Below are 72,089 nucleotides of genomic sequence, written 5' to 3'. Positions count from 1 at the left end.
GTTGTAACACTTGATATCTTTGACAACGAAGTAAGAAGGATGTTGATCGATAATGGATCCTCAGTAAACATACTCTTCAAGCATACTGTGGACAGGATGAAGCTTGGGAGCGTACGCTCCAATGAATGCCAAGAGGACCCTCTGTATGAGTTCGGGAACAACTTGGTCCCGATCCAGGGAACTTTATACTTGCCAGTCGTATTCAGATCGGGCTCAAACCAAGTTACCCATGTGATAAAGTTCTACGTGATCAATACTCCTTCATCCTACAACGGCATAATCGGACGTTCGACCTTGACCAGGATCCAAGCAATCACCTCCATATCACATTTGAAAATTAAATTCCCAACTCCAACCGGGGTAGGAGAAATCAAGGGAGACTATGAGGTAGCTGAAAGATGTTATAGCCAGGCTCTGGTAATGGCTAAAACCCACCAAGACAACAAGAGAAAGGCCGTGGTACTCCGGAAACAACAAAGTATTAAGAAACATCGCCCCCACTCAAGGGACGATGTGAGGAAAGAAGTTCAGGTCATAGAGTCCCTCTCAAATCCGAAAGCAACCAAACCAAGCTCAGAAGAGCAAAAAAGCAACCAAGTCACAGAAGGGATTGAATTGAGCCTAGGCCTTGGCCAAACCAACCCTACTGTGCAAGCAACCAACCCAGAAAAAATTGGAGAAAGAAACAATAAAGAGATGACAGCCTAGGATCAGATTTATATGAAAAAGAACACAGAGGCTCGGATCTAGAAGATGGTATCAAATACAGATCAATCCAAGATAGAGGCCGCTGTTGAAACAGAAACAATTCTGATCAGTACAAGCGATCCTTCCAAAAAGATAAAGATAGGATCCGGGCTCGAGGCTAATTTTAGAAAAGACATGGTATCGCTACTCCAAGGGTACTCTGATATATTCGCTTGGACCCCGAAAGAAATGCCATGGTTGGATGAATCCATAGCGATGCATAGTTTGGACGTCAACCCAGAGAGGAAGCCAGTCAAGCAAAAGAGAAGAAATTTTGCCCCAGAAAGGGAGAAAGCAATCGATGAAGAAATTGAGAAACTACTGAAAGCTGGAATAATATGCGAAGTCAAGTACCCGGAATGGCTGGCAAATGTAGTGATGGTGAAAAAAGCAAACGGAAAATGGAGAATGTGTATCGATTACACAAACCTGAACAGCGCATGCCCCAAAGATCCCTACCCCTTGCCAAACATTGATCAATTGATCGATGCCACTTCTGGACACGTGATGCTAAGTTTCATGGACGCCTACTCAGGGTACAACTAGATCAAGATGAATCCCAGAGACATTCTAAAGACATCCTTCATCACCCACAGGACGGTCTATGCCTATGTAATGTTACCGTTCGGATTGACTAATGCGGGAACAACATATCAAAGGGCAATGAATAAAATCTTCAAGGACCAGATTGGAAGGAACCTGGAATCCTATGTGGACGATATGATCGCAAAATCCACAAGCGTCCCCGGGCACACAGGAGACCGGAGAGAATGTTTCGACAACTTGAGAAAATACTCACTCAGGCTCAATCCAGAAAAATGCACATTTGGAGTAGGGGTAGGAAAATTCCTTGGATTCATGATAAGCAACCGAGGAATTGAAGTCAACCCAGAAAAGATAAAGGCAATCCAAGAGATGAAGGCTCCCAGAACACAAAAAGATGTGCAGAAACTAGCAGGATCACTAGCAGCACTCAGAAGATTCATCTCCAAACTAGCTGAGAGATGCCTACCCTTTTTTGACCTGTTAAAAGGAGCAACCAACAAGAGAGAAGTTAATTGGAGCCCGGAATGCCAAAGCGCATTTGAAGAAATCAAAAGGTACCTTTCTTAACCCCCTGTGTTAACAAAAGCTCAACCCGGGGAACCCCTATCCCTTTACCTGTCAGCAGGGGCCCTGGCAGTTGGAGAAGCCTTGATCAGGGAAGAGAATGGCAAATAGCAACCAGTTTATTATGTGAGCCAAGTGCTAAAAGATGCAGAGACCCGGTATCCGAGGCTAGAAAAGTTTGCTTTTGCCTTAGTCACAGCATCCAGGAAGCTCACACACTACTTCCAGGGAAGGGAGATACGAGTTGTAACAAATCAACCATTAAGGAAGATAATACACAAGCCAGATGTCTGAGGGAGGTTGGTAAATTGGGCAGTTGAGCTAAGTCAGTTCAATCTAAGTTTCATTCCTAGAACCGCAATCAAAGCCCAGGCTCTAGTTGATTTCATCATAGAATGCAATTTCCTAGAAGAAGAGCCCATGCCCATGTGCATTGACCCTGAGAGAAACACAGATCAAGAAACAGAAGCCTGGGCTCTCAAAGTTGATGGTTCTTCAACCAATGAAAGATCGGGAGCCGGGCTCATCCTAAAGAGCCCAGAAGGGTTCACAATCCAAACAGCAATCTCTTTTGCATTCTCAGCAACAAACAACCAAGCAGAGTATGAGGCCTTGATTGCAGGATTGAAGCTATCAAGAACACTCAGGATCCAGAATCTCAAAATCTACAGCGACTCCCAGATTGTCGTAAAGCAAACAAATGGCGAGTACATAGCCAAAGATCCAGTTCTAGCCAAGTACCAGGCTCTGGTCCAAAGCTACCTCGCCTTGATACCAAAAATACAAGTCATCCAAATCTGCAGAGAGGAAAATTCAGAAGCTGATACACTATCTAAGCTTGTTCAAAATTCATCAGACCTGGATTGCTCCGTCTACTTCGAAGAATTGCAGAAACCAAGCACAGAGTCTGAGGAAGTTATGGAAATAGACAACAGTCCAAATTGGATGACTCTATTCATTAATTACTTGGAGAAGGGAGAGCTCCCGGAGGATAAAGGGAAAGCACAAAGGTTAAAGGCAAAAGCTTCAAAATTCTTCATTGAAGAGGGAATACTCTATCGCCGGACCTTCTCCTCCCCAATCCTCAAGTGCATAGGCCCAGGAGAGGCACAGTACTGCCTCATGGAAGTTCACGAAGGAATCTGCGGGGACTACATGTCCGCAAAAGCACTAGCTCACAAAAATATAAGGCAGGGGTACTACTGGCCTACTATCCACCAGGATTCAATAGACTTTGTGAAAAAATGCAAGGAATGCCAACTCTTCAGCAATGTGACACGGATGAGCCCAGTCCTACCTTCTTCAGTCTTGTCACCAATCCCATTCGCTGTATGGGGCATTGATATCATAGGACCCTTTTCCCAGGGCCAAAGGAGACCTCAGGTACTTACTAGTCTCAATTGATTATATGACAAAATGGGTAGAGGCAAAGGCAATGAGAACAATATACCAACAAGACTGCATTAAGTTCATGGATAACATTCTGATGAGGTTCGGGATCCCGAGAGTACTGGTCTCAGATAATGGTCCGCAATTTGTTGGTTCAGAATTCGAATCCTACCTTCAAGAATGGGGTATCCGGCACAAGAAGTCATCTGTAGCCTACCCTCAAGGGAATGGCCAAGTTGAAGTAACAAATAGAATACTTCTCAGGGGGGTAGAGAAGAGACTCAAGGAAAGCAAAACCAAATGGCCAGAAGAATTACCTAATGTACTTTGGGCATACAGAACAAGCCCCAGAACAAGACAGGAGAAACCCCCTTCAAGATGGCTTATGGAACTGAAGCCATGCTACCAATTAAAGTAGGATCCCCCTCCCATCGAGCAATCAACTTTGATGAGATAGCAAATGAGGAGGGGCTCAGAACGAATATTGAGCTAATTGATGAAGTCCGAGACCAGGCAGTGGCAAGAATGGAAAAGTATAAGCAGAAAATAAGAGAGCACTTCAGCAAGAAGTCTCGGGTCAAAAACTTTCAAGTTGGAGACCTGGTCCTTCGAGACACAGGAAGCTTCAGACCCCACCAACACTAGAAAGCTAATGCCAAAGTGGGAAGGCCCATACAAAGTCAAGGAAGTTCTAAGGTCAGGAACATACAAACTCATGAACATGGATGAGTCTGAAGTACCAAATGCATGGCATGGACTCAGGCTCAGAAAGTTTTACCAGTAGAAAAAACAACCAAAAGCAACCAAAACTTGTAGCCTATGGCAAGCAACCAATCTATGATCCTATATTTTGTATGAAAAAATTTGCAAATCAATGAAAAGAATTTTCCTTTCTTAGAAAGTTATTACTTTTAATTACCAGTTATGGACGTAAAAAACAACCCGGTACGTTCTCATACCCGGGTTAGAAGCAAAAAACAAAAGCAACCACTATTTGCTTAGAAACATTCTAAGTAAATGGAGCAATCACCAATCCGGGTTAGACATACCCGGATTGAAAGCAAATCTAAAAGCAAAAAAAACAACCCGGATTAGCATTCAAATCCAGGTTGAAAACAACCATTATGTACTTACATTTTCTAAGTACATAAAGCAAAAAAGCAAACATCAACCCGGGTGGGTTTTATACCCGGATTGAAAGCAAATTTAAAAGCAAAAAACAACCCGGATTAGCATTCAAATCCAGGTTGCAAACAACCATTATGTACTTACATTTTCTAAGTACATAAAGCAAAAAAGTAAACATCAACCCGGACACGGTTCCATACCCGGACCAACCCTGATATGAACCCAATCCGGATTAGGGGCCATAACCAGGATCCGGATTGCTAAAAAAAATAGATCGAAGAAAAGCAAATATTTTCTACAACGGAAGAAAAGTTTAAAGCACAATCCAGAACAAATCCAAATATTACATATAGTTCAAATCAAAGTACGATAATGGGAAATCCTAGAAAATGAAATTACATGGGCTGGGCCCGAGAAGCTTAGCAAAGCTGGTCCGGATCTAGAGGAAGCTGGGGCTCGGACCATCATAGGGTTCCGGTTCCCCTTGACCCTGCTCAACTGCAGCCTTTGTAGCAAGGAACTCCTGGATGAAGCTCTCCCAGGAAGCTAAGGGGTCAGTCTTGATGTGGCGCTCAGCAACGACCCAGGACCTGCATACATCGGGAACCCCGGCCTGAGCGACCTCGAAGTCATAAACATCGCTATCCTTGAACTCAGCAATGATAGCCTCCTTGTTCAGATTTTCTTTAGCAGCAAGCTCGGCCTTGAGCCTCTCCACTTCCTTGGCCAGCCTCTCAGCCCGGGTCTCGAAATCCTTCAGCTTCTCATTCAACCCGGCCTCCACCACACGGAACCCCACCCGGGCCTCCTCCAGCTCTCCCCTCAGGGAATCGGAAAGCATCTTCTCGGCTTTAGTCCGATTGTTGGCCTCCTTAAGCTCAGTGAAAGCAAATCGGAGCAAATGGATATTGCACTCCCAAGCTGAGAAATAAAAAAAACATACTTATGAGCAAAGCACAAAATGAATTAGGGGGCATAACCCGGAATTAAGAGCATAAAAATTCAAAAATCACCTGCCCCCATTGACCTGTGACCCTCTTCAAGGCAGTAGCCATGTTGTAGCCCTCAACCTCCTCCCAATCTTCTTCGGAGGGGATACTGGACATGAACCCGGCCAGGTCAATAAGGCTCTTTGTCCCTATCCGGATAGGAGCCCCATCTGGTCCCTTCCCTTCCGAATCACATATGACCCGGTCAGCAATAACAGCTTTTCCGCGGGGAGGCTTTCCCGGGGCGGACTTCCTCTTCTTCAAAGGAGTTTCCTCATCAGAGATTTCCTGGACGTCCGGGTCCTTGGCCAAGGGCGCATTGGCCGGATCAACCATATTCCGGGGGGCAGAAGATTCGGCACCGCCCTCTGCATCCGCAGATCCGGATCCGGTACCAGGGGCTCCTTTGGTTGTCTTGTATGCCAATCCCAATAAGTTGAAAGCTGCTGCATAAGCTGAAGAAGACATTATCGCTCTGAATGCAGGGTTGTAATGTGGCAAACCTGAAAAATTGGAAAAGAAAACTATAAGCGCAGGATTGATATTTAAGCAAAGACTACCAAATCCGGAAATAAAATAATGTAGTAAGCTCGGATCATGGGAAGAGGATTTATGCAAATTAGCTACAAGTAAAAAAGCAAAATATACGTTGATCCGGATCATCAGGGAAAGCAGAGAGACCCGGATCAAATACCAAACAGAGTTTCCCAACAATAAGTTAAAAGAAAGAGGAACATAATCCGGATTTCCAAGCAGGGATGGGAACCCGGATCACTAACAGAACAGGTTAAAGAAGAACTTACAGCCAAGTTGGAACAGGAGTTTATGGTTCATAAAGGTATCCCGGGTCGGCTAGAACCCGAGACTACCACAGAAATTCCTAATCTGGTCTACAGCCTCCCCCTCTAAGATCTCCGGGTTAAACTTCGTTTGAACTTCCCCAGCTGTGAAGTAAGGGAGATACTCCAAATCGTACCCCTTCAACATCAATATCTCCCCATTCCAATGTTTCAAAGAAGTCTGGAGCATAACCGGTTTGGACCTACCCGGACCAAATCCACACTCTGCTGCCCGGAACCTCAGCTCATAAAAAGGCTTCTGGCCTGACCTAGAAAGGTAAAATATCTGGTGGAACAACTTGAAGGTAGGCGTGAGCCCGGCCTTGTTACAGCAAGCTATGAACCAGGTCATAGACTTGATTCCGTTCGGGGTTATCTGCATGGGGGATATCCTGTAGACATACTTGCACAGGTGCTTAAGAAAAATATGGCAGCGGGGGTTCCACCCGGACCTAAGATGCTCCATCCAGAACGGAACAAAACCATCAGCGGGATGATGGAAAATCCTCTCATGCGGCTCGGGCCACCTCCAAGCGATGTTAGGAGTCAACTGAAAAGCAGCCCGGATTGCCTTGTCCATATCACCCGGATCAGCTTCGGCATAAAAATCCTTCAGCTGGTAATGGTCCCTACTGATCCCAAACGAAGCAAAAGCTGCCTCCAGGCCGCCTTGATCATAAACGCCCGGGTGGCCATCCTCGTGCTTCTCATATCTGACCCGGGTATAGTAAATGCTATCTTCAAACCCGGGCGGCTTCCTAACGAAGTGATATTTAATATCGGACCAACGGCCGTCCGGAGTGAAAATAACAGAGTTCTCTGGGAGCCTCTTGAACCGGAAGCTCGTAATCGTTCCCACAGACCCGGACCCCTTTCTCACCATCTCGCCCTGGATCTGTTCTCTACCAGACGAATCTGGATCACTCTCTTCGTCAGAAAAGTTGGGATAACAATTATATACTTTCCTAGCTCGCTCCTTGGTCCAGACCATATACCTATTAAAATGAAGGTCAGTTAGCCTGGGCCCTACAGATTTTATTTGTCTTACTAAGTGGTCTGGATCAGGTACGCTATGTTAATTTTATCATAACCTAATAATCCGGACCACCAATGCAAGTCCAACCCGGAAAAACATCAACGATCCAGATCATGTTAACTACAATCCACAAAAGCAAACCACCATGGACCCGGATCTTGATGGCAAATACCCAGATCCGGATCCATAGCAACAAAAAACTTAAAACAAAACCCATATACCCGGATCCCAACGGCAAACACCCATGCCCGGATCAAAAGCGACCAAAAACAGCTTAAAAAACCCAATTCATACAATTCTACCCAAAAACCTCCCCCCCCCGATCCGGATCCTATACCATCGACCCGGATCCAAACAAAAACCCTAACCCACAAACAGTTATTTTGAGAATCAAAAGGCAAAACATGCCACTTTTCATATATACATACACATATTTCCACCAAGAACACGAAGAACAGACCTAAAAACCCCAGAAAAATCAAACACACAAACCCAATTTTTCGTGCAAAAAATATAGCAAAGTGCCCAAAACCTACAGATCTAAAAATACAAAGCCACAAACAATCATATTTGCCATAAAAACAGGAACAAAAGGCACTATTTCCACCATTAATCCGCGGATAGAAAAGCGAACTCGAAGCATGCAAGAACTTAAAGGAAAAATGCAATAAATCGAAAAGAAAAACACAAGGAAGCTTACAAATTGCAGACGAACGGGGCAACAGCGGATCAGCGGTGGAAGAAAGAAGCTAACAACGCAAACCTTCGAAGAAAATTGAGAAAAGAGAAAGAAAAGACTTTTAGTTTCTTTTTGCTGTGAATAAGGAAGAAAAGAAAGGAGGCCAAGGGTTTTTATAGGGGGAGTACGGGCACAACCTCCCACGCTACGTGGCACCCTAGGATTGGGCGAAAAGGGAGTTACAGAAAGAGAAATAAAAGCAAATATATACATTTACATATATACAAATACGCATCACATTTAAAACCCATAATCATTATGGGCCGAGTTTTTAGGAAATAACTGCCTAAAAATTCAAATTTGTGGGAGGGAAAAACGGAAAGGCGTTACAAGTTAAAAACTCTTCAAATTCCACTGCCAACGATCCAGACCCAAGGCCATGATCCGGACCCTTGACAACCGGCTACAGATTCGGAGCAACTATTCTACCTTAATCCGAATTGGCATACATTACACCAGATCCGGATTGGGGGGCAACCAGGAGCAGAAATTTTTCTGAAGCAACCATTCTACCTTAATCCGGATTGGTATCCATTACACAAGATCCGGATTGGGGGGCAACCAGGAGCAGAAATTTTTCTGAAGCAACTATTTTACCTTAATCCGGTTTGGCATCTACCACAACAGATCCGGATTGGGGGGCAACCAGGAGCAGAAATTTTTATGAAGTAACTATTCTACCTTAATCCGGATTGGTATCCATTACACTACATCCGGATTAGGGGGCAACCAGGAGCAGAAATTTTTCTGAAGCAACTATTCTACCTTAATCCGGTTTGGCATCTACCACAACAGATCCGGATTGGGGGGCAACCAGGAGCAGAAATATTTCTGAAGCAACTATTCTACCTTAATCCGGATTGGTATCCATTACACCACATCCGGATTGAGGGGCAACCAGGAGCAGAAATTTTTCTGAAGCAACTATTCTACCTTAATCCGGATTGGTATCCATTACACCAGATCCGGATTGGGGGGCAACCAGGAGCAGAAATTTTTTACTAAGCCAAATATGCAACCCTACTCTACTCCCTCATCCAGAAAATCTGCATAAGGGACTGGGGGGCAAATGATAGGGTATGAGAGACCCGGGTAGGCGTCAACCTGGACTAAAGGGAGGCAGGCTCAACTGACCTGCTAAGACCCCCCTCTCCCAGGCCAATCAAGCATAAGAGCCCAGGCCCGGGTCTATCCTATTTCCCGGATCCAAATCCGCCTGCATACCCGGATCCGGATCGGGGCCAAAACCGCAGTGAGGGACGTCCAACAAACACATGCACATCCCACAACCCGCCAAGCAAAGGTACGTGGGCACGTGACTATGACAGCTATCAATAACCAGCACACCAGACAAGCACGGCGCGTGTCAGAGACCGTTAGGACACTCTGGAGGTGGTCCTCCCCTGGACACGTGTAAGCAATCCACCCAAGCCAGGCGTCCTCTGGTCCCAAGATCCAATGGCCCAGATTTAGAGGTAACTACCCCTAAACCCTACCTTGGGGCTATATATACCCCCAAGACTGAAGGGTTTAGGGGTTGGAAAATATTCACTCTTGCACACTCACACACTCTCATACACCCAAAAACACACAGCAGCCATCACATATACACATCCACATACAAACACACAGCAGCCTCTAAATTACATAAATATATACATACCTTCATCTTCTCCAAAGCCTGTTCTTATTCTCACACCGGAGGCGCCGTGGGAGCCAAACCCCCCTTCCGGTGTTGTTTTGCAGGCGCCCAACCAGCAGCTACACCTCACCCCCGCACAGAAGGTCCAGGAACGCCGTCGGACGGAGCCGCCCGCTCACCGAAGTTATCATCGTACAAGATTGATAACAATCTTAAAGCAGTTTTATTGGTGAATTTTGAGAAACTGGATACAAAGTTAATCATGTATGATTAATGCTTGTGATTCTCATATTATTTTTAGACCTGAATTATTAAGTCACGAACTAGTTTGTATAAGAGAAAAAAAACTCGCTTTTTGCCATGATATGGATCTAACGGGCTATTCTCAAGCCTTTTTGCTTTGATAGTCAGAGGAGAATTTTGTGACTAATTTATTTGAAATATGTGATCTATCCTTTTTGTATATGCTACTGAGGCACCTGTTGGTTATATGAATTTGCCACATGTTTTGACTAATATAAGTATCATGCATTTTAATTAATATAAAGGGTTTATTTTTTATGTTCATTCATGTTATAGAGTATGTAACAATGAATTTGATAATGGCACCTTAATTGTGTGGATTTTACGTTGCTGGATATCACATCGTCAATTTTATCATTAATATGTATGTTTGCGTGTTCGTAAATTAATCAATTGGATTAATTTATTTTGAGAGAGAATGAGGTACATGAAATAATGTCCATCAACGCAAGTTTTGTGATCTCTAATTATTTGATAATTTAATATCGCATGTATTTATTATAAAAAAATTGTATTATGTAGTAATATGTTGGAGTGATAAAATTTATGGTATATATGGTGATTATGGTTATTCTTGTATACATTGGGATATTATTATATCATTGTTTATCATTGTTTAATTATTTAGACTGAACATGTTGTGTTTACTCGGAATATGCTATGCAAAGTCAGTTGACATAATTGCTAATTTGCACTTGAAATAGCAACTCTTAGTAGTTGTTTGTGATTATAATTAACATATATTATCTTGTCTTTGATAATATAAATTCCTGCATTAACTGGTTTAAGTTGATTGACTAAATTTTGTAGGCTAGCAGCTTTAATTGTGAAGGTGTAATACTGTCATCTTATATAGTCTTGTAGTTAAATATGTTATTTAATTACTTATCTGCTAAAATTACAACTTACACACTCATTTAGTTTAATATGATTTAACTAAATAAAGCTTTTTAGGTATTAGTTGATTGGCTAGCTGTAAATCTTTGTAAAATCAATCCTTCGGGGATGTTCGGATGTTAAAAACCTTACGGGCCTAGTACCGAGTACAAGTTAGGGGTCGACACAGAAATTATATTTTTTGGTTGGATTTTTTCCTCCAGTTAAATTGTAATTTTACGTGTTGGTGTCGGTCTTCTGCGGCAGTGACACATAAGCCTATTATAGTGATCCATGTGATACTTAATACAATGAATATTAATATCAACTATTTATGCTGAACTTCGTAGAGAATCCGAAAAGTAGTTAACCTTAACGCATCAGTTGATCAAAGATCACTAAATGTGGGTTTATTGAAAATTTATATTTTTCCTTGGGCCTCTTCTGGTTGTACCAGTTGGTGAGCCAGAAATGTAGATTGGTGCGAACCATGTAAAACTTTTAGAGAAATTCGGTAATTGAATCTCTAATGACAAGAACTACGGAAAGTTCTTTAAATATGATATTAAATCCTTATAGGTTTTTAATGAATGACGTAAAACATTCTCAGATGAGACTTAGTGACACGATATGTGTTTACTTTCTATTTTGATAGTAAAACATTTGTCACTCATACTCGTAATCGAGTCAATATTGAAGCTAAATAAAGAGATGTGTGCTCTATAAGCTTAAGGGTAAAACCAACATTTGTCACTCATACTCGTAATTTAATGATGAATAATCACCGGGTGAATTCTGTTTGTAACGTGAATATTCATGATTTCGTTGCACCTTACTCGCATTAAATAACTGGAGTAGATGCAGGCTTGAGTTGCACTCTGAGGGAGATGCAAAACGATTGTGATCAGCTCAGACTATCACTGAATTTGAGGATATTAGTTACGAAGGGCTAATTATTCCTTAAATAAGATACCACGGAAGGAAATAATTAAATTTCTTATTATTTTTGGAATGTTTTCTGACTATCTGTGAAATATTAAAATTGTGGGGGTATCTACAATAGAAAATTATTGAATTTTCTATGAATAATGGAATGTAATGAAACATTCTAGACAATAATTGAAATGTGGGGGTATCTCGAAACTTGATACCAATACCTCTTTTGGTAGCATGAGATCCAAAATTAATTGAGATATTTTGGATGGATATATAGACAATGGTTGAGTCTAATAATATCCGATATATGAGTCTAATTTTTGAGATTCGTAAGAATACTATTACAGAGTTTAGGAATGCTTATGCGATAAGCTAGTAGTTCCTAGTAGATGTAATTAAAAGTCATCTAAATGAACTTACGAGTTATTGGATGAATGTGAGGATGAACCTATAGAGAGCAAAAGACTTGGGTAATTTCTAGTCCCGAATGTCTTGATAATTTTCTTGAAGGTAAACCTGTAAATTTAATTGAAGCAGTGCACTTCTCGTATAATTCCTTGATAAGTGCATATATCAAGAGAAAATTTGACTATTATTGAGAAGTCAATAAATCAAAATTTTCTAACACGTGTACTACAAAATGGATTGTGTATGTTCTCTCTATATCCTTTGTGGGGGAAAGGATGTTAAGAAATACAAAGAGTAGTTCTGTTTGACATAATCTTGTTTTAAAAATATATGGATCTTCTTATGAGATAGAAGCATTCGGACCCAAATGAATTTTCAAATTGGGAAAATATATGTGGGTCGAAAGGAAGTAAAAGGTCAGACTGATAAAAAAATATTACAGTCAAAAGTGATGTCCTTATATAATTTATGAAATATTCCCGAGCTTTGAGAATAAGGTTCATTAAGATGATACTAAAATTATCGTATTGTGAAATTTAAAAGTGCATCAATGAAAATTGAGACAGTTTTTCTAAATAGATATTTGGAGAAATATCTATTTACGTGAACCTGAGGGTTGCTCCAGATAAAGCAAGAGTATAAAGTCTATATTTTCGGTGATCATATTGAGTGAAACAATATAGACACGAAATAATGGCATATTAAATTTGATATTGTTATGATAAGCAATGGATTCAAAAAATGACATGGTTGCCATTTTAAGGACACTCAAAATTGGTTGTTATGTGTTTAAGGATTACCAGTTTAAGGACGCTTAAACTCAGTAATGATGCAAACTGAAATTGCTGGTTTTTGGGACGCTAAAAACTAGTAATATCAATAACAAGTGGAAGCCTTGAGTAATAACTAGTAAAGTTATTTCATAAATGTGAAATATGTCAATATGAGATGTCAAACTGATTCAAGATCAGAGAATTGACAAGTGTTCATGTGTTATTTACACATGATATGCAAATTATAATTGATTGCATGTGATTGATCTGATCATTATGAGAAGTAATGACAAGAGGATCATCTCTGAAAATCTTGATGAGATTGAAAATTTTTTATTTGAAGATTACAATCTTCGTGACTTTAAAAGTCTTAGATGATACATGTCAAATGTTGGTGTTGTGAATCTTGAAGGGATCAACTAAGCTAAAGTTTTCATAGCTAGAATGGATTTATATTAATCCAAACATAGATGAACAAGGATCTTTCAAGAAGGATTGGAAGTTTGTTGTACTTTTAAAATTGTACAAAATCATACATAGGCTACACAGTTGGTAAACTGGGTAGATGCACGAGTAAAATGAAAATTGGTCACTAGGAAGTGATTTTAATGAGATTTAAGGTGTATGATATGTGCTCGTGAGCTTGGACTGTAATACGAAAGATATCTAATTGTACTATGTGAATATAGTATGTAAATTAGAATTTGACTTTAAGAACTTAAAAGTCATTCGAAAATACATTTCACACTTAGCAGTCGTGTCATGGAAATCCAAAACTTAGCTCGATTCATGATGGAATACGAGTATAGTGCATAAAATAAATGCAACTAAAAGGATGAATAGCCACTTTGGAAGGATATTCCTAAATGACAAGGAAAACGTGTCTTCAATACGCATATATTGTGTAATTAATCTGCAAATTGGGGGATCACATTGTTGTGTATGCAATGGTATGTCTCGCATCTATGATGAGGACATAATACCATTAAACAACTATTCTCAACGAGAATTATCAGAATTGACTATGTAAAGTCAAATGATAATGTTTGGATCCACTAACCAAATGGTTAAACTGAGCGAATCTGTTTAAGCCAAGGGAATCTAGTTAGACCGAGAGATAGTTATTAAATCATCGAGAGGAATGGGCATTGCCTATTGCTTAACGGTGTCATGGTGGACACCCAACCTTGCTGACTAGAGATCCCAAGAACTTGGTTCAATGGGACAACTAAATCATGATGACCAAATCACTGTGGGGGTAACCCCTGACCTATTTCTATGATGATGAAACTGTGAGACCCGTAAGGTACGAGGTTATGCTTTATGATTTTAATGATCTTTGACGAATGCATGGATTTCAAGTTTGAATATATAGAATTCGGTTGAGTGTTGAGTCGCATTTATGACATTTTATTACGCGCTGTAAAGCTTTGGATTGATGTTTTGCACTCAAGTTGTTAGTGTTTTTAACGTGTTTTTGTAGTGTTTTTGCATTTCAGGCATTTACCAGGTAACCAGGTGAATTAGCATGGTTTTAGTGCTAATTTGGTGTTAGGATGGTTTCTAAAATAAAAGCTCATGAAAAATTCAACTCAAATCAGCAAGAAAAGAAAAATTCAGCATTTTATCCAAAGAGTCAGCGCGCCCGCTCCAGGAGTCCAGAGATGCAGCACGCCCGCGCTGGTCAAGCGCGCAGCCGCGCCAGGTCGAATTCAGAAAATCCTGTTTCTCATCGAATTTTGATCCAGAAGACTTCTACTTTGCGTGGGCTGCTATATAAACATAACTTATGCTCGTTTTTCATAAGGAAACTTACCAGAGCTAAGGAGAAGGCATAAAAAGACCGTAGAGAATAAAATCATCCAAGGTGAAGAAGATCTAGTTTATTCTTGTGAATCTTTATTTTAAGTTGTAACTTGCATGCTAGTTTTCTTATTCATGAACCTTTACTCTTGTTTCGTACTTGGTTTTATTAAGTATAAAGACTATGTTTATTATACCATGCTTTCATTGGAACCCACGTTGATGATGAGTCTAATCATGGGCTAATCGCTATCGTGGGGTTCTACGGATTTATTTATGGATTTCTTTAGTTAATTTGTTTTGATGCCTTAGTGTGTGGTGATTGTATGATAACCTAGTTTTGGTTGCGCTTATTCGTCTTATGAGCGTCGTGAACTTATAAGATAGTGTGTTAATCTTTAATGAATCGAAAGTGCATTCAAGGGTTTAGAACTTGCCATGCTAGCATAGGTTCATGTATTCATTATGCATGATTCATAGGTAATTTTAACCATTTTACTTGCCCTATGTAATCACGAGGGATAACTTGTGCATTAAACCGTTATGTTGTCAAATTCTATAGACATATAGGGTCTCAATATAAATGGTGTCTATTCAGCTTCTATCTCTTTTGTTGATGTCTGGTAGTATGGTATTCGCACAACAAAAGTTAGCGTTTATCAGTTTCATGTTATATGATTAGTGTCATCACCATTACATGTTAAGGTTAAGAATGAAAAGGCTATTGAATGAAGTATTTAATGAAGTTAGAATTCCATGTTTGTGTCATATTAATCAAATCTCTTTAATCTCTTAGTTTATGTTCTTTAGTATAATCTCTTAGTTTTTTTAGTAAAAACAACCACAAATTGTTACTCGTCTTACCATTGGATAATATCCATACTAGTGTTGCATAAATACATTGATTGAAATTAACTTAAACCTATCCCCGTGGGAATGAACTAGAATTTATTCTATATTACTTACGACCGCGAATACTTGCGCAAATTTTAGCGCATATTTTAGCCCTAACAAGTTTTTGGCGCTGCTGCCGGGGATATCGGTGTTAATTTTTAGTTTATGTGTTTGTCATCATTGGTCGTTAAAGTTCAGTGACTCGGACATTGTTACTTACTTAATTTATTGTCGTGTTTCATGTACTCTAGCGAGCGTGTATGCATATGCGTTCTCGGTCTCGTAAGAGGACACTGGATCAAGCTGATGAAGAAGTTATAGTCGAGGAGAAAGTTTAAGAAGAAATCTTAGTTGAGAAGGAAGAAGAAGCTCTTGTTGCAATGGGAGAACCAGAAGCAAATACAAAGGCTTTGATGGACTACTCTCAACTGTAGATCGATGATATTCAGTCTAGCATTGTTCTACCAGCCATCTCGGCTAATACCTTTGAGATCAAGTCGAGCACGATTCAGATGATACAGTACTCAGTTCAGTTTGGGGGTTCTCTGACAGAAGACCCCAACATGCACATCAGAGATTTCATCGAGATCTGTGACACTTTCAAGTTCAATGGAGTTTCGAAAGATGCTATTAAGTTTAGGCTTTTCCCATTCTCTCTGCGGGATAAAGCTAAGTGTTGGTTACATTCTTTACCACCAAGGTCTATCATCAAATGGAAGGATCTTGCTCAGAAGTTCTTAACCAAATTCTTTCCTATGGTGAAGACTGCTGCAATCAGAAATGCACTTACTCAATTTGTTCAGCAATCTGGAGAACCTTTATGCGAGGCTTGGGATCGATATAAGGAGATGCTTAGGAAGTTTCCTCATCATAGGATGCCTGACTGGATGATCATTAACTGTTTCTATAATGGTTTGGGTGCTACTTCTAGACCCATGCTTGATGCAGCGTCAGGAGGAGCCTTGTTGGCTAAAAGCTACGATGAAGCTTATTAATTAATTGAACTGATGAATACCAGAATTCTACTCAGCGACTATCTCAGGGTAAGTTAGCAGGAATTTTGGAGATGGATGTAACTACTATTATAGCTGCTCAACTTAAGGCTTTAACGATGAAGGTGGATTCTCTATCTAATTATGGAGTTAATCAGATCACTAGTGTCTGTGAGCTTTATGATGGTGCCCATGAGACTGATCGGTGTGCCATTTCTAGTGAATCAACTCAGTTCGTGAGCAACTTTCAGAGGTCGCAACAACCGTACCAGCCACCTATCATCCTAACAACTGCAATCATCCTAACTTTAGCTGGAGTAACACTCATAATGCGGTTCAGCAGCCTTACCAGCAGTATCCAGCAAAGCAGTACGACCCCCTGGTTTTCAGCAACCGCAATATGCACCAAGGCAACAACTCCAGTTGCAACAGTCGAATGAAAAATCTGAATTGGAGGAGTTGAGGCTCATGTACAAGAGTAAAGCGATTTCTTTCAAGATCTTGGAAAATAAAATTGAGCAAATTGCCAATGCCTTGCTGAATCGTCAACCTGGTACACTTTCTAGTGACACTGAAGTACCAGGAAAGAGGGTAGCAAAGGAGCAGGTAAAGACAATTACATTGAGGTCTGGGAAGGTTGCAAATCCCGAACACTCTCAAGCTTCGGATGGGGAAGTTGTGGCTGAGGAAGAAGAGCAGAAAGAAGTTGAAGTGGAACCAAGGAAGACTACTGTTAAACACACTCCTCCTGAGGGTAATACAGGGGAGAAATAGATCTATCCTCCAGCTCCCTTCCCTAAGAGGCTGTAGAAGAAAAAGATGGATATGCAGTTTGAAAAGTTTCTGGAGGTGTTCAAGAAATTTCACATCAACATACTTTTGCTGAAGCTCTTCAACAGATGCCTAGTTATGCGAAGTTTATGAAATTATTCTCTCTCGGAAGGTGAAGCTCGATCATTTAGAGACAGTCGCTCTCACGGAGGAATGTAGTGTTGTGCCGCAACAGAAGTTGCCTCCGAAGCTTAAAGATCCTGGAAGCTTCACTATTCCTTGCACCATTGGAAAAGTGTCATTTTACAAATGCTTATGTGACTTGAGAGCTAGCATCAATCTGATGCCTTTGTCAATCTTCAAGAAGTTGGACTTACCAGATCCAAAGCCTACTTATATGACTTTGCAGTTGGCCGATCGTTCTATTACTTATCCATGAGGCATCTGTTAAGGATATTTTGATCAAGGTGGATAAACTCATCTTACTTGCTGATTTTGTAATTCTTGATTTCGAGGAGGATAAGAAGATTCCCATAATCTTGGGAAGATCTTTCTTGGCGACTGGATGTACCTTGATTGATGTACAGAAGGGTGAGCTTACCATGAGAGTGCTGGATTATGATGTAACTTTTAATGTGTTCAATGCTATGAAGTTCCCTACAGAAAATGAGGAGTGCTTAAAGGTGGAGTTGGTCGATTCTGTGGTTACTTCAGAACTTGATCAATTGCTAAGGTCGGATGCCTTAGAAAAGGCCTTGTTGGGGAATTCTGATTGCGAAGATGATGAAGGTGATGAGCAGTTATAATATCTGAATGCTTCTCCCTGGAAGAGGAAGATAGACATGCCTTTTGAATTTCTTCGAATGGAGGAACTAAACAAATCTCCTAAGCGCCTCAAGCCATCTATTGAGGAAGCTCCTACACTTGAGCTTAAACCATTACCTGAACACTTAAGGTATATTTTTTTAGGTGATACATCTACTTTTCCTGTTATTATTGCATCTGACCTTTCAGGTAGTGATGAGGAAAAACTCTTGAGAATTCTGAGAGAGTTCAAATCGGCAATTCGATGGACGATAACAGATTTTAAAGGAATCAACCCTTCTTATTATATGTATAAAATTCTGCTAGAGGAAGGTAGCAAGCCCATTATTGAACAACAAAGAAGGCTCAATCCCATCGTGAAGGAAGTTGTGAAGAAGGAAATTCATAAGTGGCTGGATGCAGGGATCATCTATCCCATTTTTGATAGTTCTTGAGTGAGTCAAGTTCAGTGTGTACCAAAGAAAGGCGGTATCACAGGTTTTGCTAATGCGAAGAATGAGCTCATTCCTACTCGAACAGTCACGTGGTAGAGAGTTTGCATGGATTACAGGAAGCTGATTAAGGCCACGAGAAAAGATCACTTCCCTCTGCCGTTTATTGATCAGATGCTTGAAAAATTGGATGGGCATGAGTACTATTGTCTTCTGGATGGCTATTCGGGCTATAATCAAATTTGCATTGCTGCGAAAGATCAAGAGAAGACTACTTTCACTAGTCCATTTGGTACTTTCGCCTTTAGAAGGGTTTCTTTTGGTTTATGTGGGGCACCTGCCATATTTCAGAGATGTATGATGGTTATCTTCTCTAACATGATTGGTCAGAATGTGGAGGTGTTCATTAATGATTTCTCTGTGTTTGGCAATTCCTTTGATGAGTGCTTGCAGAATCTTGGTGACATTCTTAAAAGGTGCGTTGAGACCAACTTGGTTCTCAACTGGGAGAAATGTCACTTTATGGTGCGACAGGACATTATTCTTGGGCACAAGGTCTCTAGTAAGGGTCTTGAGGTGGACAAAGCCAAAGTGGGGGTCATTGAAAATCTTCCTCCATCAATTTCTGTTAAGGGAGTTCGCAGTTTTCTTGGTCATGCGGGCTTCTATAGGCGGTTCATCAAGGACTTCTCAAAAATTTCTAAACCTTTGTGCAATATTCTTGAGAAGGATGTCCCGTTCAATTTTGATGATGAGTGCCTAGCTGCTTTTGAGATCTTAAAGAAGAGTTTAATCATGGCACCCGTTATAACTGCACCTGATTGGAATGAACCTTTTGAGATGATGTGCGATGTAAGTGACTATGCAATTGGAGCAGTTTTTGGGCAGAGAAAGAACAACATATTCATATGGTCTACTATGATAGTAAGACCCTCAATGATGCTCAACTGAATTATACTACTACTGAAAAAGAACTCTTAGCATTGTCTACGGTTTTGAGAAGTTTCGATCTTATCTGCTTGGGATGAAGGTGACAGTTTTCATTGATCACGCTGCAATTTGATATCTCATCTCGAAGAAAGACTCAAATCCTAGAATAATCATATGGGTTCGTTTGCTTCAAGAATTTGATTTGGAGATCAAGGACTGAAAAGGTACTGAGAATCAAGTCGTTGATCATCTCTCTCGTTTGGAAGATCCAAGTACAACTTCACTGGATAAAAATATTGATAAATGAGTCTTTTCCCGATGAGCAGCTGTTTGGAGTGTAAGAAGAAGAATCGTGGTTTGCAGATATTATGAACTACCTTGTGAGTAATGTTATGCCTCCAGACTTGTCGTACGCTCAAAGGAAGAAGTTTCTTCATGAGGTAAAGTGGTACATGTGGGATGAGCCATATTTGTTTAGGCAAGGAGTTGACCAAATCATCACGATGTATTCCATACAGCGAAACGGGGGGGATCTTGCAAGACTGTCATTCAACTGTTTATGAAGGCCACTACGGTGGAGAGAAGACAGCAGCTCGTGTCCTTCAAGCGGGATTTTTCTGGCCTACATTGTTTAAGGATGCGCATCACTTTGTTTTGAAGTGTGATCAATGTCAGCATGTGGGTAATATGTCTAAGAGGGATGAGATGCCTCTTAATGTGCTTCTTGAGGTTGAAGTCTTCGATGTTTGGGAATCGACTTCATGGGGCCATTTGTCTCATCTTGCAATAATCAGTATATCTTGTTGGCGGTCGATTATGTGTCGAAATGGGTGGAAGTCAAGGCTTTTCCGATAAATGATGCGAAGGTGGTGCTTAATTTTCTTCATAAGTAGATATTAACAAGATTTGGGACTCCAAGAGTCATAATCAGTGATGAAGGGTAGCATTTTTGCAATCGCAAGGTCATTGCCATGATGCAAAGATATAATATGAATCATCGCATTGCTACAGCCTACCATCCTCAGACTAATGGTCAAGCAGAGGTGTCTATCAGAGAGATCAAGCATATTCTATAGAAAATTGTGTGTCCATCAAGGAAGGATTGGTCTTGGAAGCTGGATGAAGCTTTTTGGGCGTATAGAACAGCATACAAGACTCCATTGGGAATGTCGCCATTTCAGTTGGTTTATGGTAAGGGGTGCCATTTTCCTGTATAGCTTGAGCATAAAGCGTATTGGGCTTTGAAAAAGTTAAACATTGATTGGGATGCAGCTGGTAAGAAGAGAATGCTTCAATTGAATGAACTCGATGAATCTCGGCTTCAAGCGTATGAAAACAACAAAATATACAAAAAGAAAGTCAAGGGGTGGCACGATGGAGGTTTAGTGCTCAAGTCATTTGTGCCTGGACAACAATTTCTATTGTTTAACTTTCGTCTCCATCTTTTTCCTGGAAAATTGAAGTCGAGATGGTCAGGGCCCTTCATAATCAAAACTGTGTTTCCTCATGGAGCTGTGGAGATTTTTGAGAATGATCAAGGCCAAAAATTTAAGGTAAATGGTCAAAGGTTGAAGCACTACTATGGGGATACGGCAAACTGTGAGGTGGTTAGTGCCGTTTTATTGACTACTTGATCTCGAGATTCTACACCGAGCTAACGACGTAAAACAAGCGCTTCTTGGGAGGCAACCCAAGTTTGTTATACATTAGTAGGTAGAGGTAGCAAAAAGCAAAGAGAAATATACAAAAAAACAAAAAATTCAGGGTCAACTTCAGTAGCTCGGCGCGGGCGGCCGTGCTGTTTTTCCAGTAATTGGGCGCGCCCATGCTGACCTAGCGCGCGGCCACGTTGAAACTCCAGAAACTGGGCGCGCCAAGACAGCGCGCGGCCGCGCCGGGTCCCTGATTCAGAAAAAAATTAAGTCGGTTTTTGAAGAGAAAATCAGGGTTTTTAATAGAAAATCAATTCCCACCTGATTTTTACTCTTCCACGTCCCAAATTTCCCTCTCCAAATCAAACCCATTATTCCCATATTCAATTCCCACTCATTTTCCATAACTAATTCTCTCTCACTCCCCTATATATATATATAAACTTATACACAAACTTCTCCATCACTTCTCAAAACTCTCAAACACACAATCTCTCTTTCAAACTTCTATTCTCTCAAACTCTCTCAATCTCAATGGCACCAAAAAGACAGCGAACACAAGTAAGCAGCAACACCACCGATTCTTCGAGTACGGGTGGTTTGACGCCAAGGTTTTCAACTCCCGAGGCTGAGGCGGAGTATGTGAGGCTGCTTTCGAAGCCTATAGCCAAGGAGCGTGATTTTCTTCCATCGGGGAAAGATGGTAAGTTATTGGAGATGATCATGGAGATGGGCTTGGTGGCTTTCTGCGAGACACCTGCTGCTGTGCCCATGAGTGTGGTGCGTGAGTTTTATGCTAATGCTAAGGCGGATAATAACGGGTTCACTTTGGTGAGGGGGATGACGGTGGATTACAGTGTTGAGGTGATTCGTAGGGTGATTGAGTTGCCCGAGAGGAGGGCGGATCAGGAGAAATGGAACGAGAAGACTCCACAGGAGTTTAAATTAGATTTGATTGTTGCTTCCCTGTATGTGCCTGAGACACATTGGAAGTTCAAGAAGGGCACGAACGAGTATACCAATTTCCTTGCTTCGTGCATGAACAGGTTTGCACGTGCATGGAATTCTTTTATTTGTGCTAATATCATGCCATCTTCCCACGTGCATGAGATTACAGTGGAGCGTGCGCATTTTTTGTGTGATATTCTACAGGGAGACTATGTGGATCTGGGGATGGTGATCCATCAGGGTATTTTGAGGTTTTTACGAGGGAGTACTACGGGTTTGATTCCCTATGCATCCATTTTGACAAAGTTGTCAGACTTATGGTAGTTGGACTTTGCAGGCGTGTTGAGCAGCATGGAGAGCTCAGTTGGGAGAGGAGGCTGGTCCTTCAGGATCGCAGCAGCAGTCGGAGGAGGAAACACATGGCAGTGCTAGTTTGAGTTCGATACAGTATAGGCGTCTAGCTAGGAGGATGGATGCGATGCATGATATCCATAGCAGGTTTGCACATGACCTCACCCAGGTGTTGGGGACTGCTTTTAGAGCCACAGGAGTTGACATCCAGTGGTCATTATTCGGTGAGGACTCGGTGTATCCGGCTCCAGACACTCCTGAAACTCCACCCCTTGAGGGTGATGATCCTGGTTCAAATTAGGTATGCCTGATTCCTTACTATTACCTTGACTGGGGACAGTGAATATTTTAAGTTTAGGGTAGTAGTTAAGGAGTATGTGTTTTGTGTGAGTCACATGTAGTTTGCATATTCATGATAGTTTAGTTCATATAGTTACATATTATCCATGTAGTAGTTTTTTTTGTTTTTTTTTTGTAATTTTTATGATAGTTTATCCATATAGTTTCATGTATTTACTTAATAACATGATCCCTTAGATAATCTTGCCGATTGATTGGTGATATTGATGCTAGTGTAGTGATGTCGTATTTAGTGATGTTAAGTCTTATCAAGTTGATTTGCATGCTAGAGACAATTGTATTTCACTAAGTCTTATAGGTTGCTTAAGAGCTAGATCATGGTCATGGGTTATTTGTTTGTCGAGATCTAATCACTTGTTTATATTTAGAATTTAGGATATTCTCTTAATAATAAAAAAATATGGATATTTGAAAATTGGAGAAAATTGGATTTCATTGCTAGTTATGGTGGCTAGGTGTCAAATGGCTAGTAGCCAGCTCATTTTATATGAGTATTCTAGGGTTGAACGAGATGGAGCGAAACGCACTCGTTCAGAAATTAAGGAAAAAAAGGAAAAAAAAGAAAAAAATATGAATTTATGCATAATTGATTACGAGTGGGCTCTTTGATACTCAGGTTATTAAGTTCTTAGGGGACTTTGTACCTAGTGACCTAAGGCTTTTTATAGTCTGGGATCCACTAACCTAACGCTCGCTATATGGTTATTATTGTAGAAGTCTTTCGTGGAACTCACTCATTACACGATCAAATAAGCATATTTGTGTTGTTTTGTGTTGTGAATAAAAGCGTGAATCCATGTAAACCTCATATATAAGAATTGAAGTGTTATAAGTTATTTTAAGTTTAGCTTTTATTCTATTTATAACCTTGCAATTGCTTTGATGAGTAGTGAGTCATGATTATTGATCTAGTTGCGATAGTGTATCTGTAAGCATTTGCACACATGCACGTTTCTAGCTTGTAAGTTGGTTTGTGGGGTTTGATTGATCTTTGTCCGAATAACTGCATTTGTTGAGATGTTGCTTGTTGATTGGCATAGTTATTCTATGAGGATCGTTGCATTCATATAATTTGCATTCATGCATTTTTATTTCTTGTTCTTTGAGTCTGTTTATGCTTGAGGACAAGCATTGATTCAAGTTTGGGGGTATGTTGAGTGCCATTTATGATACTTTATTACGCTCCGTAAAGTTTTGGATTGATGTTTTGCACTCAAGTTGTTAGTGTTTTTAACGTGTTTTTATAGTATTTTTGCATTTCAGGAATTTACTAGGTAACCAGGTTAATTAGCATGGTTTTAGTGTTAACTTGGTGTTAGGATGGTGTCTAGAATAAAAGCTCGTGAAAAGACCAGCTCAAATCAGCAAGAAAAGAAGAATTCGGCATTTTTTTCCAGGGAGTCGGCGCGCCCGCGCTGTGATGGCGCGCCCGCGCTGCGATAGCGCGTGGCCGCGCCAGGAGTCCAGAGATGCAGCGCGCCCGCGCTGGTCAAGTGCGCGGCCCCGCCAGGTTGAATTCAGAAAATCATGTTTCTCATGGAATTTTGATCCAGAAGACTTCTACTTTACGGGGGCTGCTATATAAACATAACTTATGCTCGTTTTTCATAAGGAGACATACCAGAGCTAATGAGAAGGCGTAAGAAGAACGTAGAGCACAAAATCAACCAAGGAGAAAAAGATCTATTTTATTCTTGTGAATCTTTGTTTTAAGTTGTAACTTGGATGCTAGTTTTCTTATTCGTGAACCTTTACTCTTGTTTCGTACTTGGTTTTATTAAGTATAAAGACTACATTTATTATACCATGCTTTCATTGGAACCCACGTTGATGATGAGTCCGATCATGGGCTAATTGTTATCGTGGAGTTCTAACGGATTTATTTATGGATTTCTTTAGTTAATTTATTTCGATGCCTTAGTGTGTGGTTATTGTATGATAACCTAGTTTTGGTTGCGCTTATTTGTCTTATTAGCGTCGCGAACTTATAAGATAGTGTGTTAATCTTTAATGAAGCGAAAGTGAATTTAAGGGTTTAGAACTTTTCATGCTAGCATAGGTTCATGTATTCATTATGCATGATTCGTAGGTCATTTTAACCATCTTACTTGCCCTATGTAATCACGAGGGATAACTTGTGCATTAAACCGTTATGTTGTCAAACTCTATAGATATATAGGTTCTTAATATAATTGGTGTCTATTCAATTTCTATCTCTTTTGTGGATGTCTACTAGTATTGTATTTACACAACGAAAGTTGGCGTTTATCAGTTTCGTTTATATGATTAGTGTCATCACCATTACATGCAAAGGTTAAGAGCGAAAAGGCTATTGAATGAAGTATTTAATGAAGTTAGAATCTCATGTTTTTGTTGTGTCATATATTAATCAAATATCTTTAATCTTTTAGTTTATGTTCTTTAGTATAATCTCTTAGTTAATTTTAGTATAAACAACCACAAATTGTTACTCGTCTTAGTATTGGATAATATCAATATTAGTGTTGCATAAATACATTGATTGAAATTAACCTAAACCTATCCTTGTGGGAACGAACTAGAATTTATTCTATATTACTTGCGAACGCGTATACTTGCGTGAATTTTAGCGCGTGTTTTAGCCCTAACATTGAGTAAACACGGGTTACTCTATAAGATATAGATCACCTATGTAAGAAAGCAGTGGGGCCGCTTCAAAGGAAAATTGCTAGGCACAATTCTTTAAAAACTCTTGCAGAACCAAGACGATGTTCCAGGGCCAAAATGGACATAATCATGAGAACTGAATGAGTTAGGAAAGATATAGTGATTGTAAGTCATATGTCATAGACCTATTTGTATATTCGAGGATTCAACTCAACTCAAATAAGAATGTAATAAGTAAATAGTGGATCGACCGTCAGAGAGATCTCGCAAAGTAATATCTGTCAAAGGATTCAGAAACAAGGTTCATCTACAGACTTGAGGAGTTAATTCACTGGAAGAAGTTCAAGAAGTTGATCATGCCTCAGTGATATAAATCAAGATCGTGGATTTAATCAAGTGACAGAGATCTCGTCAGAGTATCATTAATTACAAGGATTTAATCTGAAGAAAATCAAAGTGTCAAAGTCAAGACATGAAGAAACGTCACGGAAGTTAGTCACTCATGAACCAGACAGTACATCGAGTGTCAACATTGAAGTGGTGGAATTGATTCATAATTCTCAGTGATTTTCAGAAGATTGTGAGAAGAATGGATGTTGCTCAGGGTTAGTATTAATTTTCTATTAATTAATTAAGTCATATAATTTAATTAAGAAAATAAATTATATCTACAAAGATTAATTTATTGATTAATTGAATTAATTGATTAATTAATTCAGAATTAATATTAAGGTTTTCAGAATTTTTATTTGGTTAAAATCTGTTTTAATTCTAAAAAGACAACTGATTGTACTAGTATGACAATCGGTATGACAATTGATAGTCATACCGAAAGTCATGCTAATTCAGTTGAGTGTCTTGATAGAATTATTATTTAGATTAAAATCACTTATTAATTCAGCAAGACAATTCATTTGAATTAATATGACAATCGGTATGACAATCAATAGTCATACCGAAAGTCTTGCTAGTTCATTTTGATTGTCTTGCTAGCTCTAAAGATTGTCACACCGAAAGTCTTACTGAGCAAAGGATTGTCAAACCAGATCAATTTTCCATTCGGCTGTTTGATAAAAGAAGCAGAAGACCAAGTCATTCAAATACACATAGAAAACATCCAAGAACAAAAAGAAAGCAGCCGCCTTGAAACATTTTATTCTTCATCTGCAAATCATCAAGATTAAATTCTAGTTTGTTAATGTTAAATTCAACCACTAGAATTATTTATCTTGTTCTTGTGTAACGATCTAGCGGATCAAAATCCCTAGAACTTAATCTCAAATCGCGTTTAGCATTTGATTCTAATTATTGCAAAAATAGAAAAAGTTCATGTCAAATTTATTCTAGATTTGTGATAATTGATTTAAGATTAATACCTTGTAATCGATACAGTTGTTGTAACACCTTTCAAGTTTAATAATATTTTTATTTAACTTGAATTTTGTTTCACATTTTTTATTCCGCATTTATTCGATTATTTGGTACTGTTTGTATTCAACCCCCCCCCCCCCTTCTACAAACACATTGGGACCTAACAATTGGTATCAGAGCCTTCTGATTAACGAACAAATCAAGATCCTAGACTTTTGTGATTTTTCAACTCCTTGAATTTTTATTTATTCAAAAATTCATAATGACTTCACATAAAGTTGGAACCGTTAAAATTCCACAATTTGATAAAGAGAATTATATCATGTGGAAGAAGAAGATGCTATTATTTTTACAAGTTGCAAATCCCAAATATTCAAACTTGTTAAAGAAGGGTATAAAAACTCCGATGGTTATTGAACCGGAGGTAATAATAGATGGTGTGGTGACTACTGAAGCTAGAACCTACCCAAAAGAGCCTGAAGATTTTTCTCCTGCTGAGAAGGAAGAAGCCTCCTTGGATGCCAGCCTTCAATTAATATTAATTGATTCCCTTGATCCCTTGATGAACAGACATGTGATGAACTGTAAAAATTCCAATCACATGTGGGAAACTATTGAGGTGATTAATGAAGGCACAGAGGAAGTTAGGGAGAACAAGTTGGAAATCCTAACCTCTGAATATGAACATTTCAAATCAAATCCAGGAGAAGGAATTACTGAAGTGTTTGAGAGGTACAATGCGTTGATCAACAACCTGAACATCAATGGAAAGTATTATTCAATCAGGGAGGTCAACAAAAAGTTTCTTTTAACACTGCCAGCTCATCTTGAACATAGAATCACTGCCATTAGAGAAGCTAGAGATCTGAGTGAGATTTCTTTGGACAGGCTCTATGGAGTGTTAAAAACCTATGAGTTGGAGCAGATTCAACAGAAGGAAGTCTACGGGAAGGATAGAATGGTCAGCACATCTACTGCACTTGTAGCTGAAGGTCAACAACAACAACAATCTCAACAGTTAGAAAGAATGGTACAGTTTTCCAAGGGTGAGGAAAATGAGTTAGTAGCAGAATATGATCCTCCTACTACAAATCAATCAAGTGATGATTTTTATTCCTTGGAAGAGCTGGAGCAATTGGAAGATGAATCAATGGCCCAAATTGTCAAGAGATTCTCCCATGTCAGATTCAGGAAGAATCCCAAGCTTAAGTACAAGTCCAACTACAACAAATTCCAGAAAGGTGGATCTTTATCCTCTAACACCAGCAGTGGTGGGTACAAAACATGGATGGTTGATCGAAGCACCATTAGATGCTATAACTGCAATGAGTTGGGACACTTTGCCACAGAATGTAGGAAGCCAAAGCAAGTAAGAAAGAACTCTGAAAGGGCTTATCTGGCAAAGGGAAGAAGCTGGGATGATACTGACAGTGAAGATGAAGATGAAGGAAATCTTGCTCTTATGGCTATTGATGGAAAAGCTTCATCGTCAAGAATAGAGGTAAAACTTTCTGATGCTGAAATGGTTTATCATCTAAGAGGTAACTTAGATTGTGCACGTCGTGATAATGAACTGTTAAGTTTAAAGATCACAGACCTTGAGAAAGAGGTCAATGAATTAAGACTTGTGCATATTAATCAAGACAAATTAAAAGAACAGGTATCTTTTCTAGAGAATAGAGTTGACTGTTATAGAAAACTCGAAACTATTCTCAAAGACAAGATCACCGGTCTTGAGACTAAGGTTAGAGCCTACTTCAATTCTTATTCGAAGGCTAAAGAGTTCTACAGTAAGCAAGCTGTTAATCAAATATCTGGAATAGGATATGATTACAATGCTACTATTGGAGAATTAGGCATAAACTCCCCTCCTCATGTCTGTGCTAAAGGGAGGGAAGTACCACATGTGCTTAAGGGTGTTGATGAACCCCTCTATAAAGCATCAATTGCTGAACCATTTGATGCGACCTCTTCTGTTATTCATGAAGAAATACGTGCTGAAGATCATGCTAATGAGAAGATTGTTTCCAAGTCAAGTGAGTCGAAAGTTCCAGTCAAAGTTGTGAAAGCAACTGAGACTAACTCAGACACACATGAGTTGGATAACAATAATTCCATGTCTACCATGAATAAATTACCTGCTGTTAATCACTCTCATAAAGCATGTGGTGTTGCTAATTGTATGTCTTGTGCTTTTAATATGATGTATGCTTATTTTAATGGTAAGCATGTGTCTAATGATAAGACTACTCCTCGTCAGCATGTGAATAACAAGAAGCATGATAGGTCTAAGACTGCTAGTCCTTCTAAGGCTAGAAAGGAGACATTTGTGCCTAAGCTTAAACAGAAATTTGTTAAGGCTATTTACAAGGTCAAATGTTCAGTCATTGAGGATGTTGAGATCGTTAAAATTAAAAATGTTGTTTTGCCTGACAAAGGACAATTCTACAAGTATGCCGGGCCCAACCAAGTTTGGGTTCCGAAGAAGGTCTAATCCATTTGAAGTGCAGGGCATTAAACAGGTGTAACCGGTAGTGTGGATTCTTGACAGTGGATCATCAAGACATATGACCGGAGATAGAGCCCTGCTATCAAATGAGGATTGAGAAAGCTGGCCCCCTGGTTACCTTTGGAGATAACAGCAAAGGTTTATCTGAGGGATATGGCTGTTTACAAGCTGGGAATGTTATCATTGTAATTTTGTATATTGTGCTAGGTTATTATCAGGAAGCAGTATCTAACATATAGCACCAGTGACGAGACTTGAGAATATTACGACATATCAGACACTTGTTGTACATTACACTTGGAATTGTACTCTAGTAAGATGTGTACAAGTGTACTCCTGGTTGGTGAGTTAAAAGAGGAAGTCAGTGCACCACAGTTCATGAAATTTGCAGCTGCAGATCTATTGGACTATGCAATCTCTTCTTCACAATCTCACTTCAGGTTGGTATGAACTAGTATACTGCTCAAGCAATCGTCAAGGACATGGTATGGCACTCTAACAGAAGTTATAATTTAATATGAATAAGTAGAGTCGTCATATTAATAACTATCTTATCACTAAGCACAATCATATTGTTTTATATGTGCAGTGGTATATTGTTTATGCAACATAACAATTAGTATCTAAAGTACTTGACAAGTATCGGTCAATGATATCTTGTTAACACTATGTTGCAGATATTCGTAAGCTTTTGACATGAATGAGAATTACTTAAACTTTACCCTAAGTGATCAATGTTTTATCCAAAAACTCATTCATATTGAAAAACAAAATTAAACTTCTTTCTACATTAGTGATTTCTTATTTCATGTAAAATCTTTTGAAATCACTATTGTAAATCATTTTCTCTCTATTACCATATATTTTGTGTTAGAGGTTCAGTCTCCAATGACTTTCTTTCATTAACAGTCATGAGGTTGAAAACCCACAACGTCTATCCCAGACTGTAAAGACAAACACAAAAACAGAACCAACCAACACTCTCTTACCACTAAATGTAGTATGAATGAGCGTGAGGGAGATAGTGCCTAGTGCACCACATAAGGAAGGTTCTGTAGTCAACCTAGTAGCTCTGTCTCCTACATAGATGAGTAGTATTTAAACCGAGACAACTGCTAGCCCCCATACATCTTCTCAAAAAGATGTAATGGCTGAAAAGGCACAAAAACAGTTACTAGATTCATTCTCTCAACAGGGTGCGTCTATTGAATTTTGTCTGTCGGCCAAGGTATCCGATGTAGTGTCACCACTTCAAACATAATCAATTCTTGATGCACAAGGAGAGGTTACACACACAAAGGATGAGTTGACGGAAACAAGAGTTTCGACCATTTTAAGGTCAGATTCGATTGTTCAAGGTTCGTTAGTGGACCAATTGCCTTTACAGGTGTTAGGAGAGGATACTGATCCAAAAGCCATATGTCAGTGGTCAGTGTCTACCTCCCCAGGCTTAAATCCCCTGGATGCATCTGCAGATAGTGGATCTGACATAGGCGCAGATCGGCAACTTGTTGACAATGATTCAGATATTACCTGATGAGTCACAAGGAAATGTCTTCACAGGCATTAGAAGGGAACTGTGATCTTTATGCTAAATTCTTTGGATCATTGTTTACCTTCCCAGAATTCAAATCTGGAACCCTAAAAGGGAAACTAGCAACTTGTAAATTATGACTCAGATTCATCTGACGAGTTTAACAAGGATGGGGATTTGTGAACTCCCATTGCACCACCTGTGACCTCCTTAAGGATGGCTAAGGTGATTTTCCTTGCAGGTGCAGCTGGATTATGGAGCTATGAAAGAAGAGTGATACACTTGTGAGAATGAGTGTAAACACGAGTGGAGAGAAGAGTGAAAAACATGTGAGGTACACTAAAACAGGATCACACACTCACAGTGAGGAAGAAAGAGAAACTACTTGTTATTTCTTTTCCAACCAAGTGAAATATGAGAACTCCTTCAGACGACGGCATACATTCCTTCTTTAAGGAGGAGATAGAAGCTTAAGTAATAGTTTGGAGGATTCCTCAACTAAGGGGGAGAAATAGCAGGGAGGAAGAAAAAGATCCTAAAAATGTACACTACACCACACCATTGTTGTTTTTAACTACGGATCCTATTGTACGGGAGAGGTGGTAAATACAAGGTGATTTCCTAGTAAGGGAAGAAGCTGTTAGGGGAGTACCATTGGTTTTTATCTGCGGATCCTATTGTACGGGAGAGGTGGTAAAATGAAGGTGATCTTCTTTAATCAGTTGATTCTCATAGGGGGAGAAGCAAGAGAGATATGTGCTTCTCAACAGGAAATGTGGTTGTACAAAAGAAGATGAAACTACTTGAAGATATGTTCAGTCTAGAGGAACATCTACTTGGAATCTGGAAAATGTTAAATCTAGTCCAGAACTTTTCTACTATTTACTTTGCATGTATGTTTATATCTTTTTCTTATTTGTTAGTTGAGTTATCCTCTAGGTATTTGTGTGTTATTGTCTAACAAACAAATAGGGGGAGATTGTAAGTCATATGTCATAGACCTATTTGTATATTCGAGGATTCAACTCAACTCAAATAAGAATGTAATAAGTAAATAGTGGATCGACCGTCAGAGAGATCTCGCAAAGTAATATCTGTCAAAGGATTCAGAAACAAGGTTCATCTACAGACTTGAGGAGTTAATTCACTGGAAGAAGTTCAAGAAGTTGATCATGCCTCAGTGATATAAATCAAGATCGTGGATTTAATCAAGTGACAGAGATCTCGTCAGAGTATCATTAATTACAAGGATTTAATCTGAAGAAAATCAAAGTGTCAAAGTCAAGACATGAAGAAACGTCACCGAAGTTAGTCACTCATGAACCAGACAGTACATCGAGTGTCAACATTGAAGTGGTGGAATTGATTCATAATTCTCAGTGATTTTCAGAAGATTGTCAGAAGAATGGATGTTGCTCAGGGTTAGTATTAATTTTCTATTAATTAATTAAGTCATATAATTTAATTAAGAAAATAAATTATATCTGCAAAGATTAATTTATTGATTAATTGAATTAATTGATTAATTAATTCAGAATTAATATTAAGGTTTTCAGAATTTTTATTTGGTTAAAATCTGTTTTAATTCTAAAAAGACAACTGATTGTACTAGTATGACAATCGGTATGACAATTGATAGTCATACCGAAAGTCATGCTAATTCAGTTGAGTGTCTTGATAGAATTATTATTTAGATTAAAATCACTTATTAATTCAGCAAGACAATTCATTTGAATTAATATGACAATCGGTATGACAATCAATAGTCATACCGAAAGTCTTGCTAGTTCATTTTGATTGTCTTGCTAGCTCTAAAGATTGTCACACCGAAAGTCTTACTGAGCAAAGGATTGTCATACCAGATCAATTTTCCATTCGGCTGTTTGATAAAAGAAGCAGAAGACCAAGTCATTCAAATACACATAGAAAACATTCAAGAACAAAAAGAAAGCAGCCGCCTTGAAACATTTTATTCTTCATCTGCAAATCATCAAGATTAAATTCTAGTTTGTTAATGTTAAATTCAACCACTAGAATTATTTATCTTGTTCTTGTGTAACGATCTAGCGGATCAAAATCCCTAGAACTTAATCTCAAATCGCGTTTAGCATTTGATTCTAATTATTGCAAAAATAGAAAAAGTTCATGTCGAATTTATTCTAGATTTGTGATAATTGATTTGAGATTAATACATTGTAATCGATACAGTTGTTGTAACACCTTTCAAGTTTAATAATATTTTTATTTAACTTGAATTTTGTTTCACATTTTTTATTCCGCATTTATTCGATTATTTGGTACTGTTTGTATTCAACCCCCCCCCCTTCTACAAACACATTGGGACCTAACAGTGATAAGTATATCATCGTTTACACAAACGGTCGAACAGTTCAAGGACATCGCGTCATACTGTCTACCAGTAAAGTCGATATACTTATTCGAGCGAAGGTTCAAGGAGCATTCTCTACCTATCGTATGCTATATCTAACCGCCGGAAAATCACCAAGTCAAGCTCTGCGTGTCTGTCTATGTGGTGCGTGCTACTGGACCATCAATCTCATTTGTGGGGTATTGTTGGACAAACTTAGTATTTTAGACTAAGTTGTGAATCATTTTGAGACTCTACATGAGTGAGACACATTATGTGTTAATGGTGTGTATTTATTGGAACGTATTCTCCTCTTCGAAGAGATTCTAACACATATTTACCCGTTCAAAATGAGTAAAAGATGAATGAGAACTGATGTTCCAAAGTGTGACATTTTAATATAAAAAGTGGGTTTTGTACCACATCAAGAGTAGCACAAACATATTCCTTGATTTTTCTTATAAATACCATGTACCACATCAAATAGAAAAACAAGTCCTTTCAAAACTCTCTTTATATATAGAGTCTTAGGGCACCAGTTTTATTAAGTCGAGAAAATAAGAGTCATCACTTTAATTCTCGGTCTTTTTAGTCTTAATTTTTCCCAATATTCCGGTGATAGTTCTCGGGCTCAGTTCAAGTTCGCTGAGAGTATTTTTTATTTATCGATTAACTAGTATCTCGTTTTATCCTGGGAAGCAGGTCGCTAAACACGAATGGTGCGGGGAGAAACTGCTTTAAGGGAGACAGTTTTCTGGACTCGAGATTAAATCCAATCTCTATTTGTTTTCTCAAATCTTTCTCCTGATTTAATTGTAAATTCTTATATGTTTATGTGATTTAAGAATTAACACTGTTCTTGTGAATTAGTTATATATTCAATATATATAATAACATTTATATCGTACAAGATTGATAACAATATATTGCCTGCACACACACATCATGATCACGAAATTTGTACCAAAAACATATTATGTAGCTCAAATTCCATCTTGTAATCGATATCAAAAGATAGTGATATTCTTTAAGGTGAGTACAAAATCCCACTCGCGAGTTTTATCTATTCACAAATTTTCCGTGTCACCAAGTTCTTGTGTCATTTACATTTTTCATCCTAGTTCATTTTAATTTTCGTACTTGAATCAATCTAACTAATCCTTAGTAATTAATCTACAAATTTTGATAAAAATAAAGATTAGTTGCAATTCATCTGAAGCAAATTCTGCCAGTGCTAAAGAACAGTCTATAATATTAGAATACGTCAAACACGCATTTCATCTGAACATTAAAAAGGAATCAGCATTTGGTTTGGATTATTCCCAACCCGACATACAGAGTCCGATTCTTATAAAGTAGAATAGGGCATTTTACATACAGTGTCATCCAGACCTTATATAGGCCACTATCTATAATCTAGGCAATCGATTACTTTAATATCATCATATATACATATCATATCCTTAGAAATCACAACTAAGAAACTTGCTATGTCAAAACATTGAGGCTATTTTCGCGGTTTTATTATTAAAGAGTAAAAGTATGAATTTAGAGCCAAACTCTCAGAAAATTATAGTAAAACCCTGTAAACTAAAGACAACACTGCCTAAGAATTAAGATACTTAGCAATCACTCTTGATTTTCAACACAATGCTAAATTCAGAAAAATGAATGACCAAAGATAACAACAATTACTATATAACACTGACAAAGAAACAAGAACCGAACACAAAGAAGTCAAGCTATACATTCACAAACCAGTTAACCGTAGAAATGTTAAGCTGAAAAATCAAGAACTTGGTAGAGTCAGTAATATATGATACAAACATGCAAACAACATATGTATATATATGTGTTGAATTACCTTGTACAGTAAAAAGGGGTGAAGACCAAAAGACTTGACTTGCGTAAGAAACCAGTTTCCCAGTTTCATCAGACAAAGATGCCCACAAGAGTTGATCCAGTTGGTTAAAGTAAAGAGGGGATAACTATTTCGAATCTCTCACGAGAGGTGATCAGTTACCTACAATAAAAAAAAGAGTCTGAGGTGGGCAGGGCAGGTAATAAATATATTTAGACTTTTTTCTGCTTTATTATGGGCTCTCGTTTCTTAAAAAATGTAATTTATGATTTAAAGTTGAAAAATGTGAACCTCTTATCTTATTAATTAACTTATTTATAAGTTGATAAGTCTCTAAATCATAATTTATAAGTTATATTTTTTGAAACAAAAATTAAAATGAAAAAGATAACTAACCAACATTTAAAAGTTTTAAACGAACAATTTCATATCTTGAAAATTTCATCAAATTAAATTTATAAAAATATAGCAAATTGAAAAGGGTTTTTTAAAATATTCCTCCAAAAATATTTTGCAAAAATACTATCAATTTTTTTTAAAAAAATCGATACAACTAGTTGCATATCTCGTTTATTTTAGTTATAACATATTTTTAAAATATATTAAAATCGCAAAAAACTTAAAAAAATATGTATTTTTGATATTTTATTTAAAAATATTTCACATATCTCAAAAGTTTTAAGTTAGTATGTTAAATATATTTGATAATGTCATGGCTAATATGATTTATGTTTAGTTTTTTCAGATCTTACTTAAGAGGACAAATCAGTACTTAACTGGAAATCAGTACTTATACTTGAAGTCGGGACTTAAGGATATCAGTACTTATATTATCAGGAGATAATCATCAGAAGTTGGATATTAGAACTTAAGTGCTGAAGGACGATTAGATAAGGAAAGTAGTAGATTAAAGTAAAGAAGATCGAGATAAACATAAGAAGAGATATGCATGAAGAAGGAGTTCCGTGAAGAATGGAATACTTGGAAGAAAAGATATCTAATTGATATATTTTAGGAAGCAGAATTATATTCCATATCAATTAGCAATTATCTTGTAACTGTGTAGTATATAAACACAGACATAGGTTTACACTATAAGTGTTATCATATTCGAGAAGATTATTCATTGTAACCCTAGCAGCTCTCGTGATATTTGTTCATCACTGAGATACTGTAACAGAGTTTATTGTTTCAATAAAGTTTGTTTTCTATTACTCAAGATATTAAAGTTCGATTTGATTGTATTATGCACTGTATTCACCCCTCTACAGTGTGTGTGACCTAACATAGTATAATTTAAAAACTAGAAAAACGAAAAACTGAAAATGAAATTAGAATGTGGAAAGTCGAAAACCTATTTCTTAACATTCTATTTATTATAATATATAAGTCACAAATATTCTCATTATAAATTTTAGCCAAACACCAAAGACTCTAATTCATCATTTAACGCCAATGAAAGGCCAATTAAGCACACATGTGATGAAACAAACATGCAGTTCATATTTAAATGATTAAATAATATAAACTGATGTATAATTATATATATTTATTTATAAACAATAATATAAATTTTTCTAGTTATTGGTGTGTTCAAATTTTAGAGCTTATTTATATGTTTACAAATTTATACTAACTTATAATAATTTGAATAATGTTGATTGGTTTGGTTATTATTTTAACCACAATTGTCATATATTAGTATTGTTAATCAAAATAAAAATGTTTGCGATAAATTTTTATTATTTGAATTTCCAAACATTTGATTAAAAAGATACGAAGGCTCTAATTTGATTATATAATTAGCAAATTTTCATTAGTTTATAATCTTGGATGTTCTTTAATTTTATAATATTTTTCGAGTTTAATATGAATTAAAAATTTTAATGAATAAATTTTTTTGGCTTAACATTTTTAAATGATATAATCTGAAAAATTACATATGCACATATATCTATTTTTTTAAATGGAGGTATTTTAGTTATAAAATATAGAAAAAATGCGTTTTAATTGAAAACGATGATTAAACATTTATAGTAATTATAATATATTTATTACTATTATTAAATAAAATTGTTCGTGTAATTTTTAAGAGAGGAGAGGGTTGAAAATATAATTGATTAGTTATTGACAATCGTAATATTTTTATTTTGTTTTATTTTATTAAATGGAATGACCCGTGATTTTTTTAGCAAAAGATAGATATTTTAGTTTGAAAAAATAGAAAACAGAGGATAATTAATTAGTTATTATTATTATTAATATTATTAGATCCAACAACAAATAACAATATTAAATTATATTTAAATTAAATAGGTGGTAAAAAATGTAGAACCAAAGATGACAATTAAGTAAAACAATAATCTTGTAAAACAAAAGTAAAAATACCCCCACCAAACGTTTAACCTATTAATATAGTATACATTATAATAGACTTGCTCTAAAGCCTTAGCAATTACATTTGTTTGCAATTTTATCGGAATAAAATTTGTTGGGTCCTGACGTGAGTTAAATAATAGGTCATGCTATTATAAGTAGAATTAAGAGGGGATCGGCCAAGGTCAGGAGATTAAGGCTGTGTTTGAGATTGTTATTAAAAATTAACGTGTTGTTAAAAAAGTGCTCCTAAAAAAGTGGTGTTAAAAAAATTAATTTATTTTTTGGTTCTCTTTTTAATAAGTATATGTTTTGATATAAAAAATTAAAAATAATAATATTTTTTGATAAAATTTGATGGTGAAATCAGCATCTCACCATCTTTTACTTCTGGCAATAGCTTTTATCTAAAAGTACGAGGGAATTATTTTCTATAACAGCAACTTTTAGGGGAAAAGTAAATTTCCGGAAACAATTTTTAAATTTTATTAAATAAAGTTGTTGTTTGCGGAAAACAGTTTCTAAATTTTATCAAATAGAGCTGTTGTTGTCTGAAACAACAATACCAAACAAACCCTAGAAGTAGAATTAAGTAAGGGATTGGTAGTTAAGTGATTAAGAGGAGTGCTAGTGCCCCAAATCTTTTCCTCAAAATTTTTATCAAATAACGACGTGACCGATTTTGCTTTGTGGGCGCGTATAAAATCATGTGGGATCCCATATTATTATTAAGAATATTACCAATTATTCATATTGGGAAAATTTTTGGGGAAATTTTTTGGAATATATAATATTTTCCGGTGAGTAAAGGATGATAAATTTATTGGTAGATTTGATTTTGGGGGTCAAAAGATGTACTGAGTTAGATTTGATTGATTAATGATAATTTTCAGTTTTTCTTAAAAAATAATTGTTATTCATAATGTTCATTTAATGGGCTTCTTTAGCTGCGTGAAAAATTGATTTAGGGCATGTTTGTCTTGTGGCTTATAAGCTACCCTAACTCCATATTTCACTGTTTGTCGACCCAACTCCATATGTTAGTGAGGACGTACTTTTACTTAACTTATTTTGATTTTTCACTTTTTTATTAATTTTAGTTTTAAAAATATATTTTTAAATATTAAGATAATTTAAAAATCATGAATTAAGATAATTATATTTAAAAATTATTTATTTTAGTTTATTTAAAGTTAAAAAAAAATTACTTATAAGTAAATTAATCAAATACTTATATAACTTATAAGTATTCATCTACTTATAACTTTTAAGCCACTTATTAATTTTAAGTCATAAGTTACTTATTTTAATATTTCCCAAACATGCACTTATTATTAATAAAATTACTTATTGAACAGTGTTTATAAACACAAATTATAAGTTAAATTTATGACTTATAAGGTGATAAGTTAAATATTAGGAACGTATTTTTTTCTCAATTTATTTTTATTTTTCATTCTTTTAACTTAAATTTTAAAATATATGTTTTTAAATATTTTTCTTATTTTAAATTCACAAATTAAGATAATTATATTTAAAATTTATTTATTTAAATTTATTTAAGTAAAAAAAATCTGACTTTTAAGTAAAATTATTCAAACATATATATAATTTATAAGTATTTACTTATTTATCATTTATAAGTCTTTTATTCGTAGTCATAATTTATTTATTTTAAAAAATTTCAAACTGTGTATAAAAAATAAGATTGTCTGTGTTGAAAATGTGTTGAAAATGTTTTGAAAATGTTGGATTTTCACAAACTTTTAGTATATATATTCTAAGGTGATATTAGGAATACTTAATTAGCAAAAATAATGTTGGGAATACTCGCGAAAATGTAATACCTAATAGAAAGTGATACAGAAAAGATGTCTGAATATCAAGTTGTGCTTAAAAAGTTAAGCTAACTTGAGCATACTTATAAAAATAAAAAATAAGGAAAATAAGCACGTGACTAGTTGCAGGTAGAGGTGATGAAATAAGCGAGTCCGGATGAACCATGTCAGTTTGGTGATAGAATATATTTATGCACCGACCTATTTGTAAATTGTTAATATAAATATTTTAATTTTAATTTTATTTAACCTAAAATATTATTTTAACTAAATTTAACTATAATTGAAATTTTTGACAAACCGGTGGAGATGATAGATAAACCATATGGTTCGTGGCTCCGAGCTGACCCACGAAGAAAGACTCATACCATAGGTTCAAAATGGCTCCGACAAGGAGGTAGTTCTCAGGCGAGTTATTCCGGTGATAAGGGAGCAGTTAATACAGATAGAGAGAATGTCGTGAATTATGCTTTGGTTCAACAAACCAGCAAAAATTCAGGAAGTGATCAAAATGGAAACATGTTATTTCAGGGAGAGAATGTAGGAGCAAATGAAGGAACTAAGCAGCTGGCTATTCAGGATAATGTATATCAGATAAATACGCAAATTCAAAATGAAGATTTGGAAGGAAAATCACATGGGCCCGAAAATTTAGAAATAAGAATTGCAGACCCAAAAAGACGCAGAGTGGATCAAGCCACGGACATACAAATAACCCAAGTCACAGACATGGAAGTACAGGTATCTAGCTCAGAAGTATCAAAAAACGAAGCAATGGCGGGTGTTGCAACGCAACCCCGCCAGTCATTATGAATGTTCTAGCTTGGAACTGCCAGGGAATGGGTGCCCCTGGAAAATTTCAGTTCCTTAAAGAGTTAACCCGAAGTGAAAATCCGTCATTTGTTTTTCTTAGTGAAACAATCAGCAGTTATGATAAGATGGAGAAGCTTTGTAGTAGATTGGGTTTTGAGGGTTTTATTGCAGTGGAACCTCAAGGAAAGAGTGGGGGTATTGCGTTATTGTGGAGATTTGAAGGTACTGTTAACCTTTTGAGTCAGTCCAGGTCTCATATTGATGTGAAACTAAGTGTCCAAGGAAAGTGTGAATGGCGTTTAACTGGTATTTACGGAGAACCCTCAAGAGCTCAGAGATTTAAAACTTGGGAACTCCTAAAAAACCTATCTCGTGATGCTAACTTACCATGGTGTCTGGTCGGGGATTTCAACAATATTGTATCTCAGGAAGAAAAAAGAGGAGGATCACCCTATCCTAATAATCTGATTGAAGGCTTTAAGGAATGTATATATGAAGCAGATTTACAGGATTTAGAGATAATAGGGCATCAATTTACCTGGGAAAAAGGGAGGAACACTGATCACTGGACGGAGATCAAATTAGACAGGGTTATGGCAAACCCGTACTGGTTGAGGATTTTTGACATGGCTAAAGTGTACAACATTGAAATTTCTGCCTCGGATCACAGTCCTTTGTTGTTATGTCCAGAAACTCATAATAGAGGCAATAAAAAGTGGAAATTCCGGTTCGAGAATGCATGGCTTACTAAGCCGACATGTTTTGAAATAATCAGGGACCGTTGGGAGGAGTCTGGGAGTGATAATGTGCAGCAAAAGCTGGCTAAATGCGCAGAGAGCCTTCAGGTTTGGGGAAAAGAGATCACGGGGTGTTTTAACAGTCGTATCAGGAAATGTAAGACTCGCTTAAAGAAGTTGAAAGGTAAACGGGATGCTCAATCAGTAGAAGAATATGAGGAGGAAAAAAAACAGCTGTTCTTAGTACTTGATCAAAAGGAAATATTTTGGCGGCAAAGATCCAAACAACTCTGGCTTCAAGCTGGAGATAAAAATACAAAATATTTTCATGCTTCTTATAAGAAGAGGAAAAGGCTCAATCATATCCAGAAATTGAAGAACAGTGGAGGAGATTGGGTAGATTGGAACAACGATCTTTCAGAGTTGATACAGGACTATTTTTAACAGCTTTTTACCGAGGAGCATACTCAATGTGAAGCTGTTCTAAACTGTCTCTCCAAAACCGTATCAATGGAACAAAACAGGGATCTCTTAATCGATGTTACTAGTCAGGAGGTTAAAGAAGCAGTCTTTCATATGCATCCAGATAAAGCTCCGGGGCCAGATGGTATGACCCCGGCTTTCTTTCAAAAGAACTGGTCGGTAGTAGGAGTAGAGATGACGCAGATGGTGAGGAATTTCTTTCAGACAGGTAATCTCATAGACAATATTAATTCTACAAATATTGTTCTTATTCCTAAAAAGAAAAATCCTACAGTGTTGACGGAGTTAAGACCTATAGCTCTTTGTAATGTGGCTATGAAAATAATTACGAAAGTGATTGCCAATCGAATGAAAAAGGTGTTAGACTCAGTTATCTCGGAAACTCAAAGTGCTTTCTTACCAGGCCGTCTTATCACAGATAACATAATGATTTCATTTGAAATAATGCATTACTTGAAACGCAAGAAGTTGGGCAAGGAGGGATCTATGGCTATCAAATTGGACATGTCCAAAGCCTATGACAGAATCGAGTGGAGGTTTCTTAAGGAGGTGCTTGATCGAATGGGGTTTGATGTGTGGTGGATTCATTTAATTCTAAAGTGCGTCACAACAGTAGATTACACAATTGTTCATGGAGATAGCGAAATGGGGCCAATAAAACCTAGTCGAGGTTTAAGGCAAGGAGATCCTCTCTCTCCTTACCTCTTCATTATATGTGCGGAAGGTTTATCTGCCATGATTCAGAATTATGTAACTAGACAATGGCTACAAGGAATAAAGATATGTAGGAAAGCTCCCTCCATCAGCCATATGTTGTTTGCAGACGACTCATACCTCTATTGCAAAGCAGACGTGGAAGAAGCAGGTAGAGTTTTGGAGCTGTTGTCTGTCTATGAGAAAGCATCGGGCCAACGTATTAATAGAAGTAAGTCTACAGTTTTCTTCAGTGCCAATATTATTCCATATAACAAGGAGAGGATCTGTCAATTATTTCAAATTCCTGAAGCTGATCAGTCAACAAAATATCTTGGGCTTCCTAATATTATAGGCCGGAATAAATCTGCTATTTTCGGCTATCTGAGAGATAGAGTTAATGCCACCATCCATAACTGGAATGAAAGGAATATTTCCAGATCAGCGAAGGAAATTCTTATTAGAACAGTGGCTCAAACGCTTCCATCGTACGCCATGAATGTTTTTTTACTTCCTCTAAATCTGGTTCAAGATATGGAAAAGGCAATGGCTAAGTTCTACTGGAGTTCATCAAAGCAAAGTGGATCGAGAAGTACATGGATGAGCTGGGAAAGGATGGCCCGTCACAAAAAGGTTGGAGGCTTAGGGTTCAAAAGATTAAGGGATGTCAACATGTCTTTATTGGGGAAACAATGTTGGAGGTTTATCACTCATCCTGAAAGCCTTGTTGCCCGTTTATATAAAGCAAGGTATTATGCAGACTCTGACTTTTTAAACTCAAAGTTGGGAAGTAACCCAAGTTTCACATGGCGCAGCATTTCGGAGTCGAAAGAAGTTATCTCTGCAGGTTCTTGCTGGCGAATAGGGACGGGTACTGAAATCGATATTCTGAAACAACCATGGTTGAATGATGTTGAGAATCCGTATATATCCACAGTATCTCCTGCTTTGAATGACCAGAAGGTGGTAGCTTTATTCAGTACGGATACAAAAGAATGGGATATGGATCTTGTAGCAGACATTTTCAATACAAGGGACTTTAATTGTATCATGAATACGAAGGTGGAAAGAGACTTAGACAGAGATACTTTGTGCTGGAAGTTTGAGAATACAGGTCAATACACAGTAAAAAGTGCATACAATTTCATTCAGAGAAGGAATGGCCTGTGGTGTACAAATCCTAGTGATGAATTCTGGAACAAACTTTGGAAAGTCGAAGCTCCCCCGAGAGCGTTAAACTTGGTCTGGAGAGCAGTAGTAAATTGTTTACCGACAAAAACAATATTGCAGGCCAGACAGGTGCGAATCGACAATTTGTGTCCAGTTTGTCAGGAAGATGCTGAATCAGTTTTACATTGCTTGGTGCAGTGCAGATATGCAGCTTTTTGCTGGAGAATTTTTAAACCAGATTTATGCATTACTGAGTACAGGGATTTTGTGGATTGGTTGGACCAGATGCTAAGAAATCAGCCAGTTAATACATCAGGAAAAATTATCACACTGTGTTGGTCGATTTGGCGAGCAAGGAACGACTTAATTTGGAACCAACGAAGCTGGAATTCTATGAGAATAGTTGCTAAAGCTTGGGAGTATCTTTCACAGTGGAAATCAGCCCAGGGAAGGTATCAAAGTGCACCATTGCAGCCTCCTGTTCAAGGGGACGGTGCAGTTTACTGGGTTAAGCCACAACATGAGGTAGTAAAGATCACGGTTGACGCAGCAATCATGGAACACCAGGGGGTTTCAGGTATAGGCTTGATAGCTCGAGATCATGCAGGAAACTTAATATTGGCTAGGACAAGATGTATTGTGGAGATCATGAATCCAACGCTGGCAGAAGCAATCGCAGTGAAGGAAGCTCTGAGCTGGGCTAAAGAGCTCCCAGGTGCGAATTTTGTCATTGAGTCTGATTGTCTTGTGGTTGTTCAATTAATAAGGAGTGCTACTCCTATGCGATCTAGAATTGGGCAAATAATCGAGGAGTGTAGACGGAGTCTTCAGGAATTAAACAACGTTAAGTTGTATTTTGTTAAACGATCCGCAAATATGTCGGCACATGAATTGGCTCATGTGGCTCATATATACCCTGATCGTATCTTTGAATGGAGTTCTGTTCCAGACAAAGTTAAAGTTTGTATTTTGGAAGATCGTTTGAGTTAATAAAAAATTGCATTTTGTTCAAAAAAAAAATAATTAATTTATAAATTAAAATTAATAATGTATCTCATAAATTATGTGTAATATTTTACTTTATGTTGTGATTTCAAATTGATATTTTTTGTTTAAATTTTTAAATTATTTTGTTGATAGTTATATTTCATATATTTATTTATCTTTTAGTTATTTCAATTTTTATAAAATATTATTATAATTAAATTGCTTGCATTAAATGCTCAATGTGTATCTTGTCCATTCAAGTTTTTAATTTATATTTTGATGGAATGTTTGTTTATTGTAATATCTAATATTTTAATTAATTCATATAATTTATTTGTACATTTTTTATACTTTTTTGTTTATGTATTTGTTCTTGTTATTTTTTCTATTATTTTGTATATTTTTTTGATATTTGTTTTGAGATTTATTTAAAATAATTTCACATCATAAATAATTAGAATGAGTTTTATTAAACAAATTACATATTTAATTTTTGAATTTATTAGGCCAACTACGTTTTAAAAAAAATAGTTTTTTGTTGCACTCTAAACTATGTATTAGTTAATTTATGTAGCTTGTTTTCACATTTTTTATTATTTTTATTTATATATGAGTTCTTTATATTTATTTGTGTGTTTCTATAGATTTTTGATATTTCTTTAGATTTTTTATTTAAAATAATTATATATATAAATAATTAGAATGAGTTTTACTAAATAAACTACATCTTTATTTTATACTAATTATATATATGATATACTTATATAATTATTTTAAAACTTTTTTTCATAACAAATGTGATTATTATTTTACCAAAATAAGTGTAATGAAATTTATTTTTACATGTTATTATTATTATTTTCTCTTATTAATATTTTTAAAATAATATGGTATGAAATATATTTTTAAACATGTTAATTAATTTATAATATATTTTCAAGTGTTTTTATATCTATTTTGTAGTGTTTATGTTGTTTTTTTACTAATCAGTTATATTATGTTTTTCATGGATAATATATTTTTTAAAATTTTTTACTTTTTGTACTTGTATATTTAGTTCCTATTGTATTTTTATATTTGACGTGAATAACCTAAATATAACATATGTGTTATAATTTATTTTATTTTTTGGTTCTCTTATTTTTTCACATTAAAAATTTGTAAGAAGAATATTTTAATCATATCATATAATATATTTACGTAAATATATTTTTTTTATTTATATTTTTTTTCCGAAAGTTTGAAAGTGGGTTAAATGGATTTATATTAAAAGTTATACTATCTAGATTTCGTTTTATAGTAAAATAATATAATAAATGAGATCAATATAGTATATAATTATATTTTAGCACGTGGAACCCACCTGTCTGCGATGTACACATATAATTTTATAATATATTTTTGAAATTTTGTAATTTTAAAATTAACAAAGTTTATAAATTTTTATTTTTTTCTTAGTATCATTGTTATACTATATACAATTGTTTTTCCGTTTATTTTAGTAAAATTAATTAATTTAAACTTATATACAACTATATTTTTTAAAATATTAACTTCAATAAAATTTAAATATGTACTTTTTTACAATTTTACATTATATTTATTGATTTGTGTTTCATTTTATTCAAAATTCCCTTAAAAAAAATTTAACATGCTTATGTGGTGATTATCATTAATTAAGCGTGGTAAAATTTATTTTTACATGTTTTTATTTAATTTTATTCAAAATCCCCTTAAATTATTTTTTATTAATATGTCTGGTGATTATTATTTTACCAAGTGTGGTAAAATTTATTTTTACATGTTTATAATTATTATTAAATTTTTAAATTATTTTGTTGATAGTTATATTTCATATATTTATTTATCTTTTAGTTATTTCATTTTTTCTAAAATATTATTATAATTAAATTTCTTGCATTAAATGCTCAATGTGTATCTTGTCCATTCAAGTTTTTAATTTATTTTTTGATGGAATGTTTATTTATTGTAATATCTAATATTTTAATTAACTGATATAACTTATTTGTACATTTTTTATACTTTTTTGTTTATGTATTTGTTCTTGTTAGTTTTTCTATTATTTTGTATATTTTTTTGATATTTGTTTTCAGTTTTTATTTAAAATAATATCATATTTATTAAACAAGTTACATATTTATTTCTTGAATTTATTAGGCAAACTACTTTTTAAAAAAATTAATTTTTTGTTGCACTCTGAACTATGTATTAGTTAATTTATGTAGCTTGTTTGCATATTTTTTATTATTTTTATTTATATATAAGTTCTTTATATTTATTTGTGTGTTTTCATAGATTTATGATATTTTTTTAGGGTTTTTATTTAAAATAATTATAAATATAAAAAATTAGAATGAGTTTTATTGAACAAACTACATCTTTATTTCATATTTAAGTGGCTTATACTAATTATATATATGATATAATTATATAATTATTTTAAAAAAAAATTCATAACAAATGTGATTATTATTTTACCAAAATAAGTGTAATGAAATTTATTTTTACATGTTTATTATTAAGTTTTTTATATCTATTTTGTAGTGTTTATGTTATTTTTTTACTAATCAATTGTATTATGTTTTTCATGGATAATATATTTTTTAAAATTTTTTACTTTTTGTACTTATATATTTAGTTCTTATTGTATTTTATATTTGACGTGAATAACCTAAATATAACATATGTGTTATAATTTATTTTATTTCTTGGTTCTCTTATTTTTTCACATTACAAATTTCTAAGAAGAATATTTTAATCATATCATATAATATATTTACGTAAATATATATTTTTTTATATTTTTTTTCGAAAGTTTGAAAGTGGGTTAAATGGATTTTTATTAAAAATTATACTATCTAGATTTCATTTTATAGTAAAATAATATGATAAATGAGATAAATATAGTATATAATTATATTTTAGCACGTGAAACCCACCTGTGTGACAATGTACACATATAATTTTACAATATATTTTTGAAGTTTTGTAATTTTGAAAGTAACAAAGTTTATAGATTTTTATTTTTTTCTTAGTATCATTGTTATACTATATACAATTGTTTTTCTGTTTATTTTAGTAAAATTAATTAATTTAAACTTATATACAACTATATTTTTTAAAATATTAACTTCAATAAAATTTAAATATGTACTTTTTTATAATTTTACATTATATTTATTGATTCGTGTTTCATTTTATTCAAAATCCCCTTAAAAGTTTTTGTTAACATGCTTATGTGGTGATTATCATTAACTAAGCACGCTAAAATTTATTTTTAAATGTTTTTGTTTAATTTAATTCAAAATCCCCTTATTTTTACATGTTTTTGTTTAATTTAATTCAAAATCCCCATAAATTGTTTTTTATTAACATGTCTGGTGATTATTATTTTACAAAGTGTGGTAAAATTTATTTTTACATGTTTATAATTATTGTTTTCTCTTATTTATATATTTTTTAAATTATATTATATAACATATATCTTTTTAATTTTTTTACAAATATATTTTTGCAAAAAATTGATTTCAATAAATCCAAATATCTGCTTTTTGTATAATTTTATATTATATTTGTTAATTTATTTTATATTTTTTAGGTTGGGAATACATGTGTAGTGAAATTTGTAACTAAAATTATAATATTTTAACTTAAACTAATTGTTCTTTATTGTCCATACTTATGTGTTATAAATATATTAGAAATAATTAGACTTTATTGTGAAAATTATTTTTTATCGTGTATGCCTTGAAAATAGGGGTGCAAGAGTTTTATATAATTTCAATATTTATGTGAAATGACACTCCTAGTCATGACTACCAAACCACGTGTTAGTACCATATTAACTGCTTTACACCAATTATATATAGGATATAATTTTATTCTTATATTTATTATATTTTATATTGATTTGGATATTTTTTTATTAAATTTTAATGTTTTATTGTAGTAAATAAAGAATCCTTGACTTGGAAAGATTTGGAGTGAAAAGAACTATTTTGAAGTAAGAATAGAAGAAAATTCGTAATATTGGACTACACGGGCTGCAAATACTGGTAGGGTCGTATCTTGAGTTCCAAAGTCTGTTTTTGGCGATCTTACAGTCCACGCGAAACCCACGAAATTTTCTTTAATTGAGGCATGGCCCAGTAAGGAAAATACAACGTTAACAACCCTGAATCTGCATAGAACAGAGAGCTACCAATTTTTATTACAGAATCATATTCAGTCTAGAACTCTCACTTGTAATTTGATTAGAATAATAAAATACCTCTATTATTAGAAGAGAAGAGGTTTTATTATTAGTTTGAGACATAATATTAGAGACACGTATTATTATAGAGTAGGAATAGTTAGGGTTTTATATACAGAGAAGAAGCCATGGATTTTGGTCTAGTGACAAGATTGAATATTACAGGTTTTCTAATCTGATTTTCATACGTATTCCTATTAGTTTAATTATGCTTCTTTATTGTCTTAGTTGTTTTACTTGTGTAATTATTAGCGAGTAGTCGTTTCTAGGAGATTAAGGCGAAGCCATATTTGCATGATAATAGAAGCATGATTTTCACAGTAGTTCGATTTATTATGGTTAATTCTAATTGATTATGTTTTATTATTAATTTGTGTAATCGGCCGATATCATGAATTTATTGAATGCAATAGGAGTAACAGATCGGGAGATTTTACTCACTAGAGGCACACATACGATTATCAGAATTGAATTTGAGAGCGGGAGCATCGTTGGATTTCTGAGAGCGTTAATGCTCGGGAGAGATTAACATTGCTTTCATTGCCTGATTAATTAAACTACCAAATGTTGTTAATGTGTAAGCATATTTCGAGAGTGTTAATACTCGAGAGAGATTGACAAACTCTAGTTGTATGACCACTTTAGTGACTTTAGCTTAGAAGCCGATTATTGTCTAAGCATGGTGGACTTAATTGCCCTAGGTTTTTAATTCCTTGTTTAGTGTCTAAATAATTAGTGTTAATTTAGTCATATTTATTAGTTAGTTAAAATCTTTATAATCGATTTGTCCTTGAAACAATTGATAGTAACTGAATCAAAATTGATAGAACCTGTCTTCTTGTGGATACGACCCACTCGCCACTTTGTACTAGCAATAGTCACCGTGAGCTTGCGATTAGTTAGAATAAAATAAACACATCAAGTTTTTGGCGCCGCTGCCGGGGAGACAGCTAGTTTCTATTGGTTTTTAATTTGGTTATTTAGATTTTTTCTGTTGCCTTGTTGGAACTTTGGTTCCGATCGAGGCGAGTTTCACTGCTTTCTTGGCTTTGTTGAGTGTTTTCAGGTTTGCAATGGATGAAGATGATAGGTTTGCATACCTCTCCTCCTTAGTCGAGGCACATACTCAAGAAATTGCCTCAATGAAGACTACAAAGCCCACTATATGTCCAATGAGTATCAATGAGATGTCACAAGTGGCCCCTAAAACTTACAACTTATGTCTGATTTGTGGTGTACAGGGTCACTATGATTATGAATGCTCGTACAACATCTGTAATTCTCAAATAGCTCAAATGGGACAATAAATTCTTTTGATGATGGATACGGGTACAACCAATACTCCAATACTTTTGATCAAGAATGGGTGGATCAACCAGGTTTCTCTTACATGGATAATGGTGTTAAGAATTTTCCATACCAACAACAATATTATGATCAACAATATGAGCCACTACAACAATATCAATATTCTCTATCGGAAGAGCCACAATTTTCTTTAACTGATGTGGTTGTGGAAGCTGAACGAACTAACAAGATGTTGAAAAAATTGATGCATGAGATCAATGAGCTAAAAACTCAAAATTTATCAATGGAGGCTCAAATAACAGAGCTGGTTAACTCTTCCAATACAAGAAAACTCGACTTTTTACCATCAGAACCTATTCAACTTGAAGAGGATGAGAGTATCAAGACTCTACATAATTGTTAGGAATATGTGTATTAGTTTGATGATAAGTTAAACAAAATACTTAAGTAGAAATCTAGTGTTTGTAGTCTCAACGGATAAGACCATCTTGGCTATCCGTTGAAGGAGTAGCTTTACTTAGCAATAAGTTTAGTATTGTAGCACATTTCATTCTCTGGTTTCAAGTTGTAATTCTTAGATGTTGTAGGAAATTATCAGTCATGTTGACTACTAATGGATATACAAATAGGAGGGCTAATTGTAAATATTTCATGCCTTGTAATTTTGTATAAGTGAAGAAGTATCAACGGATATTGAAGACCTTCAACAGATAAGAAACAAAGCTTCAACGGATGTCTCTAATGCTTCAACGGATAATACCCATCAATGGATAAGTGCTTCAACGGATAAAGACTTCAACTGATAATGCATCAACGGATAAAGTTTCAACGGATAAAGCCTCAACGGATAAGGCATCAATGGATGAAAGCTTCAATGGATGCTTAGTTCATTAGCAGTTGATAGTGACAATTCACAAGCTGACAGAGGCACATGGGTTGACAGAGACAAACTGGAATGTGGAAGTCTCTGGGAGGAATCAAGAAAATGCAGCATTTCCATTCTGATGCAAACAAGGAAGTATTCAAAAATTCACAGATTATCCTAGATTGTATTGGATAGAGAAATGAAGAAGAAATATGTGAAGAATCTTTTCACTTGTATTTTACAGTTTTGTCTTCACTTGTAAACTTGGTGATATATAAACCAAGTAGCAGGTAGTAATTAGATAAGAATTTTCCTGAGCTGTTTAGAAATATCCAGAGAGAAAATCATCTAGTTTGTACTAGGAAGCAGCTGTGATTTAATTCTTTGAATCACAGATTTTCTGAAATAACACATCTCTGGTGGAACAACAAATCCACCAGAAAAGTTTTTAAGTTCTTTGTGTTCTTTACATTTGTGTTTGAATATATATATCTGTCTGTATCAGCTTCAAGCAATTCACACACATTTGTTCACTTAAACACTTAGCCTTAGAAACTACTCAAAACTTGAAAAAGTTTTGATATTTACATTCAACCCCCCTTCTGTAAATGTCATTGTTAGTCCACTGGGAATAACAATTGGTATCAGAGCAAGCTCTTAACATTCAAAGAGTTTAAAGATCTATTCTGCTACCATCATGAGTAAGAAGGATATTGGTGTAAAAATTCCAATCCTGGAAAGAGATAACTATCATCACTGAAAAGTGAAGATGCATTTACATCTTCTCTCTCAAGATGAAAGCTACATCAACTGCATTGAAAATGGTCCTCACATCCCACACAAGGTGGCCACAGCTGCTACTGCAACAGTTGCTGTTGGACAGTCTATTCCCAAGCCAAAGGCAGAATGGACTGTTGAAGATATTGAAGAGGTGCACAAGGATAAGAAAGCCATGAACATTCTGTTTAATGGCCTAGATCAAGATATATTTGACAATGTCATCAACAACCAAACTGCTAAGGAAAGTTGGGATACTGTGCAGCTTATCTGTGAAGGCACTGAGCAAGTTAGAGAAAAAAAATGCAGCTTCTCATTCAACAGTATGAATATTTTCACTCTGAAGAAGGAGAATCATTGAATGATACCTTCAACAGATTTCAGAAACTATTGAATGGATTAAAGCTGTATGGGAGAGTGTACCAAGTCAAGGACTCCAATTTAAAATTTCTAAGGTCTCTACCAAAGGAATGGAAGCCTATGACTGTTTCTCTAAGAAATTCTCAAGATTATAAGGACTTCACACTTGAAAGATTATATGGAATTTTGAAGACTTATGAACTTGAGATGGAGCAAGATGAGCTGTTGGAAAAGGGAAAGAGAAAAGGAGGATCAGTTGCACTTGTAGCTGACAGTGAAAAAGTTGAAGCCAGGAATGAGGAAAAGACAATGCCAAGTCTCAAAATTGGCACAAGCAAATTAGAATCAAGCAAGGGTAAAGAGCAAGTTGTTGAAGATGAAGACAATTCCAGTCAGGATGAATCTGATGATATTGATGAACATCTGGCCTTTCTGTCCAGGAGGTTTGCAAAGATGAAGTTCAGGAAAAACACAAAATTCACTAAGCCAAACAAAAACATGGTGGACAAATCAAAGTTCAAATGTTACAACTGTGGCATTAGTGGACACTTTGCAAGTGAGTGTAGGAAGCCAAATTCTGATAAAAAGAAATTTGAGCAAGTTGATTACAAAAAGAAGTATTTTGATTTGCTCAAACAAAAGGAAAGAGCTTTTCTCACTCAAGATGATTGGGCAGCAGATGGGGTCAATGAAGATGATGATGTGGAATATGTCAACCTAGCCCTGATGGCTAATTCTGATAAAAATGAAACTAGTTCATCAAGCAACCAGGTAATTACTACTGATCTCTCTCAGCTTTCTAAACATGAATGTAATGAAGCCATAAATGATATGTCCAATGAATTATATCATTTGCGTGTTTCCCTTAAATCACTAGCTAAAGAAAACACTAGGATCAAAGAGAATAATGTGTTTTTAAGTGATACGAATGTTGTGTTAGATAATCAGGTAATTGAGCTTGAAAAGATTAAACTTAAATGCTTGACTGTTGAGAGTGAATTAGAAGAAGCTGTTAAGAAAGTAGAAATTCTTTCTAAACAGTTAGAAAGTGAGCAAGAGGTAATCAAGGCCTGGAAAACATCTAGGGATGTTAGTGTTCAAATTGCCAAGGTTCAGGGAATTGAATCATTTTGTGAGGATGCCTGGAAGAAAAACAAAAAGGAGTTAGAATTAATTGATGGATTGTCAACGGATGTGGAATCAACGGATGATGAAAGTTATCCGTTGAAGGAAGAAAAGGAGCATCCATTGAAGGCTCATCAATTAAAACAGGCAAGTAATTTTAAAAATAAAAACCTTAATAAGAAGAATGATTCAACTCTCAAGAACTTTATCAAAGAAGGAGCTAGCACATCCAAAGATGCCAGTAAGGTGAATATAGGACACATGACTTTAGATCAGCTGAGAAATAGGCTTAAGTTGGTTGAGGATAAGAAGGAAACTAAAAGAAAATCCAAAAGAAATGGGAAGGTAGGGATTAATAAACATAACAATTACACACCTGATAGGTATGCTCCTAGAAAAAGCTGTGTGCATTGTAAAAGTGTCAATCACCTATCTGATAATTGCAAATCTGTTAAAAATACTCCCATGCCTTCAAATCCCTCCATGTCTAACATGTCTATGTCACCTCTGCATACCATGCCTATTATGTCTCATCAGAATCCCCATGCACATTTTGCAAACATGCCATATATTAATAATCCTTATTTTACTGCATTTAGTATGCCTCAAATGCCATACAATGTGCCTATGTGGAATAACATGTTTGCACAATCTATGCCTTATCAATCAAATGTGCTAAATGATTCTGTGACTAACCCTACACTTCAACCAACCACATCTGAGATCAAGGTTGACCCAAAGTTACCTAAGTCAAAAGATGCAAGAGGAATGAAGTCTAGGAAAAAGACTAACAAGGCTGGACCCAAGGAAACTTGGGTACCAAAATCAACTTGATTGATTTTGTTGTGTGCAGGGACAAAGAAGGAATCTATGGTACTTGGACAGTGGCTGTTCAAGACACATGACAGGAGATTTCACCCAGCTCACAGAATTTAAGGAGAGAGCTGGCCCTAGCATAACCTTTGGAGATGACAGCAAAGGATTCACTATGGGATATGGCTTGATTTCAAAAGAAAATGTCATCATTGATGAGGTTGCATTGGTTGATGGTCTCAAACACAACTTATTGAGCATCAGTCAACTATGTGACAGAGGGAATACTGTTTCCTTCAATTCTGAAGCCTGTATTGTCACAAGTAAAAAGGACAATAAAGTGGTTCTAACTGGAGTTAGAAAAGGGAATGTGTACTTAGCTGACTTCAACTCTACAGATGCAGAATCCATTACTTGTCTTTTCAGCAAAGCAAGTGCAGTTGAAAGTTGGCTATGGCACAAGAAGCTGTCCCATTTGAATTTCAAGACAATGAATGATCTAGTCAAAAAGGACTTAGTTAGAGGAATGCCTCTAGTGGAATTCACAAGGGATGGACTGCGTGATGCTTGCCAGAAAGGAAAGCAAAAGAAAGTATCATTCAGTAAGAAGCTTGAATCTGCAATTGATGAACCATTACAACTGCTGCATATGGATCTTTTTGGACCAGTAAATGTATTGTCAATTTCAAGGAAAAGATATTGCCTAGTGATTGTTGATGATTTCTCTAAGTTTTCATGGGTCTATTTTCTTGGATCAAAGGATGAAGCTAGTGAAATCATTATCAATCATATCAAGCAAGTCAATAATCATCCTGATTTCAAAGTAATGAAAATTAGGAATGACAATGGAACTGAGTTCAAGAATTCAACCATGAAGTTGTTATGTGAAGAAAATGGGATCATGCATGAGTTCTCAGCTCCAAGGACCCCACAACAAAATGGTGTGATGGAAAGGAAGAACAGATCACTAATTGAAGCTGCAAGGACAATGCTTGAAGAGTCAAAACTCCCAACCTACTTTTGGGCTGAGGTTGTTAACTGTGCATGTTACACTCAGAATATTTCTCTAATCAATCAGGCAAAAGACATGACTCCCTATCAATTATTCAAGAGAAGAAAACCAACTTTAAACTTTCTGCATGTCTTTGGTTGCAAATGTTACATCTTAAGGAATCAATCTGATCACAAAGGAAAGTTTGATGCAAAGGCTGATGAAGGAATATTTGTTGGTTATTCTGCTGGAAAATCATATAGGGTATACAATCTAAGAACCAACATTGTCATGGAATCTGTGCATGTTGTGTTTGATGATAAAAAGATTGATGGACTAACAGATGAGGGACATCATGAAGGACTCAAATTTGAAAACATTGAGATATATTGTGATGATAGTGAAGATGAGAATGATGAAGAATGCATCTCAAGAAGAATTTAGAATCTGCCTTTGGATAATGCACAGAATGTTGCATCTGTTGAAAGTCATAATTCAGCTTCCGTTGAAAAAAGCAATGCAGCATCCGTTGAAAGACAAAGTGAAGCATCCGTTGATCACAATCTATCAACAGATAATCAGTTCACTTCATCAGTTGATAGAGCTCCCAATTCCTTTCAAAGGATCAGCAACTCAGGGGGAGTTTCAACCTATCAACATTCTATCTCACATCATGACAATACTGAGGCAACCTCATCTAGAGCTAATCTACCACCTCAAAGGAAGTGGACCAAGAATCACCCTTTTGAACTGATCATTGGTGATGCTACATCTAAAGTGAAAACTAGAAGGGCCACTCAAGATGAATGTTTGTATAGTAGCTTTCTATCACAGGAGGAACCTAAGAGAGTGGAAGAAGCTCTATTGGATCCAGATTGGATTTTAGCAATGCAAGAGGAGCTAAACCAATTTGAAAGGAACAAAGTATGGAAGCTGGTACCCAAGCCAAAGAACAAGAGTTCTATTGACACAAAATGGGTATTCAGAAACAAGATGGATGAAAATGGCTTTGTCATAAGGAATAAAGCCAGATTGGTTGCTAAAGGCTACTCTCAACAAGAGGGAATAGATTTTGATGAAACATTTGCTCCAGTTGCCAGACTTGAAGCCATCAGAATCTTTCTAGCCTATGCAGCTAATGCCAATTTCAAAGTCTATCAAATGGATGTCAAGAGTGCATTTCTAAATGGGGAATTGGAGGAAGAAGTTTATGTAAGCCAACCTCCAGGATTTGAAGATCCAAATTTTCCAGACTATGTGTATTATCTGTTGAAAGCACTCTATGGACTAAAGCAAGCACCTAGAGCCTGGTATGAGACTTTGTCAAAATTCCTTCTAGATAATCACTTCACAAGAGGTACTGTTGACAAAACTCTCTTCTTTAGAAATGTTAATGGCTTTAAAATACTTGTACAAATTTATGTAGATGATATTATATTTGGATCTACAGATGATAAGCTTTGTAAAAAGTTTGCTAAGTTAATGCAAAGTAAATATTAAATGAGCATGATGGGAGAGCTAACTTATTTTCTTGGTTTACAAGTTAAACAAGTTAGTGGTGGAATTTTCATTAGTCAAACTAAATATATTTATGATCTTTTAAAGAAGTTTGACTTAATGGATTGCTCATCTGCAAAAACTCCCATGGCCACTACCACTAAGCTTGAATTAAACAAGGCTGAAAAGTCTGTGGATATTTCAAGTTATAGAGGCATGGTTGATTCACTTTTATATTTAACTGCTAGTAGACCTGATATAATGTTTTCTACATGTCTCTGTGCTAGATTTCAAGCTGACCCTAAAGAATCTCACTTAGTGGCTATTAAAAGAATTTTCAGATATCTCAAAGGGACTCCAAATCTAGGAATTTGGTACCCTAGAGAATCTGGTTTTGATCTAATTGGCTACTCAGATGCAGATTATGCAGGCTGCAAAATAGACAGGAAAAGCACAACTGGCACCTGTCAATTTCTAGGGAACAAGCTTGTGTCATGGTTCAGCAAGAAGCAAAATTCTGTTTCTACATCAATAGCTGAAGCTGAGTACATTGCTGCTGGTAGTTGCTGTGCACAGATACTATGGATGAGGAATCAACTATTTGACTATGGTTTGACTGTTGACAAAATTCCAATATTCTGTGACAACACAAGTGCCATTGCCATTACTGAAAATCCAGTGCAGCACTCAAGAATCAAGCACATTGATATCAAGTATCATTTCATTAGGGAACATGTGATGAAAGGTACAGTGGAACTTCACTTTGTTCCAAATGAAAAGCAGATTGCAGACATATTTACCAAGCCACTTGATGAATCAACATTCACAAGATTAGTAAGTGAGCTAGGTATGCGTAATTATTCATAATTTATGTCATCTATGTAATCTGCCTTGAAGCCTGAAATGAATTTGCTGCAAGAACAAAGTTGGCTTTAAGTAAGACTTATCCTATCAACGGATATTCCCTATCCGTTGAAAGCCGAAATTGTTCTGTCAACGGATGTTCATTATCCGTTGAAAGACAAATACATTTCTGGTAATTTTATCCTTCAACGGATAAAATGGCGTTGATCATGAACGGATAACTATTTACCTTATCCGCTGAAGTGTCACATCAGTTACTATAAGTGAGTCACAGCCGTTGATTCTTTCACTCAACCGTTGATACAGATATACACTGTTGTATGTATTTGTGTTAAAGGCAGTTTTCAGAATTTCTACAGTTTTCTTTCCTCTTAAACGGATGTAATTTATTTAAAAGTATCATTTAATCATTTTATTTTCGTTTTAATTCAAGAAAGTATAAAAGCCCAATTGAACTCTTATTTTCACTTTGCGCTTTCTTGCAATTCTTATTCTCCTTCTCTCCCAAAATTCTCAAGTTTTTCTCTGCAACCTCTACTCACAACAATGGCACCAGTAGTCAAAATTATGTCTCAAACAGGATTTGTTTATGAAAAGAATAATTTTGTAGCCTTGGTTGAAAAGAATGAAGCCCATTCTGATTATCACAAGATGATGGACTTCATCAAAAACTGCAAACTGAGCTATGCAATGCTGGAAGCCCCAACCATCTACTGTGAGGTGATTGAGGAGAGTTGGACAACTGCAGAGTTCAACTCCACAGATATGACTATTGCCTTCTCTCTCAAAGGTAAGGATTATTGCATTAACTGTGATGATATACAGTCTTGCTTTAAGTTGCCTGAGAATAATGCCATAACACCACACACTGATAAAGATGTATCTGCTATGTTAGATTCCATAGGCTATGCTTTTGATTCTGCTAGTTTAGGTAGCATTAGAAGGAAAGGCCTTAGGAAAGAATGGAGTTTTCTTGGAGATGCCTTTATTAAGGTTTTCTCTGGGAAGATTAGCAATTTTGATGCCATAACTTCATCTCTTGTTAATATGCTCTACATGCTAGTTTCTGATAGGTACTTTAATTTTAGCAACTGTGTCATGCTAGAATTAGGTTCCAGATTAGGTAACAAAGCTAATAGACCACATAACATCTACTATGCTAGATTCTTTATGTTATTGACTAACCATGTTCCTGAAGGATTGGTCATATCAAATGAGAATAATAAACTCAAATGCTGGGCACAAGAGAAAAGGGTCCTTGCAGACCTTGTGAGAATGAACCTCAACAGCCAGGTGCCATTGATATATTTGCCAATCATGAATGCACCACAGGTAAGTGAGGTAAACACTTCTATAACTCCTACTATTTCCAACCCCAATGTTTCTTTGCCTTCTAGTGTGGCCATGGAATCTGTGTCTTTGTCCAAACAGGTTCCTACCAAAGCCACCAAAACTAAAGCTTCAAAACTCAAGTCAAAGAAAACTACCTCTGTTGTTTCTCAAAAGACAACAGTTGTAACAACTACCAAAAACCCTGAAGGGAGTGAACAGGGTGTGAGTGGTGAGGGGAGGGGTGAACATCAAGAAACCCCCCAGGATAAGGTGGGAGAGGTGAGTGGTACCCAAGCCAGCCAAGCCACAGTCTCTCAAAAGACTGTGGTGGTTCAAAAGGAGTCTAACACATCCCTAATTGCATCCTCCCAAAAGGATGTAACTATTGAAAATAGTCCCCAACCAGGGACACAGAACAAAAGAGGGAGGGACACTGAAGCCACACATTCACCAATTAAAGCCTTTTCAAGGAAGAAGAAGGCCAAGACCCTAGTTTCCACACAAGGGGCACACACAGCACAGATACATCCACCTGTATCTGTGCCTTCACAAATTCAGCTTGATGTGATTCCAGCAAATATGGAGTCACAGCCCCATTCTCTCATAATAGAAACACACCAATCATCAAACTCTCCATCACCCTCTCTGGATGTGGATATGATATTCACATCAATTCCTGATTCTCCCTCATTAAAACTCAGGGAGGAGCCCCACTCAAAACCTGATGATCATCATCTTTTAGATGATTTGTTGGATCATCAGCCAATTCTTTCAGATATAGTTGAAGAATCTGTGTTACCTCACTTAAAATCAATTAACACAGATTCAACAATTATGTCACTTTCTATATCTACATCTTTTCCTTCTTCAACGGATATCTCTCATCCATTGACAAGTGGTTGTTCTTCAACGGATAAGCTTAACAGCAGTTATCCATTGATACCATCAGTTTCCACTTCAACGGATACTCCCTATCCGTTGATGGTCTCTACACCCATAACAGAAACAATTTCAACTGTAGAGGACATGGCTACTGTACAATCACTTTTAGGTTTGAGGGAAGGGAGTGATCTTTTGAGTGAGAGGCTGGGTTGCTCCCAGGCAAAAGGAGAGGTTGAGAGTCACCATATGCATGCTATTTCTTCCAGCATGGCAAAAGTGAGTGAGGGGAGCGCCACCTTAGAGGGTGAGGGTGAGGGTGTGAGGGTGTGTGTGAGCCAGGGGGAGCCCCTGATGCAAGAAAATAGAGAAAAAGAGATAAAGGCAGGTACAGAAGCTATAAGGGTGGATCCAGCCATTGTTAGTGAGTCAATGAAAGTGGATGATGCAGAAAAGGAAAGACAATTTCAGCAACATTACAAAGCTGTAATTGATAACATTTCCTTGGATGCTGACACTTTTACTCATCCTGTTTCAGCCTATCAATTATTGGCTGCTCAGGGCAATGTGGAGGCAGAACATACATTAAACATTGTACACACTTCAGAATCTCTTCTCAGAGACAAAGCTGCTGTTAACAAGCTGCCTTCTCAAGCTGGTGAGCCATCTGAAGAATTTGGAGTAAATTCTAATGATTATGACTCTGATTCTTTGGATGAGAGCATGAACTTAGGGGGAGTAGCAGGCCCAAGTTCTGTTCCAGATCTTCCTGAATGGGCATGGGCAAAAGCATCAACACCAGGAGAGTTTGGTGTCACTTTGGTCAGACAAGTCATGACAATTCAGAAGGCCCTTCAGGAGACTACAAATGCTGGTATCAAGGCAATTCTTCAGGCTCATCTGGAATCTCTGCATCTCTTGCAGTTGTAGCATTTCAAACAGAATCTAAGTGTGGATGAGCTCAAGCAGGATATTGCTGATCTAAAATCCTACAATGCTGAGAAGTTGGATTCCGTCATACCTTATGGTACTATGCAAGATTTATTGGGGAGACTGAGGAAAGAATCTGATGCTGACAAGAGACTGGCCAGATTGGAAACCAGAGTTCAGATCATTGAAGACTCTATGGTCACCATTCTTCAGAATTAACAAACTCAAACAAATCTACTCATGCAGCTGGCAAATGCACAAGGCTTGACCCCTACCCTTGATGATAACAAAAAGGGGGAGAATAAAGGGAAAGGGGAAGGAGAGCCATCAACAACAGTTCAAATTTCTCAAGTGCTAGTTCCTGTCATCACCAGTTCTCCAATTATTCAAATCAAAGGAAAGTTTGATGGAATTGATCTAATCCAGATAGCAGCAGCTGAATTGCAAGTCAAAGAGCAAAGGAAGAAGATTGATGAAAAGATGCAAAAAATATTTGGTTCTACAACTTCTCAATCACAATCTGTGAAGCATAGCACAAAAGTGGAATCAATTATTATGGAGCTCAAACCAGTAGGGAGGAATAAGGTTGGAGAGACTTCTTCCAAGGATCTGAAACCCATGGTTCTCAAGCCCAACAACAGATCCAATAAGGACTCTACAAAGAATCCTCTGAAAGAAGTGGATTTTCCTCTTTCAAAGGCTGATGAGGACAAGCTTTTGGGTAGAAGTATCTCAAAGCTCAAAGAGACCATGGATGTGGCTGTAAGGAGGAACATGGATATTATCTTCAGAGAGAGAAATAGCATATGTGTGCTGCAAGGACATCCCAAATTCTCAATAGCCAAGAGGGAAGAAACCAGAAGGTTGAAGGAAGAAGCCAAACAGCTAAAGGCTGACAAAAGAGCACAAGCAAAGCTTGAAAAACAACTAAAGTCAAGTCAGGCTGAAGAACAGAAAGAAATTGAAGACAAAAGTAAAGATGAAGCTATGGGGGATATGGTTGATACTGAGATGGAGGAAAGAAGTAAGGGAAGAGAAGAATGGCAGAAAGGGAACAGAAAGAAGGTCAATGCAAAGAGAAAGATGGTAGATGAGACTAACAGAAAGAAGGTCAATGCAAAGAGAAAGATGGTACCAGGACTGCCAAGACTGAGATTCTCAACAAGATTGCCAACTGTAAGTCATATGTCATAGCCTATTTGTATATTCGAGGATTCAACTCAACTCAAATAAGAATGTAATAAGTAAATAGTGGATCGACCGTTAGAGAGATCTCGCAAAGTAATATCTGTCAAAGGATTCAGAAACAAGGTTCATCTACAGACTTGAGGAGTTAATTCACTGGAAGAAGTTCAAGAAGTTGATCATGCCTCAGTGATATAAATCAAGATCGTGGATTTAATCAAGTGACAGAGATCTCGTCAGAGTATCATTAATTACAAGGATTTAATCTGAAGAAAATCAAAGTGTCAAAGTCAAGACATGAAGAAACGTCACGGAAGTTAGTCACTCATGAACCAGACAGTACATCGAGTGTCAACATTGAAGTGGTGGAATTGATTCATAATTCTCAGTGATTTTCAGAAGATTGTCAGAAGAGTGGATGTTGCTCAGAGTTAGTATTAATTTTCTATTAATTAATTAAGTCATATAATTTAATTAAGAAAATAAATTATATCTGCAAAGATTAATTTATTGATTAATTGAATTAATTGATTAATTAATTCAGAATTAATATTAAGGTTTTCAGAATTTTTATTTGGTTAAAATCTGTTTTAATTCTAAAAAGACAACTGATTGTACTAGTATGACAATCGGTATGACAATTGATAGTCATACCGAAAGTCATGCTAATTCAGTTGAGTGTCTTGATAGAATTATTATTTAGATTAAAATCACTTATTAATTCAGCAAGACAATTCATTTGAATTAATATGACAATCGGTATGACAATCAATAGTCATACCGAAAGTCTTGCTAGTTCATTTTGATTGTCTTGCTAGCTCTAAAGATTGTCACACCGAAAGTCTTACTGAGCAAAGGATTGTCATACCAGATCAATTTTCCATTCGGCTATTTGATAAAAGAAGCAGAAGACCAAGACATCTCAATCATACAGAATACATTCAAGAACAAAGAAAAGAAAGCAGCCGCCTTGAAATATTTTATTTTCTTCTCTGCTTACATCAAGATCAAAATTCTAGTTTGTTAATGTTAAATCCAAACCACTAGAATTATTTATCTTGTTCTTGTGTAACAATCTAGCGGATCAAAATCCCTAGAACTTAATCTCAAATCGCGTTTAGCATTTGATTCTAATTATTGCAAAAATAGAAAAAGTTCATGTCGAATTTATTCTAGATTTATTATAATTGATTTGAGAGTAATACCTTGTAATCGATACAGTTGTTGTAACACCTTTCAAGTTTAATAATATTTTTATTTAACTTGAATTTTGTTTCACATTTTTTATTCCGCATTTATTCGATTATTTGGTACTGTTTGTATTCAACCCCCCTTCTACAAACACATTGGGACCTAACAATTGGTATCAGAGCCTTCTGATTAACGAACAAATCAAGATCCTAGACTTTTGTGATTTTTCAACTCCTTGAATTTTTATTTATTCAAAAATTCATAATGACTTCACATAAAGTTGGAACCGTTAAAATTCCATAATTTGATAAAGAGAATTATATCATGTGGAAGAAGAAGATGCTATTATTTTTACAAGTTGCAAATCCCAAATATTCAAACTTGTTAAAGAAGGGTATAAAAACTCCGATGGTTATTGAACCGGAGGTAATAATAGATGGTGTGGTGACTACTAAAGCTAGAACCTATCCAAAAGAGCCCGAAGATTTTACTCCTGCTGAGAAGGAAGAAGCCTCCTTGGATGCCAGCCTTCAATTAATATTAATTGATTCCCTTGATCCCTTGATGAACAGACATGTGATGAACTGTAAAAATTCTAAACACATGTGGGAAACTATTGAGGTAATTAATGAAGGCACAGAGGAAGTTAGGGAGAACAAGTTGGAAATCCTAACCTCTGAATATGAACATTTCAAATCAAATACAGGAGAAGGAATTACTGAAGTGTTTGAGAGGTACAATGCGTTGATCAACAACCTGAACATCAATGGAAAGTATTATTCAATCAGGGAGGTCAACAAAAAGTTCCTTTTAACACTGCCAGCTCATCTTGAACATAGAATCACTGCCATTAGAGAAGCTAGAGATCTGAGTGAGATTTCTTTGGACAGGCTCTATGGAGTGTTAAAAACTTATGAGTTGGAGCAGATTCAACAGAAGGAAGTCTACGGGAAGGATAGAATGGTCAGCACATCTAATGCACTTGTAGCTAAAGGTCAACAACAACAACAATCTCAACAATTAGAAAGAATGGTACAGTTTTCCAAGGGTGAGGAAAATGAGTTAGTAGCAGAATATGATCCTCCTACTACAAATCAATCAAGTGATGATTTTTATTCCTTGGAAGAGCTGGAGCAATTGGAAGATGAATCAATGGCCCAAATTGTCAAGAGATTCTCCCATGTCAGATTCAGGAGGAATCCCAAGCTTAAGTACAAGTCCAACTACAACAAATTCCAGAAAGGTGGATCTTCATCCTCTAACACCAGCAGTGGTGGATACCAAACATGGATGGTTGATCGGGGCACCATTAGATGCTATAACTGTAATGAGTTGGGACACTTTGCCACAGAATGTAGGAAGCTAAAGCAAGTAAGAAAGAACTCTGAAAGGGCTTATCTGGCGAAAGGAAGAAGCTGGGATGATACTGACAGTGAAGATGAAGAAGAAGGAAATCTTGCTCTTATGGCTATTGATGGAAAAGCTTCATCGTCAAGAATAGAGGTAAAACTTTCTGATGCTGAAATGGTTTATCATCTAAGAGGTAACTTAGATTGTGCACGTCGTGATAATGAACTGTTAAGTTTACAGATCACAGACCTTGAGAAAGAGGTCAATGAATTAAGACTTGTGCACATTAATCAAGACAAATTAAAAGAACAGGTATCTTTTCTAGAGAATAGAGTTGACTGTTATAGAAAACTCGAAACTATTCTCAAAGACAAGATCACCGGTCTTGAGACTAAGGTTAGAGCCTACTTCAATTCTTGTTCGAAGGCTAAAGAGTTCTACAGTAAGCAAGCTGTTAATCAAACATCTGGAATAGGTTATGATTACAATGCTGCTATTGGAGAATTAGGCATAAACTCCCCTCCTCATGTCTGTGCTAAAGGGAGGGAAGTACCATATGTGCTTAAGGGTGTTGATGAACCCCTCTATAAAGCATCAATTGCTGAACCATTTGATGCGACCTCTTCTGTTATTCAAGAAGAAATACGTGCTGAGGATCATGCTAATGAGAAGATTATTTCCAAGTCAAGTGAGTCGAAAGTTCCAGTCAAAGTTGTGAAAGCAACTGAGACTAACTCAGACACACATGAGTTGGATAACAATAATGCCATGTCTACCATGCATAAATTGCCTGTTGTTAATCACTCTCATAAAGCATGTGGTGTTGCTAATTGTATGTCTTGTGCTTTTAATATGATGTATGCTTATTTTAATGGTAAGCATGTGTCTAATGATAAGACTACTCCTCGTCAGCATGTGAATAACAAGAAGCATGATAGGTCTAAGACTGCTAGTCCTTCTAAGGCAAGAAAGGAGACATTTTTGCCTAAGCTTAAACAGAAATTTGTTAAGGCTGTTTACAAGGTCAAATGTTCAGTCATTGAGGATGTTGAGATCGTTAAAATTAAAAATGTTGTTTTGCCTGACAAAGGACAATTCTACAAGTATGCCGGGCCCAACCAAGTTTGGGTTCCGAAGAAGGTCTAATCCATTTGAAGTGCAGGGCATTAAACAGGTGTAACCGGTAGTGTGGATTCTTGACAGTGGATCATCAAGACATATGACCGGAGATAGAGCCCTGCTATCAAATGTGGTTGAGAAAGCTGGCCCCCTGGTTACCTTTGGAGATAACAGCAAAGGTTTATCTGAGGGATATGGCTGTTTGCAAGCTGGGAATGTTATCATTGTAATTTTGTATATTGTGCTAGGTTATTATCAGGAAGCAGTATCTAACATATAGCACCAGTGACGAGACTTGAGAATATTACGACATATCAGGCACCTGCTGCACATTACACTTGGAATTGTACTCTAGTAAGATGTGTACAAGTGTACTCCTGGTTGGTGAGTTAAAAGAGGAAGTCAGTGCACCACAGTTCATGGACTTTGCAGCTGCAGATCTATTGGACTATGCAATCTCTTCTTCACAATCTCACTTCAGGTTGGTATGAACTAGTATACTGCTCAAGCAATCGTCAAGGACATGGTATGGTACTCTAACAGAAGTTATAATTTTATATGAATAAGTAGAGTCGTCATATTAATAACTATCTTATCACTAAGCACAATCATATTGTTTTATATGTGTAGTGATATATTGTTTATGCAACATAACAATTAGTATCTAAAGTACTTGACAAGTATCGGTCAATGATATGTTGTTAACATTATGTTGCAGATATTTGTAAGCTTTTGACATGAATGAGAATTACTTAGACTTTACCCTAAGTGATCAATGTTTTATCAAAAACTCATTCATTTTGAAAAACAAAAATTAAACTTCTTTCTACATTAGTGATTTCTTATTTCATGTAAAATCTTTTGAAATCACTATTGTAAATCATTTTCTCTCTATTACCATATGTTCTATGATATAGGTTCAGTCTCCAATGACTTTCTTTCATTGACAGTCATGAGGTTGAAAACCCACAACGTCTATCCCAGACTGTAAAGACAAACACAAAAACAGAACCAACCAACACTCTTTTACCACTAAAAGTAGTATGAATGAGCGTGAGGGAGATAGTGCCTAGTGCACCACATAAGGAAGGTTCTGTAGTCAACCCAGTAGCTCTGTCTCCTACATAGATGAGTAGTATTTAAACCGAGACAACTGCTAGCCCCCATACATCTTCTCAAAAAGATGTAATGGCTGAAAAGGCACAAAAACAGTTACTAGATTCATTCTCTCAACAGGGTGAGCCTATTGAATTTTGCCTGTCGGCCAAGGTATCCGATGTAGTGTCACCACTTCAAACATAAACAATTCTTGATACACAAGGAGAGGTTACACACACAAAGGATGAGTTGACGGAAACAAGAGTTTCGACCATTTTAAGGTCAGATTCGATTGTTCAAGGTTCGTTAGTGGACCAATTGCCTTTACAGGTGTTAGGAGAGGATACTGATCCAAAAGCCATATGTCAGTGGTCAGTGTCTACCTCCCCAGGCTTAAATCCCCTGGATGCATCTGCGGATAGTGGATCTGACATAGGTGCAGATCGGCAACTTGTTGACAATGATTCAGATATTACCTGATAAGTCACAAGGAAGTGTCTTCACAGACATTAGAAGGGAACTTTGATCTTTATGCTAAAATCGTTGGATCATTGTTTACCTTCCCAGAATTCAAATCTAGAACCCTAAAAGGGAAACTAGCAACTTGTAGATTATGACTCAGATTTATCTGACGAGTTTAACAAGGATGGGGATTTGTGAACTCCCATTGCACCACCTGTGACCTCCTTTAAGGATGGCTAAGGTGATTTTCCTTGCAGGTACAGCTGGATTATGGAGCTATGAGAAAAGAGTGATACACTTGTGAGAATGAGTGTAAACACGAGTGGAGAGAAGAGTGAAACACATGTGAGGTACACTAAACAGAATCACACACTCACAGTGAGGTAGAAAGAGAAACTACTTGTTATTTCTTTTCCAACCAAGTGAAATATGAGAACTCCTTCAGACGACGGCATACATTCCTTCTTTAAGGGGGAGATAAAAGCTTAAGAAATAGTTTGGAGGATTCCTCAACTAAGGGGGAGAAATAGCAGGGAGGAAGAAAAAGATCCTATATGTACACTACACCACACCATTGTTGTTTTTATCTGCGGATCCTATTGTACGGGAGAGGTGGTAAACACAAGGTGATTTCCTAGTAAGGGAAGAAGCTGTTAGGGGAGTACCATTGGTTTTTATCTGCGGATCCTATTGTACGGGAGAGGTGGTAAAATGAAGGTGATCTTCTTTAATCAGTTGATTCTCATAGGGGGAGAAGTAAGAGATATGGGCTTCTCAACAGGAAATGTGGTTGTACAAATGAAGATGGAACTACTTGAAGATATGTTCAGTCTAGAGGAAAATCTACTTGGAATCTGGAAAATGTTAAATCTCATCCAGAACTTTTCTGCTATTTACTTTGCATGTATGTTTATATCTTTTTCTTATTTGTTAGTTGAGTTATCCTCTAGGTATTTGTGTGTTATTGTCTAACAAACAAATAGGGGGAGATTGTAAGTCATATGTCATAGCCTATTTGTATATTCGAGGATTCAACTCAACTCAAATAAGAATGTAATAAGTAAATAGTGGATCGACCGTCAGAGAGATCTCGCAAAGTAATATCTGTCAAAGGATTCAGAAACAAGGTTCATCTACAGACTTGAGGAGTTAATTCACTGGAAGAAGTTCAAGAAGTTGATCATGCCTCAGTGATATAAATCAAGATCGTGGATTTAATCAAGTGACAGAGATCTCGTCAGAGTATCATTAATTACAAGGATTTAATCTGAAGAAAATCAAAGTGTCAAAGTCAAGACATGAAGAAACGTCACGGAAGTTAGTCACTCATGAACCAGACAGTACATCGAGTGTCAACATTGAAGTGGTGGAATTGATTCATAATTCTCAGTGATTTTCAGAAGATTGTCAGAAGAGTGGATGTTGCTCAGGGTTAGTATTAATTTTCTATTAATTAATTAAGTCATATAATTTAATTAAGAAAATAAATTATATCTGCAAAGATTAATTTATTGATTAATTGAATTAATTGATTAATTAATTCAGAATTAATATTAAGGTTTTCAGAATTTTTATTTGGTTAAAATCTGTTTTAATTCTAAAAAGACAACTGATTGTACTAGTATGACAATCGGTATGACAATTGATAGTCATACCGAAAGTCATGCTAATTCAGTTGAGTGTCTTGATAGAATTATTATTTAGATTAAAATCACTTATTAATTCAGCAAGACAATTCATTTGAATTAATATGACAATCGGTATGACAATCAATAGTCATACCGAAAGTCTTGCTAGTTCATTTTGATTGTCTTGCTAGCTCTAAAGATTGTCACACCGAAAGTCTTACTGAGCAAAGGATTATCATACCAGATCAATTTTCCATTCGGCTGTTTGATAAAAGAAGCAGAAGACCAAGACATCTCAATCATACAGAATATATTCAAGAACAAAGAAAAGAAAGCAGCCGCCTTGAAACATTTTATTTTCTTCTCTGCTTACATCAAGATCAAAATTCTAGTTTGTTAATGTTAAATCCAAACCACTAGAATTATTTATCTTGTTCTTGTGTAACAATCTAGCGGATCAAAATACCTAGAACTTAATCTCAAATCGCGTTTAGCATTTGATTCTAATTATTGCAAAAATAGAAAAAGTTCATGTCGAATTTATTCTAGATTTGTTATAATTGATTTGAGATTAATACCTTGTAATCGATACGGTTGTTGTAACACCTTTCAAGTTTAATAATATTTTTATTTAACTTGAATTTTGTTTCACATTTTTTATTCCGCATTTATTCGATTATTTGGTACTGTTTGTATTCAACCCCCCCTTCTACAAACACATCGGGACCTAACACCAACATAAGGAAAACTTGGAGGGAGCCCAATGCTTTGCCTAGAACATTACTCATTCAAGAAAGAGGAATTACAATTCACAAATCACCTCATTGGTTGATGGAGTTCAGAGACAACAAAGGAGTCAGAAGATTTTTCAGAATTGAAGATCAGCTCAAGATTGCTAGTAATGAAACTCTCAAGGATATGCAATCTAAGTTAGACATCAATGGAGAAGTTGAAGCTGAATTCTACAGACAACTTCAACTTCAAATAGAGGAGAATGACAGGAGGCTAGGAAAGAAAACAAGGAATCAAAGGAAAAGAAACTAATCTGCTCAGGCTAAAGGAGCACCCTTGAAAACAATGTAATTCTTCAATTTCATCTCAGCATACATATTTTTGTAGCACTTTTGAATTTCTGCTTTATTACAGTTTATATATTTGTCAAGTATTTTGTTATCATCAAGCTAAACCCAAATTTATGCCTACAGTTCTAGTAGACATAAATAGGGGGAGATTGTTAGGAATATGTGTATTAGTTTGATGATAAGTTAAACAAAACACTTAAGTAGAAATCTAGTGTTTGTAGCCTCAACGGAGAAGACCATCTTGGCTACTTGTTGAAGGAGTAGCTTTACTTAGCAATAAGTTTAGTATTGTAGCACATTTCATTTTCTGGTTTCAAGTTGTAATTCTTAGATGTTGTAGGAAATTATCAGTCATGTTGACTACTAATGGATATACAAATAGGAGGGCTAATTGTAAATATTTCATGCCTTGTAATTTTGTATAAGTGAAGAAGTATCAACGGATATTGAAGACCTTCAACGGATAAGAAACAAAGCTTCAACGGATGTCTCTAATGCTTCAACGGATAATACCAATCAACGGATAAGTGCTTCAACGGATAAAGACTTCAACTGATAATGTATCAACGGATAAAGCTTCAACGGATAAAGCCTCAACGGATAAGGCATCAACGGATAAAAGCTTCAACGAATGCTTAGTTCATTAGCAGTTGATAGTGACAATTCACAAGCTGACAGAGGCACATGGGTTGACAGAGACAAACTAGAATGTGGAAGCCTCTAGGAGGAATCAAGAAAATGCAGCATTTCCATTCTGATGCAAACAAGGAAGTATTCAAAGATTCACAGATTATCCTAGATTGCATTAAATAGAGAAATGAAGAAGGAACATGTGAAGAATCTTTTCAATTGTATTTTACAGTTTTGTCTTCACTTGTAAACTTGGTGATATATAAACCAAGTAGCAGCTAGTAATTAGATAAGAATTTTCCTGAGCTGTTTAGAAATATCCAGAGAGAAAATCATCTAGTTTGTACTAGGAAGCAGCTGTGATTTAATTCTTTGAATCACAGATTTTCTGAAATAACACATCTCTGGTGGAACAACAAATCCACCAGAAAAGTTTTTAAGTTCTTTGTGTTCTTTACATTTGTGTTTGAATATATATCTGTCTGTATCAGCTTCAAGCAATTCACACATATTTGTTCACTTAAACACTTAGCCTTAGAAACTACTCAAAACTTGAAAAAGTTTTGAAATTTACATTCGACCCCCCTTCTGTAAATCTCATTGTTAGTCCACTGGGAATAACAATGATCTTGAGGATGATGATTTGTCGATGTTCGGTACTGATATGAATATTAACTCATAGGATGAGCATGCCACTGATGTTAAGATCAATGATGTTGTTGTTGAGGACAATGTGAATGAGGATGACAAAATAAAAGAAAGCAATACTAAGATGGTGGTTGTTTCTCTTCCACAACTTGTGCCTAAGCTACCATTCCTAAATCAAGACATAACTTATGTGGACCAACGATTGGGTATTGGTAAATTTGTTTTCATTTTAGCCTCTACTTACAAATCTCCTATACTTCAGGATACTTTCTACAATGTTGACGTGATTACACCGCTTGTCCAAGATAGTTCTCAAATTTTGATTGGTGATCCATTTGAAACGGCTCTTAAGTTTCAAGCTGAAGAAGAGGGAGAAGATCGAGTTATCTCTTTGATCGTAATTGTGATAAACCAAGATGTTCGACTGGCTCATGAAAAAGTGAGAAGTGAAGACAAGCCACCACCTAAGCCTCCACCTCGTATGAATGTTAAAGGAGTTTTTTATTATTACGGTGTTGAGTTTTTTCATTGTTTTATCACAAAATTCTCCAAATCTACACATGCATCCGCTCAATTATTTCTTACTGATGCCATATTTTATTTTTCTAATGCTTCTTTGGAGGTTTTTTGTAGGATAAAAACAACTTTGAAGGACACTCTTGATAGTTTTTGTGGTGGTATGTTTATGGTTGAGAAAGTGGATCTTCTGCCTTCACTGTAATGATTTAGAGAAGGTCGAGCTAATGACTTAAAAATAGCGCTTATTTGGAGGCAGTCCAATCTGTTGGTATGTAAATTAATTGTATTATTATTATTATCATCATCATCATTATTATTATTATTATTATTATTATTATTATTATTATTAGTACTACTACTACTACTACTATCAGGGGCTCAAACGGGCTCTGACATTTTCGGAAAGTCCGGCTTGGCCTGGTCAAAGTCAAAGCCCGAAAAGTCGGGCCCGGTCAAAGCCTGGGCTTTTTAAGGCCCGGTCAAAACCCGGCCCGCTAGGCCTTTTGTGCATCTCTAGGTGCACTCCCCCTCTGTACCTAAACATATATATATTATTCCCTAAACCCCCACCCCCGTTGTTCCCTTCCCTGCGCATGATCTCCCCCTCCCCTGCATGTTATTCTTTTGTTTTTTTCTTTTTGTTAATTTTTTTTCTTCTTTTTATAAAATTCTTCTTATGTTATTAAATATATATATCATTTTTATTATTATTTTATTAATATCATATTATATTATTATTATTATTTGTTACTAAAATTAGTATTATTATAATTATTATTTGTACATATTATTTATATTCTCTTTTTATTTGTATTATTATTATTCGTAATTCTGTATATCTTATTATTATTATTATTATCATTATTATTATTATTTTGTAACCTAATATATTATTATAATTAATA

The 72,089-nt window shown here is 36.0% G+C and overlaps 2 protein-coding genes and 1 non-coding gene across 3 annotated transcripts; 2 read left to right on the top strand and 1 right to left on the bottom strand.

Annotated features, from left to right (window-relative positions):
* Nucleotides 1-16,384: 16,384 nt before the first annotated feature.
* On the bottom strand, nucleotides 16,385-16,489 carry LOC141715614 (small nucleolar RNA R71). Its single transcript, XR_012572370.1, has one exon. It is a non-coding gene; the product is annotated as a small nucleolar RNA R71 (small nucleolar RNA).
* A 23,695-nt stretch (nucleotides 16,490-40,184) lies between these two features.
* Nucleotides 40,185-41,369, top strand: LOC141714881 (uncharacterized). The gene has a single exon (XM_074518377.1). It carries the CDS (start codon nucleotides 40,185-40,187, stop codon nucleotides 41,367-41,369), a length of 1,185 nt encoding a protein of 394 aa, XP_074374478.1.
* A 66-nt stretch (nucleotides 41,370-41,435) lies between these two features.
* LOC141714880 (uncharacterized) lies at nucleotides 41,436-71,386 on the top strand. Its single transcript, XM_074518375.1, has 4 exons — nucleotides 41,436-44,235; nucleotides 49,516-49,621; nucleotides 49,822-50,146; nucleotides 70,700-71,386. The coding sequence occupies exons 1-4, from the start codon at nucleotides 41,436-41,438 to the stop codon at nucleotides 71,384-71,386; spliced, it is 3,918 nt and encodes a 1,305-aa protein (XP_074374476.1).
* Nucleotides 71,387-72,089: the final 703 nt, after the last annotated feature.

The sequence above is a fragment of the Apium graveolens genome, chromosome 3 (assembly GCF_009905375.1).
Source record: "Apium graveolens cultivar Ventura chromosome 3, ASM990537v1, whole genome shotgun sequence".
Classification (NCBI taxonomy): Eukaryota; Viridiplantae; Streptophyta; class Magnoliopsida; order Apiales; family Apiaceae; genus Apium; species Apium graveolens.
The sequence above is the reverse complement of the archived record's forward strand: the minus strand, read 5'-3'. Positions and strand labels throughout refer to the sequence as shown.

Excerpts from the sequence above, each read along its gene's own strand:
- LOC141714881 (XM_074518377.1), top strand. The coding sequence starts at position 40,185 with ATGAATGTTCTAGCTTGGAACTGCCAGGGAATGGGTGCCCCTGGAAAA.
- LOC141714880 (XM_074518375.1), top strand. The coding sequence starts at position 41,436 with ATGGAACAAAACAGGGATCTCTTAATCGATGTTACTAGTCAGGAGGTT. Across the intron at positions 49,622-49,821 it reads GCAATGGATGAAGATGATAG|CTCAAATGGGACAATAAATT; the intron begins GTTTGCATACCT and ends ATTCTCAAATAG. Across the intron at positions 50,147-70,699 it reads AGGCTCAAATAACAGAGCTG|GATGAGCATGCCACTGATGT; the intron begins GTTAACTCTTCC and ends ATTAACTCATAG.